We start from the raw sequence: 72,089 nt of genomic DNA on the forward strand, positions 1-72,089 counted from the left end.
CACATCGGCAGTATTGCAGCCATATCTTGACGAGAACTATTAATTATAAAAATACAAATGAATTACTAGCACAGACATTGTAAAAACCTGTCAACGAAGGACAGTAAAACTGACTAGAATATCACAGAAAAGAATATAAAACTAGTGAATAGACCTAAAACAATGTATCTATAGAGGACAGTGCAATATAAATTTGAGCTATAGGTTGCCAACAACTGAAGGCAGATCACCATACTAAGGACCATGGGGACTTACAGTACATTTGCTTCCTGCTTGGACCCTAGTTGGATTTACATCATCCCTTCAGCTGTTAGCAGTTTAGACAAATCTAGCCATAAAGTAAAAACACACTTATTCTACGATTAAAAAGCTGGAAAACTGAAATTTACGTCAAATGTTTTTGGACTTAAGTACTCTCTCAGGAGGACAATTATTTTACGGTACTTCAACCCCCTTTGAGGGTACAGCCACTAACGATTTGAGTTACTAATTTCATCTTCCAATTTTAAAATATTTATCTATTTACAGTTCGGTTAACAAATTTAATTCCTTTAAAAATGCAATAATTAAATGAGGACTAACACTGTTGAAAAGATCCTTCATAGTATGTGAATTAAAATACTGATCCCTTGTGATGGAATACTCAACACAGTCAAGCAAGATATGCTTGACTGTGATTCTTTCATCACAAGGGATGCAGAATGGAGGATCCTCACCTTTCAAAAGGTATTCATGTGTATATCTGGTGTGGCCAATACGACATCGCCGCATGATGACCTCTTCAAATCTGGACTGACAACCCAAGTAGGTGTAACCAATATAGGGTTTTATTGCATGTAATTTATTTATGCCCACCTGGGTGACCTACTTCTTCTGCATCAGATCACGGATGTAAGTTCTAATGCTGGCTTTATAATCAGAGTATGGAATAAGAAGTGGTGTCACAGATTTGTTTAGTGCTGCCTTGGTAGCAAGATCGGCCATTGCGTTACCGGAAATACCTACGTGGCTGGGTAACCAACAAAAGACGATGTCGGAATAGATTATATATTGTTTACGTTTAGGGTGTCTTTGAATATATTTGAGAGCTGTTAATATGGCGTTAGCTTCTGCTGTAAAAATAGAGCTGTTATCTGGTAATCTAGAAGATATTGTTCTGGATCCAATGACAGTGGCACAAGCTACTGCGCCACCGTCCTTGGACCCATCTGTAAATTAGGATTTATAATTGCTATATTTATGTTTCAGTTGATTATATTCTTGTTTATACTGTAATTCATTCGTTTCTGATTTTTTAAAAGTCGTTAATGTTAGGTCAACTTGTGGCCTAACCAACTGCAAAGGAGGAGAAGAAAGAAGACGGGAAGGAGCTATGTTTTCCAGCTCAATGCTGGCAGCAGAAATAAGTGGTTTTATTCTTAAACCAAGAGGCGGAACAAGAGAAGATTTCTTTTTGTATAAATCCTCATACAGGGGATTGAAAACACAGTTATATGCAGGGTTGGACTCATTTGAATATAGTTTTGTTACATACTGTAAAGCTAATTTGATACGTCGCTGCTCAAGAGATGGTTCGTCAGCCTCGACATACAGGCTGTCAACAGGTGAAGTTCTAAAGGAGCCAAGACAAAGTCTTAGACCTTGATGATGGACTGAATCTAATAGTTTTAAGTTGCTTTTGCAGGCTCCACCATAGACAATGGAGCCATTATCGAGTTTCGAACGCACGAGAGATCGATATAGATGGAGAAGGGTAGCTTGATCCCCTCCCCAATTTGAATTTGAAACCACTTTCAATAAGTCAAGTGCTTTCAGGCATTTAGTTTTAAGTGATTTAATATGTGGTAGAAACGTTAAGTGTGAGTCAAAAATGAGACCCAAGAACTTAGCTTCCTTCACAACTCTGATGGGAGTGCCATCTAGAGAGAGTTCAGGGTCCTTATGTGGCTTATATTTTCTGCAAAAATGTATACAATTAGTTTTGGATTTAGAAAATTTAAAGCCGTTTTCAAGACACCATTTATTTATTTTGTTTAAACACAGCTGCAGTTGCCGTTCAATAGTATGCATGTTTTTACCACGACAAGAAATATTAAAATCATCCACAAATAACGATCCATCAATTGAATCGTTTAAAACTTTTGATAAACTATTTATCTTTATGCTCAAAAGTGTAACAGACAAAATACTGCCTTGTGGAACACCCTGATCCTGATTGTAATGATCAGACAGGGTAGAACCCACACGGACCTGGAATTGTCTGTTATTTAAAAACTTGGCTATAAATTCAGGCAAACGACCTCGCAAGCCGAAGCCATGTAAATCTCGTAAAATGCCATATTTCCAAGTTGTGTCATATGCTTTTTCAAGATTAAAAAAAGATAGACACAGCGTGCTGTTTGTTAATTAATGCGTTTTTTACAAATGATTCCAAACGAACTAAGTGATCGACTGTACTTCTGTTTTTCCGGAAACCACATTGTATATCTGTGATAAGGTTATTGGTTTCCAAGTACCAAACAAGTCGATTATTTATCACGCGTTCCATGGTCTTGCAAACACAGCTTGTTAATGAAATCGGACGATAATTGGACGGATCCGTATGATCACGTCCAGGTTTAGGTATGGGTACCACTATTGCATCACGCCATGAAGAAGGAAATTTCCCGGAAGTCCAAATATCATCAAATATATACATAGAATGAATGAATGTAAGGAACTACAACCCTGTTGACGAAGAACAGTAAAACCACTAGTATATATCACAGGTATTCATTTAAGACAAGTAATAATCTAAAACAGTTTGACTACAGAGAACATTACAATATGAAAATGGGCTATAGATTGCCAAAAACTGAAGCTAGATCACCATGCTAGGGACCATGGGGACTTACAGTACCTTTGCTACCTGCATGGACCCTAGTTTGATTTACATCATCCCCTCAGCTGTCACATCTAGCCAAACACTACAGATACACATATGCTACGATTAAGAACAGTGGAAAGTTAAATTTACAGTGAATGTTGTTGGACTCAGTACCCTCTCAGGAGGACAATAATTTTACAATTCTTCAACCTCCTTTGAGGGTACAGCCACTAACAATTCAAGTTACTACCCTAATCTACCAAGAATTAAAATGCAACTAAATACAGAACATAATAATCAAAATTCGGTCATGAAATCAGTTTCTTTTAAAAATCCATTTACTAAGTGAGAACTGTGTCAGAAAGGTCCTTAATTGTTTAAACTGTAAAATACTTATCCTTATGGAGAATTTAAACAAAGTCAAGCAGGAAATACTTGACCGTGACTCTCATTACAAGGGATACAAAACGGAGGATCCTCACCTTTCAGTAGGTATGCATGAGTATATCTTGTATGGCCAATACGGCATCGTCGCATGATGACCTCTTCAAAGCTGGACTGACAACCCAAGTAAGTATAACCAATGTAAGGTAAACGAAAATTTATCTGTATATCTTATGTGGCCAATACGACATCATCGTAGAATAACCAGAAACTAAAATAAATCTGGACTGGCATCCCAAGTAGGTGTAACCAATATACGATTTTATTTCATAGATTTTATTTATACCTACTGGGGTCCCCCCTTTCTTCTGTATCAGATCACGGATGTAAGTTCTAATGCTAGCTTTGTAATCAGAGTATGGAATCAGAAGTTGTGCCCAAATTTGTTGAGAGCTGCCTTACCAAAAACGCCCACGTGGCTTGGTAACCAACAAAAGACGATCTCGTATTGGCCATTTGCATAATCACTATACAATGCAATTATCTCTATTAAAAGTGAATGTTTACAAGAGATATTTTTAATAACCTGAAGGCAAGAGAGAGTCGGAATAGATTATATACTGTTTATGTTTAGGGTGTCTTTGTATATATACTGAACATCATTGAAAACGCACCACCTGTAAATTTTGAAATAAGGCAATAGAATCTTTTGGAAATGGAAAATTAATGGTGGGAATTTTGATAATAACACACTAGATCGTAAATAACGCTCTACAGTTAAAAACGGATCGTTCGAACACATCATCGAACACATCACATGAAAACAACAAAATTCATGCACATCACACACGAAGGGCACAAATTGCATGCAGAAAGCATGCTGTTCAGGGGTATAAATGACCTTCGGCACAAAACCGTTCTCATTTTCGCAGTACTTTCGTAAGTAAAGTTTTTTCGCCATGCCAAGATTGTCACCAGAGGAACGAGAACAGGCCTTGGGTATGTTGCAGGTCGGCGCTTCAAGCAGAAACATTCACAGCAAAAATAACTTGGTTTCCGTTCTTGCGGAAACCTGATGGATACTGGGTAATGTAGGTTTCCGCTAGGTTTCAGTTTCAGGAAACGCGCAATGAGAGTTTCCGCATAGTTTCCACAACTGAAACTAACAAGTCTTAGTTTCCGTCATGTTTCCGTCAACTGAAACTGTAGTTTGAAGTTTCCATTTAGTTTCAGTTTACTGAAACCTTTATAGCTGGAGTGAGTAAGTTTCTGGTCTTGCGGAAACCTTGTGGATCTTGGGTAATGTAGGTTTCCGCTAGGTTTCTGTACAAGGAAGATGACAATGAGAGTTCCCTTAGTTTAGAAAGCTGAAATATGTTGTATTATCTTGTTATATTTATTACATATTTATTTGAACAAAAAACAAACGCTGGAAATATTATGATCCAACTGTTTCATTTCTTAGAAAAGCTCACATTTTAATGCAACAGGGCAGTTGCAGTAGTACACAATTCGCTGTATTAAGAAACTGGGGCGCTCAGAGAAGAGTAACAGAATTCTCTGCACACAAGCATTGCTCAGGAAGTAGGCACACTGAATGAAGACGAGCTAGCCAGTACACAAATTGCTTGGTTCTTCTGTAGATGTTTGTTGGTGTATGCGAGTCCTGGTTAATATCTTGCGAAACATCTGAATCCGAATCAATCAGGCTCTCACATTGTGGTGGTAATAGCTCGCAAACCTTGAATGTGCTGTTAATATCTTGGTCACTGTCAGTGTCTGGAAAGGAAAAGGACATTCAGTTTGAATCACCAATTCAACTGAGAGACAATTCAATGAATGAAACACAGCAATATATATGATAATGCAGATAACATGTATTACAAATATTAAATACGTATTACCATTTGCTCACTTTCAGTTACTACAGTTACATGTATGATACATACATTAAATATATTAAACATGGATAGCAAAGTGACAGTGCAAACTCGATTTTTAGTGAAATCTAAACATTCTTTGATGACTAACCTGATGAAACATTTGTCATTCACCCGAAAAATCTTTACAAACTAACAAACATCTTGTTACGGAGATGGAGATAACGTGTTTTTCTTGAAACAGACGTCTGGCAGTGAGGACAGAAAAGCCGTATTTCTCCTGGAATTTAAAATATATGTATATATTATGCTTGAATCCATGTACAGTTACACTTTGAGTGAGGTCAAAAAGGTTTGTTGTATGTATTAACATAGTGTCAGCTTCATTATAAAGCTATATGAATAATATTGTTATAAAAGAGATTCCCTTACCGGGCATCATTCTCCGAGTTTGTTGGTCCACAATCCATATCTGTAAATCAAATAACTGACACAACGATTCTTTCAGAAATATGAAACTTGAGGTGTGATGATAATGTCAATGCATTGTAGGGCTAACACATGCAACATGTACTGATGGACAAGGTTTTAATGGTTATAAAACAAATATCAAACCATGAAACTGATTAACTGGTACAACTGGATACACAGAACTGACACAGAACATAAGATACTAGATAATTTGATGAACTAATAAATGTATGATGTGACTTGGTTGAAATAATTCTGGAGTACAGATTATATGAATAGATATAACGAAGACATATATGCGGAATATCTCTGGGTACCCATGTTAAAACAAATATTGTAGAAACCAACCATATTTCAGAAACGTATTTCTCGTGATTTTAGGCTGTTTTTCTTGACAATTACTTGTCGCAATGTCCACAAAGAACTGTGTCCCTGCAGCAGAAAGTGCCACGAATAGTCTACAGAAATTATGCATGTACAAATCATAGCCAAAGGGTCAGTGGGATTGTGCTTCATTCTTCATTCACATTGACAAATGAATTAAGGTTTCAAAGGAATTGTGACACATCACCAAATTATATTAGTAATAGTAGTAAAGTTAACTTAAAGGGTAGATAGGGATAGTAGATCTGGGTGTATAACTGAAAAGAACAAACAATGTTAATATTTCTAACCCCCGTGCATGTTGTGAGCACAGTGCGTAAATTACTTACATGGTATGTGGTGGTGGTGGTGGGGGGGTCCATCCAGCAGAAATATATCCGGATACTACCTTCTCCTGACAGGATTTTAGAAAATAACTTATTTGCCACAATAAAGTTTCCCATGAGTGCTAAATCAGTAGGACTCATGACGCTCGGGCATGTTAAAGTAAGGTGAACATGTTTTCACAATTAATCACTGTTGATAATCACAAGGTCTACATATTGATGCTTGACACTGAGAAAAAGCAATCAGTGACGCTAATGCGATGAAAAGACTGCTAAAACCATAACTGCTCACTGTTGTCACTTTGAGTACTTACATTCAATCCGCTGAATTCCACTTTTCACACTCCCCTTTGGTGTCGGCAATGTAAACAAATAAACGAATGGCGACAGGATCACGTCCACGCGAGACTATCTAATTGTTAACAAAACAACTCACAACAGGGTGTACCTTCCTCTTTTGTTGTAGAACGAGGAAATCTACTGTCAAATGGTCACATTAGATTTATTTAAAAAAACACAATGACAAAACTGTGTATTTCCCGTGAGTGTTAGCGAGACGCCATCTTGTTTGGCGGGTAGGAACAAATTTGTTTTCCTAGCAATTATTTTTCAAAACTGTAAGCATACATGATGGCTGCGTCGTGTAAACTTTGCCATGGCCACCTCACTTTCCCCAAAAGCACTCGACGAAAGAATTCGCGACTTGGAAAAGAAAGCAGAGAACGGATACGAGCAACTCGGAGTACCTCGGATGTGTCAGGTAAGACCGAGGGTATTTTATTGTAAATAACGTTTAAAGACAGAATTGCGTTAATGACAGAAATCCGGATAGACTATAAAGTTTATCCCGCGAATGTATATTTTCGCTCGTATTATTTTTAAATGTTATCGTTAAATCTAAGTAAAATAGGCCTGAAAAATAAGTTTGTTTATATTCCACTTCAAAAGATCGACATGGTATAGAATACACCAAGCTTGTATTTGTAAGTAACTATCTTAGTACTAACCACAAGTATTTATTTAAGTTTAAAGGGGCAGACTTTTGATTTTAGTGCTCCTGTTAATAGTTTGCAAATTTTAGCGTTGCAACTCGGTTAGCACTTGTACAAAAGGTGTGTGTGTGTGGGGGGGGGATGAATTACGATCTGCATCAAAAAGATTCGCCATGTGAAATTGTTTACCCCCAAATTCGCTCAGAGGGGTCAGATGTGTTTCTGAACTATTTGAGGCAAACACTAAATTCATATAAGAAACTGTTAGCTCTGCATAGGATACATTTATTTTCAGAAGCGCTTTGTAGAGTGTGGCGGAACAGGCGTGATGATCTCAGTAGACAAGAAACCGGAAAGAAAGTGTCACACAGAACAGCAGCAAAAAAAACAAAAGCAAAAAGAATGAAATCCGTAAGTATATCTATTCGAATAATAACATGTAACAATTCTTCTCATTACAATGTGTGTCAGATTCTAAGTTCCGGAAATATACATTTAAAATGTTTATGGATTATTGCTTTTTACATTTTTAAGATATGTAACACACGATTCAGATCATAATTTCATAAATCATAACATAAGAATCAAGTCCGTTAATGGTGATATATAAACATGTTATTACACTTCAGTGACTTCATGTCACTTCAGAGCAACAGATTGTGTGTCCATAAGAAAATAGGATATGTCATTAAATGTGATGAACTGCTTAACTTGTGTTGGGGTGATTAATGAAGTAAATAATTTTTCACGACACTTCCTTTTTAATAATTTGCAATCCATCTTGTCATTATGGTTTATCTGTTGATTGATTTTTGTTTAATTTTCAGAAAATTGCACTGCGCATGAAAACTGTTAGCTCTGCAAAACTATTGACTGGCCAGATCGACGAAAGGAAAGGGTTTCAACTATACTTACCTTGGAAATGACTTCACCAGTTGTGAGTGATGAAGAAGATGCCAATTCATTGCTCTCTTACCCCTTTACCTGGGAATCTAAACTCAAGATGTCTGCACTGGACTCAGCCACAATTTTCAGCCACAATTTTCAACGCCACCACCAAAGCTAAGGCCAACATGAAGACCAGGATGCGGCATCCAACCACAATGACAGAGATATCCGCTCAAGGATGCCCAAGTGGGCTAGTAAATAGCTAATCGATCACATGAACGTAATTTTATCTGTGATCAATTAAATTTGAATTATTCTCAATGTAAAACTTTAATAGTTTTGATATTCTGATTGTATTTCAATTAATACAATTTTATTCAATCTTAATTTTTATCTATTTTCCAAGAGACCTTTGTTTACTTTAAATACATTTTTTGTACTTTCAATGTAACCTAAGTTCTTTATTGCATTTTATTTCATTGTTGTATTGTATTGCATGGTGTGTGTTATTATATGTTTAGCATTGACTGACTGGGGTGTGTTTTTCTGTGTCAGCGTGAGGAGGTGCAGGAGGAGTCAAGGGATGCAACTGTTATAGCATGTTTTTAGAAATATTTTTGTCATAAGTGACAAATATTGATCTGTTATCTAGTGCTATATCTTTTTATTATTTATTAGATATATGTTTGATCCATATTTGTCTGAAAATAAAGCAGTGAATCTTATTGTATCTTTTGTTTTTCTTTATGTATACGTGATGATTGTACACAAACTCCTTATATTGTCTTTGCCAACCAGGAGTAACAAGAATGTTATATGCAATGACACACATTGAATGACTCCTGTGAACCCGAGTAAATGAAATGCTGTGGAAAGTTTTCTGGCAACAGAAACTCTGCGGAAACCTGATGGAGTCTTGGTAACTGAAACTCTGCGGAAACCTGATGGAGTCTTGGTGACTGAAACCCTGCGGAAACCTGATGGATCTCTAACTTAACTGAAACTCAACGGAAACTTGTTGGAGCATGGGTAACGGATACCGTGCGGAAACCCTTAGAAAGTGGGTAATTGACAGTTTCCGTCATTGCGGAAACTCAGTGTAAAAGAACGGAAACTCACTGGATTCTTGGTGGAAACTTAAGTTTCAGTCCACTTTCCATCAGGTTTCCGCACTGCGGAAACCAGGTTATTTTTGCTGTGATTGCACGATTTGGGTGTCATCATTCGACCATTCTGAGGCTTGCTAACAGATACCAACAAACAGGAACCAGCAGGGACCGGCAACGCCCAGGTCAGGCACGTGTTACCACCCCTCGTCAAGATCGAGACATTGTACGGCGCCATATTCGGGATCGAACCTTGCCCGCTGCCAGAACCGCCAACGCTGTCCAGGGTCGACGTGGTTTGATCAGCGCTTCCACCGTCCGACGCCGTCTCCGTGCGGCAGGGTTACGTTGTCGACGCCCTTACGTTGGACCCATCCTGACTGACAGGCATCGCCGTGAACGCCGACAATGGGCTGAACAGCATCGTGTGTGGTTGTTACGACGTTGGCATGGTGTGGTGTTCTCCGACGAGTCGCGTTTTCACTTGCGAAATGCTGACGGGCGTCTACGGGTATGGCGTCGACGGGGTGAACGTTATCATCAGGATTGTGTTGTGCAAACCGATCGGTGGGGTGGAGGCAGCATTATGGTGTGGGGAGGGATAAGTTATCACCACAGAACCGCTCTGATTGTTTGTCGTGGCAGAGTGAATGCCGTTTACTACTGTGACAACATTCTTCAGAACAACGTCGTTCCCTTCTTTCACCAGCATCAAGATCTGCACACATTTCAACATGACAATGCACGAGCCCACACTGCACGTGTTTCGATACAGTATCTGGCTAACAACAACATTCCTCTACTTCATTGGCCTGCATTGTCACCAGATTTGTCACCCATCGAACACTTGTGGGATTACATCGGCCAACGCCTCGCGCGTCGTCCGCAGATCAACAACCTTGGGGAACTCGACAATGCCTTGCAGCAAGAGTGGAATGCAGTGCCTCAGGACTTTATTCAGAGACTTATCCGTTCAATGAGGAGACGTTGCACAGCTTGTGTTGCTGCTAACGGGGGTCATACACGCTACTGACTTTCCATTTTGACCCCATCTTTATTTCATTGTCAGCTGCATTAAATCTTCACTGTTTTGCTCGATTGCTTTTTGGTTCTTTTCTTTATCAAACATTGGTCTACACAAATATGTAAAATTTACATAGACTGCTCACTTCTGCTCTTAGAAATCCACAATTTTAGGGGTGGTGCGTTTTCAATGATGTTCAGTATATTTAAGAGCCGTTAGTATGGCGTTAGCTTCAGCTGTAAAAATAGAACTGTTGTCTGGTAATCTAGAAGATATTGTTCTGGATCAAATGACGCACAGGCCACTGCACCACCGTCCTTAGACCCATCTGTGAGTATGGATTTATAATTGCTATATTTATATTTTTAATTAATTATATCCTTGTATATGTTGTACTTCATTAGTTTCTGAGTTCTGAATGTGGTGGTCAATGTTAGGTGGCCTTGTGGCCTGACCAATTGCCAAGGAGGAGATGAAAGAAGACGGGAAGGGGCTATATTGTCCAGCTCAATGCTGGCATCAGAAATAAGTGGTTTTGTTTTTAAACCAAGAGGCGGAACAAGAGAAGATTTTCTCATATAGATAAACACAGTTATATGCCGGGTTTTACTCATTGGAATACAGTTTTGTTACATACTGTAAAGCTAATTTTATACGTCGTTGCTCAAGGGATACTTCATCAGCCTCGACATACAGGCTGTCAACAGGTGAAGAGCCAAGGCAAAGTCTTAGACATTGATAATGGACAGAATCTAAAAGATGTAAGTTGCTTTTGCAGGCTCCACCATATACGATGGAGTCATAATCAAGTTTAGAACGCACAAGTGATCGATATAGATGGAGAAAGGTAGCTTCATTGCCTCCCCATTTAGAATTTGAAACCACTTTCAACAAGTCAAGTGCTTTCAGGCATTTAGTTTTAATGGATTTAATATCGAGTGAAAACGTTAAGTGTGAATCAAAGATTAGACCCTTAGAACTTGGTTTCCTTCACAACTTTAATTGGTGTGCCATCTAGAGATAGTTTAGGGTCTGTATGTGGCTTGTATTTACGTCAGTAAGTTAGTTTTTGATTTAGAAAATTTAAAGCCGTTTTCAAGACACCATTTGTTAATCTTGTTTAAAGAACTGCAGTTGCCGTTCAAACGTATGCATAGCTTTATCACGGCAAGAAATATTAAGATCAATCTGTTATTCAAAAAAGTTAGCTATAAATTGAGGCAGACGACTTCGCAAGCCGAAGTCATGTAAATCTCTTAAAATACCACATTTCTAGGTTCTGTCATATGCTTTTTCTAGATAAAAAATGATCGACACTGCAGGTTGTTTATTAATCAGTGCGTTTTTCACAAATGATTCCAAACGCACTAAGTGATCGACAGTACTTCTGTTTTTACGGAAGCACATTGTATATCTGTTAAGGTTATTTGTTTCCAAGTACCAAACAAGTCGATTATTTATCATGCGTTCCATAGTCTTGCAAACACAGCTAGTTAATGAAATCGGACGATAATTGAATGAATCTGTATGATCACGTCCAGGTTTGGGTATTGGTACTACTATAGCGTCCCGCCATGAAGACGGAAATTTACCCGAAGGGCAAATATCATCAAAAACATATAAGAAGGTCTCTAAAGAGGATTGTGGTAAGTGCTTCCAGAGTTGATAATATATGTTATCAGCTCCTGTAGCAGTGTCATGAATAGAAAATGCTTCATTTTAATCTTTCCCATTATCTGAGTTGAAATTAAAAGTTTTCTCTTCTGGTTGTTTTTCATATTTTTGGACTTTAGGCACATAATTAGAAGAGGAAGAGTGTTTCAGATGATGGACACTAGATTTAGTACCTTTACCTTTAATTTTCTGGACCATGTTCCATACCTTGGACATGGGTGTTCGGGAATATATTTTGGATACGTAATTTTGCCAAGATTCGCGTTTATTTTTTTTAAAAGTACGCCGCGCTTTAGCATTTAAAATTTTAGAATTTATTCAAATTATGCACCATAGGATGGAAGCAGAAATAATGCTCTGCTTTTTTCCTTGCCTTTCTAGATTGTTTGCAGAATGTGGTTTTCGGATATGTGGAACTGCAGAGGACTTTGGTATACACTCGTCAGCTATAGAATTCAGTTTATCCGAAAAACATTTAGTAGCACCAAGAGCGTCAATAAAACGGTCAGATTTAAGTTTTGCAGCACGCAGTGTTGCAAACAAAGTCCAGTTTGCATTTCTAAAATTCTGCCTTGATGATGGAGGAACATCTGATGGAGTTAGAGGTTTTTTTGGTGTGCGACAAGCTGTGTGCCCTAGAACGGACGTTTTCACGCACGTCCATATCCTCAAGCCATCCGTATTTGTTGAATATTTGTATTTTATTTTGTGACCCTTTTGGGTCTCTCCCACTGAGTTTTTTTTAGGAATCTTGCGGTTTACCTCTGGTTTTAATGAGACTTTGTCGATGACAAAGAAGATGGTTCTAGATCAGGGAATGTTTGTAATTGTATTGAGACTTACCAGGAAGTGATTCTCGTGTTTGAGTAGATGTAGCAGGCGATGCCAATGCCAGAATGCCAGAAGTCGGTAACTCATGGGCCAATCTGGTAAACCATTTTTGTAATGGTTTTGCTTGAGTATACTTCACGTTTGATCTTCCGAGAATTCCTAATTCAATTAAAGCAGGATTTTGTAGTATCAAAGTGGATATGTACATTCCTAACCCACTTAGATGCTACAAGTGTCAACGCTTTGGCCATGGATCCAGCACATGTACTAAACAAGCTACTTGCCATTATTGTGGTGGTAGTTGTGCAAACAATAACGAGTGTATGAAAGATCCTTCATGTGTTAACTGCGGCGGTGATCATATGTCATCTTCAAAGGCATGGCCAACATGGAAGCGCGGGTCAAAAATAAATAAAATCAAGTATGAAAAGAACATCTCATTCCAAGATGCGAAAAAGATCGTTCTAGATGAAGAACAATCCACAAACATTTCTTATTCTGCAGCAGTCTCTCAAAAAAAATCACAGTCTGTTCAGTACCCTGTTCGTCCGCATCTTTCATGTAAAGATCTTGAATGTCAAACAATTTACACATGGAAAACAACAAAGTCTCTTTAACGAATTCGAATGTCGTTCACTACCGATTCAAATCTTATTCTTGAATCTACCTCCTCTGAAACAAAACGTACTGTCATCTCAGTCAACGTCATCAGAAACAAATGGAAAACACGTTATGAAAAGCAAAACCAATTCCAGGTTGGAATCGTCCCAAAAGGCACAGAGTGGCAGGTCATCTAAAGGATCTGACTGCAAGATCCTGTTGTTTGACAAATATGGCTCCCTTGAAGAAATGGATGTGTCTGATAACATTCGGCACAGGACACAGACTATCGCCCTCAAAGAAAGGGCGGGGTCGATCCCCAATTAATCCCCAAAAAGAGTGATGTCTTAGCACATGTCATGGTGGAACTGTAGAGGATTACGAAACAATTTTACAGATTTACGGCTTTTGGTTCAGGATTGCAGACCATTTGCGAAAAAATCGCTTTAAAGAATTGTGACTGTTATCATGGTATTATTCAGCTGGTGATAGGGCCATTGGAGACACTCCTATTTTGGTGAGTCGGGGCACGATTCATAGCCCTATTTCACTTAATACCCATCTACAAGATGTAGCTGTCCGCATGACACTACATGTTGTACTTACTCCGTGTTCACTTCATATCCCACCATCACCCTCTATTCAACAACGTGATAGTCAGATGTTTTATGCCCAGCTGCCAAAACCTTGTATTGTCATTGGTGATTTAAATGGTCATAACCCACTTTGGGGTAGTAACACCACAACTGCAAAAGGAAAGATACTCGAGGGTTTCTTTTCCAATAATGAGTTGTGTATTTTCAGTGATGGTTCTGAAACACATCTTCACCCTGCAACTGGCTCCTACTCTTCTCTGGATCTCTAGGTTGCCGAGTCTAATATAACGAATTTGAATGGTCAGTCCACGAGGACGTTTGTGGAAGTGACCATTTTCCTACTATTCTTTTAGCCATAAACCCCACCTTCATCAAGGTGAAACTTTAAAAAAAGTTTTTTTTCTGATGAATTGACGATGATGGCTGAAGATTGTATTCCAACGTCCTCCGTGGTCCCACATATTTGCAAACCATGGTTTAACCATGGTGATTGCAAGCAAGCTAGAAAGGCCAGGAAGAAGGCGGGAAGATATTTCCGACGACATCCAACAGCCCACAGCTTAAATCAATTTAAGATTTCAAATACCAAGGCTCGTCGCACATAACTGAAAAGAAATAAATGCCAGTCTTGGCAAAATTATGTTTCACATTAACTCAAGAACACTTCTCTAAGGTATGGAGTATGGAGCAGAAGATTACAAAAAGGGTCTGAGTGTTGTGTTCCCCGATCTTAAGGAGGGTGACACTCTAACAGACAAATCTGACATTGCTAGTAAGATCGGTGAAACGTTAGCTAAAAATTCCTCTTATTTACCAATTATTTACTTATTCCAATTATTTACCAACCTTTCAGAAACTTAAGGGTCAGCAAGAAAAAAAGATAATGTTTTAATTCAGACAGACAGACATATTTATTCAGTAATGTGGGCCTAACGGCCTATACTACAATTGACAGATACAATATTTTACAATGCCACGTGTTATTTTCAAGAATAGTGCTTAAACATGCGTTTAAAACATAGAGCAACTGATTTAATAACGTGTGGATCTTTAGACTGTAGTACATTTAACATGCTTTGTTCACATTGAGACATGGCATTCAGCTGCGGCACGTCCTTTTTGCGAATTTCATTATATTTTGTACACTACATAAAAACATGGTATTCATCTTTAATCGCTCCAAGATTACAATTTATACAGATACACTTGGCTATGCAATTGTCTTTTCTCCTGAAAGAAACAGTTTTAAAATTATGTATGGGTATTCTAAATTTACACACTACTCTCAGGAGAGACTTATCATTCAGCTGCAAAATTGCTTTAAGTTTAGAGTAGCTAGTGTGTTAAATAATGCGAGCAGCTACAAACAGAATCATGCCAAGATTGTTTGTACATATCAGTTAATATTTCTCTAAACTGCCGTATAAACAAATCTGCATCACCAACAGTTTGTGTTCTCCACACAAATGAAAAACCTGTTCTAAAATATACAGTTCTAATGTTGGACACCCAATGACATTTTCCATTTTCATCTAATTTTTTTTAGTAGTACATAACATTGATATGGATACCGATTTACTTTCATTTGCAACAACTTAATCCAATACTTAATACATCGCACTTGAGTTAGTATTAGCATATCACATCTACCACTCTCACCAAGTATAGCCTTGTTAGATGCAAACTTCCCACCCTTAAGTATCGTTTAAAATATGTTATTTGCACTTGCTCTATTACAAAATGGTAATTACTGCCCCAAATTTCACTTGCGTATAATAAAACAGGAGCATTTTTTATCAAATATTTCGCAGGCTTTAGTGAATGAGGTGCCTCTGTTGTTACTTAATAAATGCAATACAGAAATCATTGCTTTAGATGACTGTGCAGGAAGCGTATAAAAATAGTGTCTACCGTAGAGTAATCAGGACGGAAACCAGCTTGAGACTCCGAAATCAAATTATTAACATCGAACCAAATTCGTATTCGTTGTTCTGAAACAGACGTAAACACTTTACCAATAACATTTAGCAACGAGATCCCTTTGTTATTATGCAGATTTGATCTGCTTCCAGGCTAACATAGAGGGACTATCATTCCGATATTCTACACTTCGGGAAAGTGACCTGTATCTAATATCTTATTAAACAGTAAGTGCAGGTATTTAGTAACAGTTGTAGTGTCGGCTAACCTCAGAAATTCTGTTGGAATACCATCTTCGCCCGGAGCCTTGTTTCGTTTCAGCATACCAATACTATCTTCAATTTCTTTTCATGTGATTTGACCTATAATAATTCATCAGTAAGGGTCAAGTTATTACAATGGTCACTGGAATGGGAATGTAAGAAATCAGATACAGTTTCATCAAAAACATTGTTCTCACTGCCTGACTCAGGTAATGATGTGAAGTTCGATAACCATATATCTGGAGAAATGTCACTTTGTATTCTCTTACCACATATCAGGGATTTCACAGACTTCCAAAACAATTTACAGTCTCCATACCTTGCTGCAATGCATATATCATCCTCATTTTTCTTATCGTAATGATCATGTTTAAGCTGACAGCACCTCTTGAATTCACGCCGTGCTGACAAGTATTTATTTAAACTTACGGAACATAGATCATGCTTTCTGCTTAGCATTTCTTTATTACGACAGTGTTGATCAAACCGCGGCGGCTGTTCTCTTTAATTATTTGGGCTGGTATTAAACAATGACCTAGTTGGGGAACGATATATCAAAATATCACCCATTTTCTTAGCAGCCTGGTTAATATCGACATCTAGTAATGTAACGCAATCTTCAAATATACTTGACTCGATGGTTTGCATGAGACAGGTATTATATTCTGTGTCATGGGGTAGAACAGGAGCATCTGTACACGCAGAAACATCAGAATCTAGACCCGAAAATAGGCTGGATAAGACGACAACAATTGGCATATGGTCCGACTCTGTGCGTTCAAGTATTTGGAAATCTTGCAAGTAACCGAACATCTCAGTGGACAAAATACAATAGTCCACAACACTTGTGCCCATAGCGGAAATGTATGTATACAAACAAGAGGCAGTTGCGTTACAACGCCCATTTGTGTATACCAAAGCAGTGTGTTTACACAATTCGAGCAAGCTTCTGTCTTTTTAATTCAGACAACTGGGAGGATTATAATGAGGTATTATCTATTCATGAGCTCCACACAGCCCTTGGGCAAGCTCATGACACTGCTTCCAGGCCTGATAATATCCATTATCAGCTACTTGTACCTGATTCGTGTTTAGAAACATTGCTGACTATAGTATGTTTGACAATATTTGGACTTCTGGGAATTTCCCATCGTCATGGCGAAAATCCATTGTCGTTCCTATTCCTACACCTGGCCGGGATCACTCAGATCCATCTTATTACAGACCAATATCATTAACTAGCTGTGTATGTAAGACAACGGAACGCATGGTTAATAATCATTTAGTCTGGTACCTGAAACCACCAACTTTATCACTGACATAAAATGTGGTTTCCGCAAAAATCGATCCGTGAAGGTCCCGGGGTAGAATAGGCCTTCAGCAACCATAAAAGGCGCCATAAAAGGCGACTATGCTTGTCGTAAGAGGCGACTAACGGGATCGGGTGGTCGGGCTCGCTGACTTGGTTGACACATGTCATCGGTTCCCAATTGCGCAGATCGATGCTCATGTTGTTGATCACTGGATTGTCTGGTCCAGACTCGATTATTTACAGACCGCCGCCACATAGCTGGAATATTGCTGAGTGCGGCGTAAACCTAAACTCACTCACCGCAAAAATCGAAGTACCATTGACCATTTTAGAGTCTTTCATTAAAACTTCCATGCTGTATCGATATTTTTCGATCTTGAAAAGGCAGAGGATCCGACATGGAAGTGCGGTATTTTGAAAGAGCTCCATGATTTCGGTTTAACGGGTCGTCTACCCAAATGTAAACCTCATAAACACCCAGAACTATATATATTTAAAATGGCACTCCCATTAAAGTTGTCAAAAAGACCAACTTCTTGCGTCTGATTTTCGACTCCCACTTAACCTTTCTTCCGCATATCAAATCCTTAAAAAACTAAATGCGTGAAGGCACACGACTTATTGAAATTCGTGTCTAGTTCAAAGTGGGAAGGGGATCAAGTTACCCTGCTATATAGATCACTTGTCTGTTCGAAGGCTGATTATGGCTCAGTTGTATATGGTGGATCCTGCAAAATCAACTTAAAAATCAGATTCTGTCCATCAACCAGGTCTAAGACTTTTCCTTGGCTCTTTTCGAACTTCACCTGTTGACAGCCTGTATGTCGAGGCTGATGAACCATCTCTTGAGCAGTGCCGTATAAAATTAGCCCTACAGTGTACGACAAAACTATGTTCCAGTGAGTCAAACCCTGCATATAACTTTGTCGTCAATCCTCTCTATGAGGATTTGTACAATAAGAAATATTTTGTTCCGCCTCTTGGTTTAAGAATGAAACCACTTATATCGCCTGCTGCCATTGAGCTGGATAATAAAGCTCCTTCCCGTCTCCTTTCTCCTCCTCCTTGGCAATTGATTAGGCCTCAAGTGGACCTAAACCTGACCACATTTAACAAACATCAGAAACTAATGAACTACAATATAAACAAGAATTTAGCCAATTACGTATAAATACAACACACATAAATCTCTATTTACAGATGGATCCAAGGATGGTGGCGCTGTAGCTTGTGTCACTGTCATTTCTCCAGAACAATATCTATCTATCTCGGCTGAAGCAAACGCCATATTAACAGTCTTAAACTATATCAATACACACCCTCAGTATAAACAATATATATTTTTTCTCTTTCTTGCCTTCAGGCTATAGAATACGTGTCATGTAAACATCCACTTTTGATAGAAATTATTGAATTGTATAATGATCTTGCTACTGGCCAAAACGACATCGTCTTTTGTTACCCAGCCATGTAGGAATCTCTGGTAACAGACTGGCTGACCTTGCTGCTAAAACAGCACGCAACAAATCTGTGACACCACTTCTTATTCCTTACAATGATAATAAAGCTACCATTAGGTCTTATATCCGTGATCTGATGCAGGAGTGGGACTCCCAAGTAGGTATAAATTAATTACATGTGATAAAAGGCACCCGGGCAAGCCACCTCCTCCTGGTGGGTGCTGGATAAAGCTAAGTGCCAACCCCCCGTGTTGGACCCGGGGGAATATTTGGTCCATTAACCTGTTGGCCGTGGGTTGCGCCCCTGTGTCGGTGGAGTTGCCGAATTATATTTATATACCATGGCTACTAACACTCCATCTGGTTCGGCCAAACATCAAAAGGGAGACATATGTCTTCTTCATCTGATGAAGAGATATTTTCATTTGACAAGGATTCCTGGCCAAGGTTTTTAGTGACAGAAAGTGCTGATAGGAGTCCTTTAAACATCAACCCTTTTGCCATCTCCAAGGGTATTCAAGGTATCTGCGGAGAGGTTAAAAATGTCACACGTCTCAGGAATGGTTTTCTCTTGATAGAATGTGTACGAAGGCAGCAATCAGTCATTCTGCTGGGACTAAACCATTTTGTCCGATCTTCAGAATCTGTTTGACCAGCTCCTGAGACCCTGTATCATCATGGGGGATCTACATGGGCATAACCCTCTATGGGGAAGTAATACTGTCAATGCCAGGGGGAAAATCCTAGAAGACGTTATTGCAGATAATAATTTATGCATATTCAATGATGGATCAGCCACATATTTGCATCCTGGTACGTATTCTGAAGTTGATTTGTCGCTCTGTGACCCAAATATTTATACTGACTTTGAATGGACGATCTTTGTGGAAGTGACCATTTCCCCACAGTTCTCTCTGCTATAAATCCGAGTGATGATCCACCGACAACAAGGTGGAATTTTGCGAAGGCTAAATAGAAATTATTTAAGACACTTCGTACTGACGAATTAAAATCTGATTACTTTGTCAATGCTATTGGCCCTATTCAGTTGTTCTGATAAACTGAATCAAATAGCTGATGAAACTATTCCTAAGTCCGTTGCGACACCACACATTCGTAAACCATGGTTTACTGACTATTGCAAACAGGCCAGAAAGTGTAGGAAGAAGGCAGATAAATACTTTCGCCGGCATCCTACCGTTCACAATTTAAATAATATTAAAATAAATAGTGCCAAGGCTAGACGTACGTTTAAGCAAAATAGGCGACAGTCTTGGAAGAACTTCATTTCAAAGATCAATTCACGTACGCCTATGACGAAGGTGTGGAACATGATGCAGAAAATTAAGGGTAAAGGTTCCAAATCTAGCGTTCATCATCTGAAAGATGGCTTCAATATGATAACCAATAAATCTGACATTGCAAGTAAGTTGGGCGAAACTTTAGCTGTCCATTCTTCATCCTCTAATTATAATCCTCAATTTAAAAAAAATATGAAAATCAACAAGAAAAATTTAAACGTAATATTAATTCTGACAAAGGTGAAGATTATAATGAAGTATTTCACTACATGAGCTTGATACTGCTTTAGCACAAAGCTCATGATACAGCAACAGGAGCTGATAATATCCACTATCAGCTTTTAAAACGTTTACCTGACTGTTGTCTTGAAACACTGTTAAATATTTGATGATATTTGGACAACTGGACAGTTTCCTCCGTCGTGGCGTAATGCCATTGTTGTTCCCTCACCAAAGCCTGGCCGGGATCATACTGATCCATCAAACTATAGGCCTATTTCATTGATGAGTTGCTTTTGTAAAACCATGGAACGCATGGTCAATAATCGACTGGTGTGGTTTTTAGAAACGAATAATCTTATCACGAACATTCGGTGTGGTTTTCGAAAAAAATAGAAGTACTAATGACCATTTGGTTTGGTTGGAATCATTCGTTAAAAATTCCATTGTAAATTACCAACATGCTGTATCAATCTTTTTTGACCGGGAAAAAGCTTATGATACAGCATGGAAACATGGTATTTTAAAAGCTTTGCATGACTTTGGGTTGAAGGGGCCATTTACCTAATTTTATATCTCAGTTTAGGAGCAGGCAATTTCAGGTTCGAGTGGGTACACCCCTGTCTGATCTTTACAATCAGGACCAGGGTGTTCCTCAAGGCAATATTTTGTCTGTCACATTATTTAGTATAAAGATAAATAGTTTATCAAAAGTTGTAAACGATGCAATAGATGGATCGTTATTTGTGGATGATTTTAATATATCTTGTGGTAAAAATATGCATGCTATTGAACGTCAACTGCAACTGTGTTTAAACAAGATAAATAAATGGTGTCTTGAGAATGGTTTTAAGTTCTCTAGAACGAAAACTAACTGCATACATTTCTGCTGTAAATACAAACCACATAGAGACCCTGAGCTATCTCTTGATGGCACGCCCATCAAGGTTGTGAAGGAAGCCAAATTCTTGGGTCTAACTTTTTATTCTCACTTAACGTTTCTTCCCCATATAAAATCCCTGAAAACTAAATGCTTGAAGGCACTTGACTTGTTCAAAGTCGGTTCCAAATCTAAATGGGGAGGGGATCAAGCTACCCTCCTTCATCTATATCGATCACTAATCCGTTCCAAACTTGATTATGATCCCGTGGTCTCTGGGAGTGCCTGCGACCTAAAAACTATTAGATTTTGTCCACCACCAAGGGCTAAGACTCTGTCTTGGATCGTTCAGAACCTCTCCCATCGATAGTCTATGTTGAGGCCGATGAGTCATCCCTTACCCAACGACGTATAAAATTATCTATCGAGGCAAGAAAACAAGTCCAAACACTCGATTCGACAGGGATTTATTGTGACATTTTCGGTACGCGTGAACAGTTATCGTTGACAATCCATCGATGCGGTTTAAGAAACTAAAAGAAACAAAACGATTAATTAATACATTAATTTAAACATTTAGATTTAACCTTTCTGAATGTTAAAATATTGGATTTCAAGACTATCAAATAAACACTTAAAAATTGTTACATACAACGCTTGAATGTTGACAGACAGTGCATTTCAGTAACATGCTTCAAGAACAGTTTTCTATCAAATTACACAGTTAATAATGGTCAAAATATTCCAAATGATAATTCCTACAATATATGCTATTCAAACGTCAAATAATGTATACAATATCTAATGAAACTTACTATTTGCATTACTGTTGCTCTACGGAGGTTTGCAGACGGCCACCTGTCAATACGTTCATACATGGCTGGGTTAACATTCTGAACATTGCTACATATAAGATTTGTATTTGGCATTACCATTATCCTTACAGTACATAACAAAACTATATTCTAATGAATTAAATCCTGCATGTAACTGTTTTAATCCTCTATACAATAGGATAGTATCTATACAATAAAGAGTCTTTTCTTGTTCCGCCTTTGAGTGTAAGAGTGAAATCTTTCATGTCTGCTGCTGGCATTGAGCGAGAAACTATAGCTCCTTTCCGTCTGCTTTCTTCTCCTAGGCAGTTGGTTAGACCAGAAGTTGATGTAACAGTGGCAAAATTTAAAACAATCAGAAACAAATGACTCACAATATAAACAGGAATATAATCAATTAAAAAGTAAATATAGCAATTACGAATGCTTATTTACAGATGGCTCAGAGGACGGTGGCGCAGTGGTCTGTGCCACGGTCATTGGATCCAGACCAATAACTTCTAGCTATAGATTACCAGGCAAGAGCTCTATTTTTACAGCTGAAACTAACGCCATATTCACAGCTCTTAAATATATTCAAAGACACTTCTATCATTGTTATCATAACTGTCGGGTTCTTATCAGCGCTTGTTTATACTGGCTTCCAGCTTTCGTTAATTCATTCCACTTGTTACTTGGTTATTGTTTTACCTGTACATATAAATATAGCTCTGTACCCCATTCTCAATCACCTGATGAAGGAGTAAGCATTAACTCCGAAACGTTGTGTTCTCATATAAAGAAGTTGATATCCATAAAATCTTCATTCTTATGCATTTCACTTCTAAATGCCCTTCAAAGACTAGATTATATACTGTTTACATTTAGGGTGTCTTTGAATATATTTAAGAGCTGTTAAAATAAAATCTTCATTCTTAGTATATAATCTATTCAGATTGTCTTTCTTGCCTTCAGTCTATTAAAAGTATCTCTTGCAAATATCCACTTTTGATTGAAATCATTGAATTGTAAGATGATCTTGCAACTAGCCAGTACGACATTGTCTTTTGTTGGTTACCCAGCCATGTCGGAATTTCAGGTAAGACGATGGCCGATCTTGCTGCCCATTCAGCACTCAACAAATCTGTGACACCACTTCTTATTCCATACTTAGATTATAAAACCACTATTAGGTCTTTTATCTGTGATCTGATGCAGAAGAAGTGGGACACCCAAATGGGCATAAATAAATTACATGCAATAAAACCCTATACTGGTTATACCTACATGGGTTGTAAGTCCAGATGTGAGGAGGTCATCATGCGACGATGTTGCATTGGCCATACAAGGTATTCTTATGAATCCCTATCGAAAGGTGAGGATCCTCCGTTCTGCATGCCTTTTGATGAAAGAATTACAGTCAAGCATATCTTGACTGACTGTGTTGAATATTCCATCAGAAGGGATAACTATTTTAAATCACGAACTATGAAGGATCTTTTAGTAACGTAAATTCTCATTTAATTATTGCATTTTATAAAGAATTAGATTTGTTAAGTGATTTGTAAATAAATATATATTTTATTATTGGAAGTTTGAATTAGTAACTAAGATTGTTAGTAGCTGTATTCTCGAGGAGGGGTTAAAGTACTGTAAAATTATTATCCCCTGAGAGGATATGTAAGCCCCAAAACATTTGAATTAAATTTGAACTTACTAGGATTTCTAGTGTTTTAAATTGTGGCTAGCATTTCTTACAATCGTCAACAGCTGAAAGGATGGTGTAAATGCAACTAGGGTACTTGTAGGTAGGAAAGGCACTGTAAGTCCCCATGGTCCCTTCTCTGGTGATCTACGTTCGGTTGTTTGCGATCTATAGCCTGTTTTCATATTGCGTCGTCTAAATAGTGATATTAGTTTTAACGTTCCACGCTAGCTTTATTTCAAATTGTGATAATCTAGTTGTGTTACTGACCTTCGTTGACAGGTTGTTGTAAGATACATATAGTCCTGTCCATGGTTAACTGTTCACGTCAGGATATGGCTGCAATATTGCCGAGGTGACGTTAAATATTAACGCACTCACTACATGCGATAAAACCTTCTGTTCGCTATACCTATTTAGGTTGTCAGTCCAGATTTAAAGAGATCATCATGCGACGATGTCGCATTGGCCACATGAATATATATACTCGACGTCATTATTGAAGAGTTAAATGATGCATACTTCACTGAAAGATGATGCCCGTACAAATATTGAAACAATTCAGCGCATATAAAAGTGAAAACAAACATTACTCAGTCAGTGCATCAATATCGTGTGTAACCACCACGACACATGTGCACCTATTCCTCATGATCCTAATCAAGTTCATGAAGTAGGCTTGTTGAATTGCATCCCATTCCTCCAAAAGCTCTCCTGAGTCCTGTGAGTGAGTTAATATTTAACGTCACATAGGCAATGTTTCAGTCATATCGTGACGAGAACATTCAGCAATGAAAACGACTATTGTGTACATTATAAAACCTGTCAACGAAGGACAGTAAAACGACTAGAATATCACAATTAGCATTAAAACTAGTGTGCAAAGTTAAAGCCGATATCGTTATAATACAGTATAAAAACAGGCTACAGATCGCCAAAAACTTACAGTACCTTTGCTACCTGCATGGTCCGTAGTTGCATTTACACCATCCCCTCAGCCGCTGGCTATTGTAAGAAATTTTAGCCAAACTTAAAATAACACAAATACTACGCTTCAAAGTCCTGGAAAGTATAAATTTTGGGACTTACGTACCCTCTCAGGAGGACAATAATTTTGCAATACTTCAACCCCCTTTGAGGGTACAGCCACTAATGATCAATGTTCCTAATCTCTACTACCAACCATTAAAATACAACTATCTACAGAACATATCAATTATAATTCAACAAGGAAATCAATTTCCTTTAAAAATCCAATAATTAAACGAGTATTGACTGTGTTAAAAAGATCCGAAAGTGTTTTTACATTGAAATATTTATCCCTTATGATGGTGAATTCAACACAGTCAAGCCGGATATGTTTGACCGTGGTTCTGTCGTCACAAGGGATACAAAATGGAGCATCTTCACCTTTTAACAGGTATGCATGTGTATAGCTTGTATGACCAATACGACATCGTCGTAGTATGACCTCTTCCAATCTGGACTGACAACCCAAGTGGGTATAACCAATGTAAGGTTTTATCTCATGTAATTTATTTATACCCACTTGGGTGTCCCACTTCTTTTGCATCAGATCACGGATATAACATCTAATTGCAGTTTTATAATCTGAGTATGGAATAAGAAGTGGTGCAACAGATTTGTTGAGTGCTGCCTTAGGTCAAGGTCAGCCAGTATATTCCCTGAAATACCTACGTGATTAGGTAACCAAAAAAAGACGATGTCGTATTGGCCAGTTGCAAGATCATTATACATTTCAATAATTTCAAATAAAAGTGGATCTTTACACGACAAATGTTTAATAGCCTGAAGGCAAGAAAGAGAGTTGGAATAGATTATATATTGTTCACGTTTAGGGTGTCTTTGAATTTATTTACGAGCCGTTAGTATGGCGTTTACTTCAGCTGTAAAAATAGAACTGTTATCTGGTAGTCTAGAAGATATTGTTCTGGATCCAATGACAGTGGTTGAAGCCACTGCACCACCGTCCTTAGAAGCTTCTGTAAATAAGGATTTATAATTGCTATATTTACTTTTTAATTGATTATATTCCTGTTTATATTGTAATTCATTGGTTTCTGATTTTTTAAAGGAAGATAATGTTAGGTGAATTTGTGGCCTGATCAATTGCCAAGGAGGAAAAGAAAGAAGACGGGAGGGAGCTATGTTTTCCAGCTCAATGCCGGCAGCAGAAAGAAAGCCCTTTAGGATTTAATTCTGTGCTTTAGAGGTGGAACAAGAGAAGACTTCTTCTCGTAGAAATCCTGATAAAGTGGATTGAACACACAGTTATATGCCGGGTTAGATTCATTAGAATATAATTTAATAATGTATTGTAAGGATAATTTTATACGACGTTGTGTAAGAGATGGTTCATCGGCCTCAACGTAAAGATGGTCAATAGGTGAAGTTCGGAGTGAGTGAGTGAGTGAGTTAATATTTAACGTCACATCGGCAATATCTCAGCCATATCGTGACGAGAACTTTAAATACTGAAATGAAATATATGGATACTATAAAAACCTGTCAACGACGGACAGTAAAATAACTAGAATATCACAATTGGGATTAAAACTAGTGTGGAATGTTAAAACTAATATCACTATTCGGACAATACAACATAAAATCAGGCTACAGATTGCCAAGAACTGAAGGTAGATCACCAAACTAGAGGCCATGGGGACTTACAGTACCTTTGCTACCAGCATGGACCCTAGTTGGATTTACATGATCCCCTCAGCTGTCAGCAATTTAGTCACATCTAGCCAAAAATTAAAAATACACATATACTACGATTAAGAACAGTGGAAAGTTTAAATTTACTGTGAATGCTTTTGGACTTACGTACCCTCTCAGGAGGACAATAATTTTACAATACCTCAACCCCCTTCGAGGGTACAGCCACCAACAATTCAAGTTACTAATCCAAACTTCCAATAATTAAAATACATCTATTTATACAACAAGTTTTCAAAATTCAGCCAAAAAATCAATTTCTTTTAAAAAACCAATAATTAAATGAGACCTAATGCTGGTAAAAAGATCCGTGATTGTTTTAACTGTATAATACTTATCCCTTGTGATGGAGAATTCAACACAGTCAAGCAGGATATGCTTGACCGTGACTCTCTCATCACAAGGGATACAAAACGGAGGATCCTCACCTTTCAATAGGTATGCATGTGTATATCGTGTATGGCCAATACGACATCGTCTTAAAATAACCTCTTCAAATCTGGACTGACAGCCCAAGTAGGTGTAACCAATATACGGTTTTATTTCATGTAATTTATTTATACCTACTTGGGTGTCCCACTTCTTCTGCATCAGATCACGGATGTAGGTTCTAATGCTAGCTTTGTAATCAGAGTATGGGATAAGAAGTGGTGTCACGGATTTGCTGAGTGCTGCCTTGGCTGCAAGGTCGGCCATTGTGTTCTCAGAAATGCCTACGTGGCTGGGTAACCAACAAAAGACGATGTCGTATTGGCCAGTTGCAAGATCATTATACAATTCAATAATTTCAAATAAAAGCGGATGTTTACATGATAAATTTTTAATTGATTGAAGACAAGAAAGAGAGTCTGAATAGATTATATATTGTTTATGTTTAGGGTGTCTTTGAATATATTTGAGAGCTGTTAATATGGCGTTAGCTTCAGCTGTGAAAATAGAACTATTATCAGGTAATCTAGAAGATATTGTTCTGGATCCAATGACAGTGGCACAAGCTACTGCGCCACCATCCTTGGACCCATCTGTAAATAAGGATTTATAATTGCTATATTTATGTTTTAATTGATTATATTCTTGCTTATATTGTAATTCATTAGTTTCTGATTTTTTAAATGTGGTCAATGTCAGGTCTACCTGGGGCCTGACCAACTGCCAAGGAGGAGAAGAAATAAGACGGGAGGCAGCTATGTTTTTCAACTGAATGCCGGCAGCAGAAATAAATGGTTCAATTCTGTGTCCTAAAGGTGGGACAAGAGAAGACTTTTTGTTGTATAAATCCTCATAAAGGGGATTGAACACACAGTTATATGCAGGGTTAGATTCATTATAGTATAATTTAGTTATGTACTGTAAAGCTAACTTTATACGGCGCTCCTCAAGAGATCGTTCATCAGCCTCAACGTAGAGACTGTCAATAGGTGAAGTTCTAAAAGATCCAAGACAAAGTCTTAGACCTTGATGATGGACAGAATCAAGAAGTTTAAGATTGCTTTTGCAGGCTCCACCATAGACGATTGAGCCATAATCGAGTTTGGAACGAACGAGTGATCGATAGAGATGGAGAAGAGTAGCTTGATCCCCTCCCCATTTTGAATTTGAAACCACTTTCAACAAGTCAAGTGCTTTCAGGCATTTAGTTTTAAGTGATTTAATATGTGGTAAAAAGGTTAAATGTGAATCAAAGATAAGACCCAAGAACTTGGCTTCCTTCACAACTTTAATGGGCACCCCATCTAGAGACAGTTCAGGGTCTTTATGTGGTTTGTATTTACGACAAAAATGTATGCAGTTAGTTTTTGATTTAGAAAATTTAAAGCCGTTTTCAAGACACCATTTATTTATCTTGTTTAAACACAACTGCAATTGCCGCTCAATGGTATGCATATTTCTTCCACAAATAACGATCCATCAATTGAATCATGTAAAACTTTCGATAAACTGTTGATCTTGATGCTAAAAAGAGTAACAGACAAAATACTGCCTTGTGGAACACCCTGATCCTGATTGTAATGATCAGACAGGGTTGAACCCACACGGACCTGGAATTGTCTGTTATTTAAAAATTTGGCTATAAATTCAGGCAAACGACCTCGTAACCCGAAGTCATGTAAATCTCTTAAAATGCCATATTTCCAAGTGGTGTCATATGCCTTCTCAAGATCAAAAAAGACAGACACAACATGTTGTTTATTTATCAGTGCGTTTTTCACAAATGATTCTAAACCCACTAAGTGATCGACAGTACTCCTGTTTTTCCGGAAACCACACTGTATATCTGTTATAAGGCTATTTGTTTCCAAGTACCAAACAAGTCGATTATTTATCATGCGTTCCATGGTCTTGCAAACACAACTAGTTAACGAAATCGGACGATAATTGGATGGATCCGTATAATCACGTCCAGGTTTAGGTATTGGTACTACTATGGCATCACGCCAATAAGAAGGAAATTTCCCGGAAGTCCAAATATCATCAAATATTGCTAAGAGCGTCTCTAAACAGGATTCTGGTAAATGCTTCAGGAGTTGATAATGTATGTTATCAGCTCCAGTAGCAGTGTCATGAGCTTGATCAAGAGCAGTATGGAGTTCATGAATAGAAAACGTTTCGTTATAATCTTCCCCGTTATCAGAATTGAAATTAATAGTTTTCTTTTCTTGTTGTTTTTGATATTGCTGAAATTTAGGTACATAATTAGAAGAGGAAGAATGTTTAGCAAGAGTTTCGCCCAGTTTATTAGCAATATCTGATTTATCAGTAAGTAATTGATCGCCATGTTTAAGATGATGGACAGTAGATTTAGTACCTTTACCCTTAATTTTCTGGACCATGCTCCATACCTTGGACATTGGTGTCCGAGAATTTATTTTGGATACATAATTTTGCCAAGATTGGCGTTTGTTCTGTTTAAAAGTACGCCGTGCTTTAGCATTTAAAATTTTAAATTTATTTAAATTATGCACCATAGGATGGCGACGGAAATAATGTTCTGCTTTTTTCCTTGCCTTCCTAGCTTGTTTGCACTCATCGTTGAACCATGGTTTTCTTATATGTGGAACTACAGAGGACTTTGGTATACACTCATCAGCTATGGAATTCAGTTCATCAGAAAAGCATTTAATAGCACCGGGAACGTCAATAAAACGTTCAGGTTTAAGTTTGTCAACACACAGTGTTTCATATAAAGCCCAGTTTGCCTATTTAAAATTTCGTCTTGATGATGGAGGAACATCGGATGGAGTTACAGCTTTTAACATAGTAGGAAAATGGTCACTTCCACAGAGGTCATCGTGGACTGACCATTCGAATTCATTTAGTAGTTCTGAAGTTGTCAATGATAAGTCAAGAGCAGAATAGGTCCCTGTACCAGGGTGTAAATATGTGTTGGAACCATCATTATAAATACATAAATCATTGTCAGAACAAAAGTCCTCCAACAATTTCCCTTTAGTGTTTGTAGTTACACTACCCCAGAGTGGGTTGTGCCAATTTAAATCTCCCATTATAATACAGGGCTTCGGGAGCTGATCATATAGAGCTTGAAGATCAGTTCTGGCAAACGTCGAAGATGGCGAAATATAAAGAGAGCATAGCGTAAACGCTACATGTAACGTAATTCTCACTGCAACAGCCTGCACATTAGTATTAAGTGAAACAGGGCTTTGAATAACGTTTTGTTTGACTAGAATGGATGATCCGCCAGTGGCCCGATCACCCGGAGGTGAAAAACAATGATATGAATTAAAATGACGAAAATTAAATGTATCTGTTTGTTTTAAATATGTCTCTTGGAGACATATCGCTGAAGGTTTATTATAAAATCTTGGACTAATAGCTGTAATTCATGTAAATTAGTCCTTAATCCTCTGCAGTTCCACTGTACAATATTATTGGAATAAACTATCTTTTGGGGGGATTTATTGGGGATCTACCCCGCACTCTGTTGGAGGGCGACAAGCTATGTGCCCTAGAATGGACGTTTTCAGACACGTCCATGTCCTCCAAAGATCCATATTTGTTATATAGCTGAATTTTATTTTCCGACCCTTTCGGGGCTCTTCCACTAAGTTTTTGTGAGGCCTCATGCATCATTTTAGTTTTGCTTGTACTAACTGACTGCGTATCAGATGACGATTGAGATTGTGAACGCGACTGAGAGGGTGGCTTAGGATCAGAAGCTGATTCTGACTGCTTTTGTGACTTACTTGGAAGTGATTCCGTAGTTTGAGATGATGTAGTAGGATAGAAAATCTGGGGAGAATCACATTTGACCTAAGTCAAATTTGTTTGACAGCTTGTGGAAGAAGTAGATATTTTATGGCTTGGTTCAGTTGATGTTTTGGTTATAGAAGCATAACTGTCTGGAAGTTCAGATCTCTTTACAAGTTTTTTGGCATCAGAAAAACTGATATTTTGGGTAAATTTGATCTTGTTAATTTCCATGTGTTCTTTCCAAATCGGACACTCTTTCGAAAAAGATGAGTGGTTTCCTGAACAGTTGGTGCATTTTTTAAAGGTACTTGTGCAATCTTCCGTTGTATGTGTCTTCTCACCACAGTGAGCACACACAACGGACAATGTACAAGTAGTTACACCATGGCCGTACTTCTGGCATTTAAAACATCTCAGCGGGTTCGGAATGTAGACGTCAACCTTGATGTTGCAGTAACCAGCCTTCAATGATTTTGGAGCTATCGGAGATGAAAAGGAGAACAGATACGTGTTGGTTGGAACAGTTTCATTGTTTTTACGGGTTGAAAAACGTTTGACGCAGAGCACACCTTGATCTTTCATTTCGTACCCAATGTCAAGTTCTGACATTACAGTAAATAGTCGATCGCGGTCTCCGACGATGCCTTTGCTTGTATTTAAGGTCTTGTGGGCAGTGACAGTAACTGGAGCACCGACGAACGATTCAGTGCTCATAAGGTTGGCCGACTGCTGTCTTTTAGCGCATTCGACCAGCAGCGCACCCGACCGTAACTTTCTTATGTTTTTGACTTCTCCAGCAATGCCCTGAATACCTTTAGATATGGCGAAAGGGTTCAGCTTTAAAGGTGTCTTGTCAATAGTTTCAATTACTAAAAAACGTGGCCAAAATCAATTGATTTGGACGGTCGCAGGTCATCATCAATAGGATCAGTTTCAAGAGGACGTTTGGTTTTCTTAGTTGGGGTTTCATAAGCCATTTTTAATGTATACATTTTCATCATCCGCGCTCCCCACCCACCACGGAGTATCACAAGGACAATGCTAATGACAAGCGGGTCTCCGACTTGCAGCACCAAGGATACCCGGATGACATACTCCAGCAGAAAAATTATAAGTTTAATTATTCCACCAGATTGGCCCATGAGCCACCGCCTTCTGGGCATACGACTCTAGGCAAAAACATAAATTTGTAAAATGGAAATTCATAAGACTTAAAAATCGACCAAGACCTAATAATACACACAGTACAATTGTCAAAATTTTGTGCACCATTACATATAGTGATGCTCAGGGCTTGGCGTGACCAGCCGATTGGTTGAATCGGGCCCATTCAACCACCCGTCTAGGTGAAGTTAGGGCCGAAGTGGTGTGTTGAGCAATAGGAACATAGGTCTTGCTCCCATTGCCCTCAACCACCAGGATCCCCTCCGCCACCGACACAGGGCCGCAACCCACGGCAAACGGGTTGGTGGATCAAATATCCCCCCGGGTCCACTACGGGGGTGTCGGCGAGCTCTTGGCGTTACCCAGCACCCACCACGAGGAGGTGGCTCGCCACGGGTGCCGTGAAGTTCGGAAAGACCCATCGGTAAGTCTTAGACCTTGATGGCAGACAGAGTCTAATAGTTTAAGGTTGCTTTTGCAGGCCCCGCCATATACGATGGAGCCATAATCAAGTTTTGAACGGAACAGTGATCGATATAGGTGTAGGAGGGTAGCCTGATCCCCTGCCCACTTAGAGTTGGCAACAACTTTCAACAGATCGAGTGCTTTCAGTCATTTGGATTTTAGGGATTTCATATGCGGCAAAAAGGTTAAAGGGGAGTCGAAAAATAGGCCCAAGGACTTGGCCTCCTTTACAACTTTAATGGGAGTGCCACTTAAATATAGTTCAGGGTCTTTATGCGGTTTGTATTTCCTACAAAGGTGTAGACACTGACGGGCAATGAAGCAGAGTTTTTTTTTTACTTAACTGCATTTTCCAAATATCAAAACCCAAAGAACTTAAGCTGTCTATACACCGAACACAAATTGTCTAATAAGTTTGAGTTTAATACAGATTTCAATTTGAAATCATTTTCAAGACACGATTTATTTATTTTATTTTAACATAACTGCTGTTGGCGTTCGATGGTATGCATATTTTACCACAACAGGAAAATCATCCACAAAAAGTGATGTATCAATTGAATCATTGAAAACCTTGGATAAACTATTGATCTTAATGCTAAATAAGTTCAGCGACAAAATACTGCCCTGGGGAACACCCCGATCCTGATTATAATGATCAGACAGGGTTGAACCAACTCGCTTGAAATTGCCTGTCTTTTAAAAATTGTGATATAAAAAGAGGGAAACGGCCTCTCAAACCAAAATCATGCAGATCCTTCAAAATGCCATGCTTCCAGGTGGTATCATAAGCCTTTTCAAGGTCAAAGAAAATCGATACTACATGTTGTTTATTGACTATAGCATTGTTAACAAAGGATTCTAAACGTACCAAATGATCAATGGTACTATGATTTTTCTGAAACCACAATGAATATTTGTGATAAGGTTATTGGTTTCAAGATACCAAGTTATGTTGTTCACCATACGTTCCATGGTTTTACAGACACAGCTGGTGAGAGATATCGGCCTGTAATTCGACGGATCTGTGTGATGCTTCATTGTAATCTTCGCCGTTATTTGAATCGAAATTAAGCTTTGTCTTTTCCTGTTGTTTCCGATATCTCTGAAACCCAGGGACAATTCGCCGACGATGAATTGTTGGCAAGAGTTTCGCCAATTTTATTTGCAATTTTAGATGTGCCACTAATTAAATTATCCCCATCTTTAATATGGTGAACAGCAGCTTTTGAAACTTTACCTTTAATTCTTTGAACCATGTTCCATACCTTGGATAGTGGTGTACGTGAATTAAGTTTGGACACACAGTTCCTCCAAGATTGTCGTTTACTTTGTTTGAAGGTGCGACGTGCCTTCGCATTGAGCATTTTAAATTTATTCAAGGTGTTGACAGTTGAGTGACGACGGAAATAATTTTCTGCCTTTTTCCTCACTGTTCAAGCTTGTCTACAATCTGTATTAATCCATGGTTGTCGTACATATGGATTCGTAGAGGACTTCGGTATACACTCATCAGCTGTTTCATTTAAAATATCAGCAAAGATTTGAAAGCGATCGGTTACATCGCTGAAATAGGCAGGTCGCAGTTTCGATTTAGGAATAGGTTGGAATATAGACCAGTCAGCCTTCGTAAAGTTCCATCTTGTATGTGAATGAGAAGCAGATGGAGTTAGTTCTGAAAGAATAGTTGGGAAGTGATCACTTCCACAAAGGTCATTATGAACAGACCAATCAAATTCATTCAGTAAAATAGAATCTGCAAGAGGCAGATCCAGAGAAGTAAAAGTACCACTTAGAGGGTAGAGATATGTACTTTAGTCATTAAATATGCACAGATCATTACTGGAAATAAAATCTTCAAGTATTTTGACTTTAGTATTAGTGCTGCCCCAAAGTGGGTTGTGACCATTTAGATCATCCATAAACTATGGCTTCGGAAGCTGATCATAGAGTGAGTGAGTGAGTGAGTTTAGATTTACGCCGCACTCAGCGATACTCCAGCTATATGGCGGCGGTCTGTAAATAATCGATTCTGGACCAGACAATCCAGTGATCAACAACATGAGCATCGATCTGCGCAATTGGGAACCGATGACATCCGATCCCGTTAGTCGCCTCTTACGACAAGCGGAGTCGCCTTTTATGGCAAGCATGGGTTGCTGAAGGCCTATTTTACCCCAGGAACTTTACGGGTCTGGCATTAAAGATTGGATATTTCACTGGAGTGAGTGAGTGAGTGAGTTTAGTTTTACGCCGCACTCAGCAATATTACAGCTATATGGCGGCGGTCTGTAAATAATCGAGTCTGGACCAGACAATCCAGTGATCAACAACATGAGCATCGATCTGCGCAATTGGGAACCGATGACATGTGTCAACCAAGTCAACGAGCCTGACCACCCGATCCCGTTAGTCGTCTCTTACAAGCTGAGTCGCCTTTTATGGCAAGCATGGGTTGCTGAAGTCCTATTCTACCCCGGGACCTTCACGGGTCTATTTCACTGGAAGCATTATTATAAGTGATTTATTGCTTTCATTACACAGTATTAAAATTGGCTTGACCCTTCAATAATAACGCCAAGTGCTAAAAGGTGAGGATCCTGCGTTTTGTACAAGGGACAGGTCACGAACTATAAAGGATCTTTTTACAATACCAGTACTCCTTTAATCATTGTTTCCTTAAAAGAATTAGATCTCTTAACTGATTTGTAAATGCATAAATATTTTCAAATTGGAAGTTTAAATTAGTAAGTCAATTTGTTAGTGGCTGTACCCTTAAAGGGGGTGAAACTACTGTAAAATTATTGTCCTCCTGAGAGGGTACTTAGGTCCCAAAACATTTGATGTACAGGTTTCCAGGCATTCAATCGTATTTTTGTCGTTTTAATGCACGGCTGATTTTCTGCATAAAAGTCAGTGGCTGAGGAGATGGTGTAAATCCAGCTAGGGTTCATGCAGGTAGGAAACGTAATGCACGTCCCCATGGTCCCTAGTATGGTGGTTTACTGTAATTCTCTAATCCACTTTTATATTGTATTGTGCTGTATAATTAAACTGTTTCAGGTGTAATCACTAGTTTTACATTCTTCTGTTATATTCTAGTTAGCTTTACTGTCCTTCGTTGACAGGTTTTTACAATGTGCCATTAATTAATGTAGTTTTGTAATTAATCGTTCTCGTTACGATGTGGCTGAACTATTGCCGATGTGACGATAAATTTTAACTCACTCACCCATCACCTCCACCCGCACCTCACGCCATAAATGGGCGAATGACACCCTACATTGGTTTCCTAAGCGGACGAAATATTATTGAAAAATCCAGTCTCCCACAGGTATCCCTGGAAAAGGCAACCAGCGAAAGCATCACCCTTCCCAATACATTTCCTAAAAGGTACGAATTGGGGTTTTGAGTTGATGAGGTACAAGGGGCAAGGAGTATCAAGCATTTGGCGATATACTTTTGGACTCAGCTCTCAGTGTTTACGGATGTACTATATGCTATATTAGGTGTGTGTTGTTAACTATAAACTTAAGTTATTTGGATATCTAGATGTTTCTGTAGGAGTTTTGAAGTAAACCCTGGTCCTGATATGGTTACATTGCGTTCTTTTCACATGTTTTATTGATAAGACATGTTTATATTCCATGTATGTGTACGTTTTAAACTGATCCCTCAGTTGTAGACTGCGGCTTCCCTCCACATCAGGACGGCGCAAAGGTCGACTACACCAGCACGACTTTTAATGCCAAAGCTAACTATCTTTGCGTTAAAGGGTATTCTTCATTGGGGACTGGAAAGGCAGTGTGTCTGTCTAATGGGACATGGTCAGAAATCGACTTGGTTTGTTCAGGTGCGTAACTGTACATTATATGTAGCTACTATGCATGATGGAAATAGAAACCAGGTCTTCATTGTAACGAGCGAACGGTTTAAACACTAGGCCACCACACCACCTCTGGTCTATAATTAAACAGTTGTTTAAATGAACGTGTCGAATGCTGTATATTTAATTTATTTTCCTTCTACAACATTTGCAGTGTCGTGTCACAGTTCATGGCAGCAGGTGGCCACGACAACAGCATCAACTACTCCGATTCACCAGAGATATGCTCTGAGGAATCGAATTTCTAAAACCTGTAAACCTACAGTTCGAGTTAAAGCTGACTTCAGCAGTTGGAGCAGGGCCGCTTACATCAGTCTATATGGCGTGAAAATGTACTCAGGAATTTGGGGGATGACAGTAAGAGGGTTGACAAAATTGTCCTGGGATTCCTTTGAAACATCCCCTCAACGTGAGTACGAGCTGTTTGTGTCAGACGGAAAGAGCTCTTATATGTTTATGAATGACAGTGGGAACGAGACGATATCCACAATGCACTTAAATATTACTTGGTTTGTGAAAAACGATCAGTGCATATCAACATCCCATTCCAGTGACACAGGATCTGTACTGACCAGTCTGTCAGAGGGAGAATTTGACCCCTTCTTTGATACCTACCACGTAGATGACCGTAACAACACTGTATGTGGGCAGAGAACAGTTGATGTATCGCACGAAGAATACGAACGACTTGCATTTTACCCACCTCCATACTGGTTCATACACAAGGACTGTACATCGGGAAGACAGCACGTCCTGAGATGGCGTTTGACAGGGGAATTTATGAACACAGAACCACGCAACTGTTCCATGTCCTGGTGTCCCGACACGTGTTGGCATCATGTCTTTGACACAAAGGCCTCACCTACAAACAATGAGAAACACATTCGCCATCTATTCAGAGGAGTACAATATGGACATAACATCATGCTTAAAGTTGCACACGTGATTGCAAAGGCAAGGGAAGTAATTCTGTTCGATGGACACGTGACTGTAGGTGTTAAGGAATTCTGGTTACCAGCTGATAAAGATGCCTTCTCATCCGGGTCGCTTCAAGCTTGGATGATCGCGTCTACGAGTGGTCGCGTGGTACAGTGTACTCACTTTCCGGAGTCCCCTCATGTAAAGGAAATCAAAGAGGAAGAGAAATACTCAGCCTGGTTCCTAGACTCTAGACAGTGGGATAAGGTTTTGAGCACAGATGATACCGGGACTGTACTGTCTGGGTCAAAGTCAACTTTGTTAAGCAATGTGAATGAAGGGAGATCACTCCGAGTGGGCGTACTTCACACAAATGGGGTTTACAAGGCTTTAGAGGTGGACACGGTTGATGTTTCAAGAAATGGCCAAATAGCAGCGAATATTATCCATAACGTAGACTTGGTTATAGGACGGGGAAACAACGTCCGTTTTACTGACACATGCCGCATGGTTTCATCTATCATAACGACTGAGGGCAGCTACAAAATCTACACATACAACATTGGAGCGGGCGGGAACCACAGCATAGTAACTGGTGTGGCCAAAATTGAATGGTTCGTAGAACTGTGATATAGCATGCTTAAATATGTACACCAAAACCCATAGTATTGGCGAATTGCATGACCTTTTGTAACGGTCCAGAAATATACACAAAAACACTGGCGTGTCTCTTAATTCCTTTGGTTCACTGATACTAACACTCGTACTGGCATTAAGATGCAGACTGAGCCAAGTGAGATTTACATTTTTATGACATAATACCCCATTAATTGTCATGTTACGATCTGCATTGTGGTGGAATGATACATGAATATTTTGCTGAATTATAGTGTGACACGCATGCATTGTGGGAATGTGACCAATTTCAACTTGTCGTGTCAATGTTAAATTGTGAATCGGACTGAGGCACTTTACCTGTCGAAAACAAAAACGTTTCCACCATTGATGTGAACGAAATGAAGCAACTGCTGTTGAGTAGTGTACTGTAAGAGGCTGTACGAGGCGATGACAGCTCATATGATTCGTGACGTCGGTCACCAAGTGTACGTTTAATAGCGAGAGGACTGACGAGAATGGCAAAGTGACGCCATGCAAAAAGTGTACTTTATTGTTTGATAGGTACTGTCTGGCGCGTTTGGTGATTTAGGAAAACAGTTCAATTCCATTACTGACATGAATATATTTTGAGACGTATTTTAGTTGTATGGACATAACACTATTGTTTCTTTCATATTTAATAGGAATTTCCGGAGGTATTTTTCATTTCACCGATGCAACTTAGGTAAAAGGGTATAAGCTACCATTCATTCACGTTTTGAGCGAGTGAGTGAGTTCAATTTTACGCCACAGCCGCACTCAGCATAGATTCAGCTGTATGGCGGCGGTCTGTAAATAATCGAGTGTGGACCAGACAATCCAATGATCACCAGGCAAGAGCATCGATTTGTGCAATTGGGAACCGATGACTTGGGTAAACCAAGTCACCCGACCACTCGCCTTATGTCTTATGACAAACACAGTTGCCTTTTATGGCAAGCATGGGTTGCTGAAGGCCTATTCTATACCGGCCCTTCGCGTGTCCATTGACGTTTTGAAACCGCTAGTGACTGACAAAAATGGCGCTACCATCGGCTAACGTAACATTACACAGCATACTATCACTAAAATTTTACCGGTTCTTTACAATGTGAAAAACCGTTAAAGGTGGAAATAGTTCATTGAAATTTCCATTATAAATAACGTGCAGTGTAAAAGACCGAATTGCCACTTAGACTGTCACTTTCATGTTTACATGTTTTTCAATCAAAATATGGAAAAGACGTCAGTATTTCTCATGTCGTTGCTGCAAAAATGTAACAGTGTTTAGATGTATTTTCGAGTGACAGTATCATAATTATTGTGAGCATTACCACTGCATTTATTCCACCAATTATAGGCACCCAAGCTTTTGTCTTACAGTGAGTGAGTTGAGTTTTAAAAAGAAAAGCTCATATCAATGCTTGCACATATATATGTACAATTTGCACAAGAGGATTCATTTCAGTCACCATTGCTTATATGTATACATGGTGAAGATACTTAAGATCTTTCTGCAGCACAAGATTTTCACTTACAGTGAGTGAGTGAATGGGCGAGTTGAGTTTTACGCCCATTTTAATAAGATAAGCTCATATCAATGCTTGCACATATTGTTACAAGTGTGTAGTTTCTGTATATTTTTGTTATTAATTAAGTAATAATTATTATTGGGTCACAACGTTTAGTGTTTTGAATAATAATTATGATGGGTCACATTTCGTATAATAGATGGTCAGCATTGTTACGATTTTGGTAGCAGGCTGTCCGGGAATTATCTGCCCTCTATTTGCTACTTCAGGGAGGCTGCTAGAGATTTCACCAGTGTTTGCGATGGTCGTATGAGCCCGAACTTTCGGGAAATGACTGAATATATATATATATATAAAAAGGCTGGTTGCTGTGTTGCGACACGGACACATTCTGGAGTATATTCATAACCGCCAACAATCCGTCGACGTCTGAATCAACATTAGCCGGTATCAGAGTGAGTGAGCGAGTTTAGTTTTACGTCGCACTTAGCAATATTCAAGCTATATGGCGACAGTCTGGACCAGACAATCCAGTGATCAACAACATGAGCATCGATCTGCGCAATGGGGAACCGATGACATGTGTCAACCAAGTCAGCTAGTCTGACCACCCGATCCCGTTAGTCGCCTCTTACGACAAGCATAGTCACCTTTTATGGCAAGCATGGGTTGCTGAAGGCCTATTCTACCCCGGGACCTTCACGTGTCAGCCGGTATCAGACCGCTCGTTGTGTTAACATTTTGCATAGCTGTTTCCCCCTCGTACTAAGACTTTAGTGAGTTTGCGATATTATATTTTGTGACCCATTGACTTAGATTTTGTCTGTGCATGTTTTGCATTTGGAATCAGTATTGTGAAATTGACATGTGACTTTGTATACCCAACTCTCGTTGTATAATAATAATATTTAAATGTTTTTAGACTTGTCTTTGTTCTGTTTTGCTGGTTCACAGGGGGTTTCATACATCGCCTGTCACGGCAAATTCTTAACAGTAACAATATACCTGTACAATTTGCACAAGAGGATTAATTTCACTTCAGTGACCATTGCTTAGTATGTATACATGGTGAAGATACTTAAGATCTTTCTGCAACACACCATTTTCACTTCATTAACCCACCCAGTGACGTTTTATGTAAGTACTTGTTCATGATATTACCCTCGAATTAATTTGAAAAGGTTAATGTTTTGAATGAACCGTAGGAATGCCGCCCACTGGCGCTTGGCAATGTGAGCATAGGGGCCCCAGTTCCGCAGGGCACGCGGTCAAGTGTTATGCTATGAGTGAAGCACATGAGAGTTTTATGAACAAGGCGTGTGCAGCTAAGCGAGAAATCGATGTTATCGTCATGCACTGCATGTGCAGTAGGCTGCATGTACTTTCCCTTTCAAAAACCAAACGAGTTTACCCATTGGCGTTCAACTTCTACTTCACGTAAACGGGTTCAATGTGCAGGTCCAACTTCTTTGCCAATAAGAGTGCTATAATGATGGCTTCTGTGCTGACAAACGTGACACACCCTGACATACAAACAAAACGTTCAAACAGCACTTGGAAACATCAGTTGCATACACCAACCCACAAACGAAAATTACAAACATGAAGCATTATTTCATTCAGTAGATGCACGTTCTTCTCGTGCTCCCTAGCAAGTGCATAAAGAAAGCTTGTGGGGAAGCAATCCATTCTTCTACTGAAACTTCGCGCAGATCCACTTATGCTGGGTGAATACACATAAAGTTCATCCCAGACATGGTCAATTGGTCTGAGGTCTGGCGAGCATGCTGATCACTCAACCTGCATAATACCCTCCGGCCTTATGACGCATAGCGTTGTCATTTTGCAGTAAAAAGAGGGTCGACAATAAAAACCATGCACAGCGTGCAGGAATGGTATTCTTATAGGTGTAAAATCCCATCCTGGTAACGTTGTTCGCCAAGGTTACCGTCGAACCGTACGTCCAGTTTGGGTTGTTCATGCCCAAAGTATAACCAGGTAACTGCCAAAGGGATCAGGCATGGCCATGGATTCGCTGTCCATTGCAACGATAAATTCTCTGCCGACCATGACGGAAGGACAAACCGAAGCTCTTTGCATATGTGACGAGCCCACGAGACCCTTGACGTTGATTCCAGCAGGATATTTACTCCACCTCAAACGCGACTGTCTGTGGTGTGGTGGAAGTGATGGAAGAAATGGAGGTCGCCCATAGCCTAGACCCGAGTTAAGGATTTTATTGACTCTACCCTGGGTATGGAGACGTCACACACCACCCCGATCGAACGTGTCCATAGACTGAAAAATAATTTTTGTAAGAATCATAGAACAGTCAAGTTTTAATCATACAAAGATAAGGATTCTATGCTTTCAAACAGCTGAGGGCACCCATGGCGAGCCACATCCTGGCGGTGGGTGCTGGGTAACGCCGTTGTGGACCCGGGGGCATATTTGGTCCACCAACCCGTTTGCCGTGGGTTGCGGCCCTGTGTCGGTGGAGGAAGGGATCCTGGTGGTTGAGGGCATGGGAGCAAGACCAGTGTTCCTTTTGCTCAATACATCACTTTGGCCCTGACTTCGCCTAGACGGGTGGTTGATTGGACCCGCTTCAACCAATCGGCTGGTCATGCCAAGCCCAGAGCATGGAATATATATATATATATATATATATATATATATATATATATATATATTAGTCATTGCACAAATTTTATTTCGACTTTCAATGGACTATATGTTCATTGAGCTTTTCTGATTTTAAAATGCATTTTTGAAGTTCTGTTCTTGTCTAGAGTCTTATGCCCAGAAGGCGCTTGCTCATGGGCCAATCTGGTAGATTAATTATTTATAATTCTTCTGCTGGAGCACGTCATCCGGGTACCCTTGGTGCTGCAAGCTGGGGCCGCTTGCTTTAGCATTGTCCTTGTGATACCCCGTGTGGGCGGGGAGCTCGAATGATGAACCATTTACACTAACGATGGCTTATGAAAACCCAACAAAAAACCCAAAACATCCACTTGATATTGACCCTGTTGATACTGACCATAGGCCGTCTGCATCGATTGAGTATTGGCTGCGTTTAATTGTGACTGACTCCTGACAAGACACCGTTAAAGTTGAACGCCTTTGTTGTATCAAATGGTATTCAAGGTATTACTTGGGTGAGTGAGTGAGTTAATATTTTACGTCACATCGGCAATATCTCAGCCATATCGTGACGAGAGGTATTACTTGGGATGTGAAGAACACAAGATGCTTACGTTCGGGTAGCGTGCTAGTAGAGTGCGGGAAAAGCAGCAACCAAACAATCTGATGAGCATCAAACCTTTCGTGGGCATTCCGGTCACAGTCTCTGCACACAAAACCTTGAACTCAAGCAAAGGTATCGTTAGAGATCGAGATCGATTGTTTGATGATATGTCAGAACTTGATATACTATCAGAAATGAAGGATCAAGGTGTACTCTACGTCAAGCGCTTTTCAACTCGGAGAAACAATGAAACCATCAAAACCAATACGTATCTGTTTACTTTTTCCTCTCCAAATGCGCCCAAATCAGTGAAGGCAGGCTACTGTAACATTCAAGTTGATACCTACACCCCAACCCGCTCAGGTGTAAAATTTTAAATGCCAGAAATATGGACACGGTGTAAGCACTTGCACATTGTCTGTTGTGTGTGCTCACTGTGGTGAGAAGACACACACAACAGAAGATTGTGACAGTGATTTAAAAAAATGCACCTACTGCTCAGGCGACCATTCTTCATTTTCTAAACAGTGTCAGACTGCCAAACTACCTTGACGTGGGTAAATTGCGATTCTCCACAGCTTTTGTACCCTGCTATATCATCTCAGACTGAGGAATCACTTCCTACTACATCAAAGTCGTCTTCTGATCACAAATCATCATCTCAGTCACACTCAAAGTCTCAATCGACAGCTGATAGTCAACAAACTGTGAAAAGCAAACCTAAGCCTAACCCTGACGCTTCAAAACAACAAAGTGGCAGAGCTCCTAAAGGGTCACAAAATAAAATTCAATCGTTCAATAAATATGTGTCTCTTGAAGAGATGGACGTTTCTGAAAATGTCCATTCTAGGGCACATAGCTTGTTGCGTTTACTTTATGCTCTCTTTATATTTCGTCGTCTTCGACGTTTGCCAAAACTGATCTTCAGGCTCTATATGACTAACTCTCGCAGCCCTGTATTATAATGGGAGATTTAAATGGGCACAACTCACTCTGGGGTAGTGTAACTACAAACGCCAAAGGTAAATTGTTGGAGGACTTTTGTTCTGACAAAAACCTGAACGTTTTATTGACGCTCCCCATGCTACTAAGTGTTTTTCGGATGAACTGAATTCCACTAAATTTCATAGCTGATGAGTGTATATACCAAAGGTCTCTGCAGTTCCACATATTCGAACACCATGGTTCAGAGATGAATGCAAACAAGCTATGGAGGCAAGGAAAAAAGCAGAACATTATTTCCGTCGCCATCCTATGATGCATAATTTAAAATTTTAAATGCTAAAGCGCGGCGTACTTTTAAACAGAACAAACGCCAATCTTGGCAAAATTATGCATCCAAAATAAATTCTCGGACACCCATGTCCAACGTATGGAACATGGTCCAGAAAATTAAAGGTAAAGGCATCTTAAACATGGAGATCAATTACTTACTGATAAATTAGACATTGCGAATAAACTAGGCGAAACTCTCACTAAACATTCTTCCTGTTCTAATTACATACCTATATTTCAGCAATATCAAAAACAACAAAAGAAAACTTAATTTCAATTCTGATAATAGGGAGGACTATAATGAAACGTTTTCTATTCATGAACTCCATACTGCTCTTGATCAAGCTCATGGCGCTGCCACATACATTATCAACTCCTGAAGCACTTACCAGAATCCTGTTTAGAGACGCTCTTATCAGTTTTTGATGATGTTTGGACTTCCGGGAAATTTCCTTCCTAGATATACAATGTGGTTAAAAAAACCCAGAAGTACTGTCGATCACTTAGTGCGTTTGGAATTATTTGTGAAAAACGTACTGATTAATAAACACGCAGCGTCTATCTTTTTGATCTTGATAAGACATTTGACACAGCCTGGAAATATTTGAGAGATTTACATGATTTCAGTTTACGAGGTCGTTTGCCTGAATTCATAGCCAAATTCTTAAATAACAGACAATTTCAAGTCCGCCTGGGTTCTACCCTGTCTGATCATTACAATCATCAGGGTGTTCCACAAGGCAGTATTGTGTCAGGCACACTTTTTAGTATAGATAAATAGTTTATCCACAGTTTTAAACGATTCAATTGATGGATCTTTATTTGTGGATGATTTTACTATATCTTCTCGTGGAAAAAAAATATGCATACTATTGAACGGCAACTGCAGCTGTGTTTCAACAAAATAGATAAATGGTGTTTTGAAAATGGCTTCAAAGTTTCTAAATCAAAAACCAATTGCATACATTTCTGCCGTAAATATAAACTTCATAAATACCCTGAACTATTTGTAAGAGGTATCCCTATCAAAGCTGTCAAGGAGGCCAAGTTCTTGGGACCTTTTGATTCACATTTGAACTTTTTGCCCCTTATTAAATCCCTAAAAGCCAATTGCTTGAAGGCACTCGATTTATTAAAGCTTGTTTCTAATTCAAAGTAGGGAGGGGATCACACTTCCCTCTTTCACTTATACAGATCACTCGTCCGCTCAAAACTTGATTATGGCCCTATCGTATATGGTGGAGCCTACAAAAGCAATCTGAAACTATTAGATTCTGTCCATCACCAAGGTCTAAGACTTTGTCTTGGTTCCTTCAGAACTTCTACGGACAGTCTCTACGTTGAGGCCGATGAACCATTTCTTACACAACGTCGTATTAAATTGTCCATATAATACATTCCTCAATTATACTCTAATGAATCTAACCCTGCATGTAACTGTTCAATCCACTTTATGAGGATTTGTACGACAAGAAGTCTTTTCGTGTTCCACCTCTAGGGCACAGAATTAACCCTTTCTTCGGCCGGCATTGACCTGAAAACATAGCTCCCTCCCGTCTTCTTTCTTCTCCTCCTTGGCAGATGGTTAGGCTACAAGTGGACCTAACATTAACTACAGTTAAAAATCAGAAACGAATGAATTACAGTATAAACAAGAATATAATCAATTAAAACAAATATAGTAATTATAAATCCTTATTTATATATTACAGATGGGTCCAAAGACGGTGGCGCAGTGGCTTGTGCCACTGTCATTGGATCCAGACCAATATCTTCTAGATCACCAGATATTAGTTCTATCTTTACAGCAGAAGCAAACGCCACATTAACAGCTCTTAAATATATTCAAAGACACCATAAACGTAAACAATATGTAATCTATTCAGATTTTCTTGTCTTCAGGCGATTAAAATTTATCTTGTAAACATCCACTTTTAATTGACATTATTGAATTGTATAATAATCTTGCTACTGTTAATCTCTCTTGGTTACCAAGCCATGTAGGCATTTCAGAAAACAAAATGCCCGATCTTGCTGCCAAGGCAGCACTCAACAAATCTGTGACAACACTTCTTATTCCATACTCTGATTACAAAGCGAGCATTAGAACTTATATACGTGATCTGATGCAGAAGAAGTGGGACACTCAGGTAGGTATAAATAAATAAATATATACATGAGATAAAATCTTACATTGGTTACACCTACTTGGGCTGTCAGTCCAGATTTGAAGAGGTTATTTTTACGACGATGTCGTTTAGCCATACTAGATATACTCATTCATACCTTTTAAAATGTGAGGATCCTCCATTTTGTATCCCTTGTGATGAGAGTGTCACGGTCAAGCATATTCTGCTTGACTGTTGAATTCTGCACCACATGGGATAAATATTTCAATGTCAAAACCGTTAAGGATCTTTTACAAACGTTAATTCTCATTTAAGTATTGGCTTTTTAAAAGGGTGAGTGAGTGAGTTTAGTTTTACTCCGCACTCAGCAATATTCCAGCTGTAAGGGGGCCGTCTGTAAATAAACGAGTCTGGACCAGACAATCCAGTGACCAACAACATGAGCATCGATCTGCGCAATTGGGAACCGATGACATGTGTCAACCAAGTCAGCGATCCTGACCACCCGATCCCGTTTGTCGCCTCCTACGAGAAGCATAGTCGCCTTTTATGGCAATCATGGGTTGCTGAAGGCCTATTCTACCCCGGGACCTTCACGGGTCGTTTTTTAGAAGAAATTTTATGGTTGAATTTTGAATAACATGTTCTGTAAATAGATGTATTTTAATTATTGGTAGTTTAAATTTGTAACCAGAGTTGATAGTGGCTGTACCCTCAAAGGGGGTTGAAGTATTGTAAAAGTATTGTCGTCCTGAGAGGGTACGTAAGTGCACAAACATTCAAAGTAAATTCTAAATTTCCAGGTGTTTAATCGTAGAATAAGTGTCTTTTTCACTGTTTGGCTAAATTTCCCAAATTGCTGTCGACTGAGGAGATGATGTAAATCCAGCTAGGGTCCATGCAGGTAGCAAAAGTCCCAAGGTCCCTAGTATTGTGATCTACCTTCAGTTGTTAGCAATCTATACCCCATACTTATATTGCATTGTCCTCTACAGATGAACTGTTTTACGTATAATTACTAGTTGTACATTCTTTTCTGTGATATTCCAGTTGTTTTACTGTCCTTTGTCGACAGGCTTTTATAATATTCATATATTCCATTTCAATGTTACGTTCCCGTCACGATATGGCTGAAATATTGCACGTGCACGTGACCTAGAATATTAACTCACTCGCTTTGTACACAATTTGATGTGTTCTGTTTACTAAAACGTGAACAATCTCTGAAGATACAGTAAAATCAACGTTTCATTCATATGACTGCTTTGAATGTAGCAGAAATTATCCTCTGCTGGTAGTTTGTCTGGTGGGGATATTGTTTGTATAAGCCGAAATATGTCAGTTATTCCAGAGAATATATGATCATTGGGAGAATTGTGTGTTCTTCAAAGTAACAGGCGATGTGTTGGAATATACTCATATTTTGTGTTTCGTGTGTATACATCCAGACAAATCATCTTTTCATGTTGACTCGGATGAAAATGGCATAGATATGCTTAAAAAGCAAACACTGTCTAATATATTCAGACTCTTTAAATGCATTAGAATTCATTCCCAGTAGAGATTTTAAAGCTCGAACGGGTAACTTATCAGACTATCGAAGATGGTGTTGATTACCTGCCCTTGCCTGATGATTATGTGAGCGACTCCTTTCGCATTCCAAGACACAGTTATGTAGTTATGTAAAACCTTTGATATTCATATAACCAACGAGTGATTCTAGTCTAGCCTAATTTTACCTTTATCGGACAAGATGGAGGAAGTGGTTGACTGCTGGCTTATTTCCAGCGACAATTTCAATCTGGAAATCGATACTGGAGTAAGAAGGCGAACGGAATCGGGCCATATTCCAGATGTGTGTACACATATCATAAAATGTGACCATATGAAACCTCCTAATCGGACCACTACACCGACATATCTTGTACCAACATGTGTGAAGGATTACCACGTTACACTCCAAGCAGACGACACTTTTCAGACATTCCTCACAGCCCTGGATACCAGAGTGGACGCAGTTCTATCGGTAGGGAGATATGTGACATCATGCGCTAAACTAACCTACTGCTAAACAGACGCTAGCCACTGTGGTTTGACCAGGAATGTATACTGAACTACAAAAGAAACGTCGTACATGTATCTACATACAACATAATTATTTGTTACTTGCTGATGAACAGGTACTGATATGCAGTAACGACTCTCGTCTGAAAAGATGACAGTCCTCAACTGCTGATAGCGCCACTTCTGAAGACGTTCCCAACGATGTCGAACTGTCAGGACAGGACCCTGAGCAGGACATCGACAGGCCAAGTTGAAAGTTCTCAGCTAACGACGAACTGTTGCTGCAGAAATGAGTCTGTTGTGGGTCCCAATAGTCGTTCGAGCCGATTCTGTTGCTCTGCGGAATTGAACCTGTAAGTGCTTCCGGAGAGGATGACGACCTTGGCGTGCAGTTGTTACCTTGGGACGGCCACTGCGCGGAGGACCGTTGGTGTTGTTGGTTGCATTGTAACGCTCCCGCAGTCTCTCGACTGTCCGAACACTGCAGTTGAAGTCGTTGGCAATGACCCGTGGACGTTGACCAGCGTCAAGACGTCCGATGGCTTGTTCCCTCTGATTTCGAGTTGGACGTGGCATAGTGATAGTGTTCAGGAATCGAATGGCAGGATGATGGTTTGGGGGTCCCTTTTGTATCCACTGTACCAGGGATTTGCACGTGCATTACGCTTTTCAGAAAGTTGTGTTCGAGAGCATTACCATCTTCACGGAAAGTGTATGTGTTTGAATCCTGCACAGAAGTCTCATTTCTTTAGGATGATGTGTTATGAATGGTCAATGCCATATTTGTAATGTTACAGTAGCATACACTGTGAGTGAACCTATCAAATTCCAATATCAGGTGGGAGCAAGATGACTTTGAAAAGTGCGACGTTTCTTTTGTAGTTCAGTATAATTATGAAAATGGAAAAGTATAATCATATCAATAGTTTCAAACGATATAGGTGAAAATCTACAAAGGTACATAATGGCAAAACAGAATTTTATGAAGTGTTGTTCTAACAAGAGAGAACTATATAACAGGAAAACCATGGAAGATGTGAACGATACATCCAAATCGGGGGACTGTAAGAGCTTTTGGAGAACCGTTACAGGTATACTTCAAAACAGTAAACCCAGGTGCCAAGTGTCAGTTGCTGTTCCATGGAGCTATTTTATGAAACTATTAAATCCTACAAAAGAAAATAGTGATGAACTGGTGGATAACATTGTATTAACTATGATATACGCTTGCTAAATAGGGGAACCTGACCTTTCAATTTGGATTGGAAATGTAAACGTTCAAAAACGTTTCAGGTACAGACATCGTATGGACCCACTACCCATTTCCTCTCTTACCACCCATAAACACGAGTTCTCATACTTTGTTTTGAAGAGTATTGAAAAGGATAACTTTGACAGTTGTAGTGCGGCTCCCCTAGATGAGAGAGTGAGTGAGTTAATGTTTAACGTCACATCGGCAATATCTCAGCCATATCGTGACGAGAACATTTAAATTAAATATATGCATATGGAAAAATCTGTCAACGGAGGACAGTAAAACAACTAGCATATCACAATTTTAAGTAAAACTAGTATGGAAAGTTAAAACTAATAGCACTATTTAGACAATACATAATAAAAACAGACTATAGATCGCCAACAAGTGAAGGTAGATCACCACACTAGAGACCATGGGGACTTACAGTACCTTTGCTACCTGCATGGACCCTAGTTGGATTTCCATCATCCCCTCAGCTGCTGGCGATTGTACGAAAGGTTAGCCAAAATTAAAACAACAGGAATACTACGATTAAAAACCTGGCAGACTTAAATTTACTGTGAATGTTTGTGGACTTACGTACCCTCTCAGGAGGACAATAATTTTACAATACTTCAACCCCCTTTGAGGGTACAGCCACCAACAATTCAAGTTACTAATTCAAACTACCAATCATTAAAATACATCTATTTACAGAAACATACTATTCAAAATTCACCCAAAAAATCAATTTCTTTTAAAAAACCTATAATAAAATGAGAATTAACGTTGGTAAAAAGATCCTTCATTGTTTTAACTGTAAAATATTTATCCCTTGTGATGGAGAATTCAACACATTCAAGCAGAATATGCTTGACCGTGACTCTCTCATCACAAGGGATGCAAAATCGAGGATCCTCACCTTTCAACAGGTATGCATGAGTATATCTAGTGTGGCCAATACGACATCGTCGTAGTATGACCTCTTCAAATCTGGATTGACAACCCAAGTGGGTATAACCAATGTAAGGTTTTATCTCATGTAATTTATTTATACCCACTTGGGTGTCCCACTTCTTTTGCATCAGATCACGGATATAAGATCTAATGGTGGCTTTGTAATCACTGTAGGGAATAAGAAGCGGTGTCACAGATTTGTTGAGTGCTGCCTTGGCAGCAAGATCGGCCATTGTGTTCCCTGAAATGCCTACATGGCTTGGTAACCAACAGAAGACGATGTCGTATTGGCCAGTAGCAAGATTATTATACAATTCAATAATGTCAATTAAAAGTGGATGTTTACATGATAAATTTTTAATCGCCTGGAGACAAGAAAGAGAGTCTGAATAGATTATATATTGTTTACGTTTAGGGTGTCTTTGAATATATTTGAGAGCTGTTAATATGGCGTTAGCTTCAGCTGTAAAAATAGAACTACTAACTGGTAATCGAGAAGATATTGTTCTGGATCCAATGACAGTGGCACAAGCCACAGCGCCACCATCCTTGGACCCATCTGTAAATAAGGATTTATAATTGCTATATTTATGTTTTAATTGATTATATTTTTGCTTATATTGTAATTCATTAGTCTCTGATTTTTTAAATGTGGTCAATGTTAGGTCTACTTGAGGCCTGACCAACTGCCAGGGAGGAGAAGAAAGAAGACGGGAGGGAGCTATGTTTTCCAGCTCAATCCCAGCAGCAGAAAGAAAAGGTGTAATTCTATGTCCCAGAGGCTGGACAAGAGAAGACTTTTTGTTGTATAAAGGGGATTGAAAACACAGTTATATGCAGGGTTAGAATGATTAGAGTATAATTTAGTAATGTATTGTAAAGCTAACTTTACACGGCGCTGCTCAAGAGAAGGTTCATCAGCCTCAACATAGAGACTGTCAATAGGTGAAGTTCTAAAAGATCCAAGACAAAGTCTCAGACCTTGATGATGGACAGGATAAAGAAGTTTAAGATTGCTTTTGCAGGCTCCCCCATAAACGATTGAGCCATAATCAAGTTTAGAACGAACTAGTGATCGATAGAGATGGAGAAGGGTAGCTTGATCCCCTCCCCATTTTGAATTTGAAACAACTTTCAACACGTCAAGGGCTTTCAAGCATTTAGTTTTAAGTGATTTAATATGTGGTAAAAAAGTTAAATGTGAATCAAAGATTAGACCCAAGAATTTGGCTTCCTTCACAACTTTAATGGGCGTCCCATCTAGAGACAGTTCAGGATCTTTATGGGGTTTATATCTACGACAAAAATGTATGCAGTTAGTTTTCGATTTAGAAAATTTGAAGCCGTTTTCAAGACACCATTTATTTATTTTGTTTAAACAAAGCTGCAGTTGCCGTTCAATGGTATGCATATTTTTCCCACGACAAGAAATATTAAAATCATCCACAAATAACGATCCATCAATTGAATCGTTTAAAACTTTTGATAAACTATTTATCTTGATGCTAAAAAGTGTGACAGACAGAATACTGCCTTGTGGAACACCCTGATCCTGATTGTAATGATCAGACAGGGTAGAACCCACTCGAACTTGAAACTGTCTGTTATTTAAAAAGTTGGCAATAAATTGAGGCAAACGAACTCGCAAGCCGAAGTCATGTAAATCTCTTAAAATACCATATTTCCAGGTTGTGTCATATGCCTTCTCAAGATCAAAAAAGATAGACACAGCATGTTGATTATTAATCAGTGCATTTTTAACAAATGATTCCAGTCGCACTAAGTGATCGACAGTACTTCTGTTTTTACGGAAACCACACTGTATATCAGTTATAAGGTTATTTGTTTCCAAGTACCAAACAAGTCGATTATTTATCATGCGTTCCATGGTCTTGCAAACACAACTAATTAACGAAATCGGACGATAATTGGATGGATCGGTATGATCACGTCCAGGTTTAGGTATGGGTACTACTATGGCGTCACGCCATGATGAAGGAAAGTTACCCGATGTCCAAATATCATCAAAAATATTTAGGAGAGTTTATAGGCAGGATTCTGGTAAGTGCTTCAGGAGTTGATAATGTATGTTATCAGCTCCTGTAGCAGTATCATGAGCTTGATCAAGAGCAGTATGGAGCTCATGAATAGAAAAAGTTTCATTATAATCTTCCCCATTATCTGAGTTGAAATTAATAGTTTTCTTTTCTTGTTGTTTTTGATACTGCTGGAATTTAGGTAAATAATTAGAAGAGGAAGAGTGTTTAGCAAGGGTTTCACCCAGTTTATTTGCGATATCTGATTTATCGGTAAGTACTTGATCTCCATGTTTGAGATGATTGGCAGTAGATTTAGTACCTTTACCTTTAATTTTCTGGACCATATTCCATACCTTGGACATGGGTGTCCGAGAATTTATTTTAGATACATAATTTTGCCAAGATTGGCGTTTGTTCTGTTTAAAAGTACGCCGTGCTTTAGCATTTAAAATTTTAAATTTATTCAAATTATGCACCATAGGATGGCGACGGAAATAATGTTCTGCTTTTTTCCTTGCCTTCCTAGCTTGTTTGCATTCATCGTTGAACCATGGTTTTCTTATGTGTGGAACTGCAGAGGACTTTGGTATACACTCATCAGCTATGGAGTTCAATTCATCAGAAAAACATTTAATAGCATCAGGAACGTCAGTAAAACGTTCAGGTTTAAGTTTTTCAGCACACAGTGTTTCATATAATGTCCAGTTAGCCTTTTTAAAATTCCGTCTTTATGATGGAGGAACATCGGATGGAGTTACAGCTGTTAATATAGTAGGAAAATGGTCACTTCCACAGAGGTCATCGTGGACTGACCATTCGAATTCATTAAGTAGTTCTGAATTTGTGAGTGACAGGTCAAGAGCAGAATAGGTCCCTGTCCCAGGGTGTAAATACGTATTGGAGCCATCATTATAAATACATAAATCGTTGTCAGAACAAAAGTCCTCCAACAACTTACCTTTAGCGTTTATATTTACACTACCCCAGAGAGGGTTTTTTAATCTCCCATTATAATACAGGGCTTCGGGAGTTGGTCATAGAGAGCTTGCAGATCAGTTTTGGCAAACGTCGAAGACGGCGAAATATACAGCGAGCATAGCGTAAACGCTACATGTAAAGTAATTCTCACAGCAACAGCCTGCATATTAGTATTAAGTGATACAGGGCTTTGAATAACGTTTTGTCTGACTAGAATGGATGATCCGCCAGTGGCTCTATCACCCGGAGGTGAAAAAGAATGATATGCATTAAAATGACGAAGGTCAAATGTATCTGTTTGTTTCAAATATGTCTCTTGGAGACATATCGCTGAAGGTGTAAACTCTTGGACTAATAGCTGTAATTCATGTAAATTAGTCCTCAATCCTCTGCAGTTCCACTGTACAATATAATTGGAATAAACTATCTTTTGGGGGGATTTATTGAGGATCTACCCCGCACTCTTTTGGAGGGCGACAAGCTATGTGCCCTAGAATGGACGTTTTCAGAAACGTCCATGTCTTCAAGAGACCCATATTTATTAAGCAATTGAATTTTATTTTGTGACCCTTTAGGAGCTCTGCCACTTTGTTGTTTTGAAGCATCAGGCTTAGGCTTAGATTTACCTTTAGCAGTTTGTTGTCTATCGGCTGAAGATTGAGACTTTGTGCGTGACTGCGAAGATGATTTATGATCAGAAGAAGACTTTGAAGTTCCAGGAAGTGATTCCTCAGTCTGGGATGACATAGCTGGGTATAGAAGTTGTGGAGAGTCGCTGTTGACCCAAGTCAAGGTAGTTTGGCAGCTTGTAGATGATTTTGTTATTTTAGGGCTACGCACAGATGCGTTTGCTACTGTAGCATAACTTTCTGTAAGGTCAGATCTCTTCACCAGTTTTTTTGCTTCAGAAAAAGAGATATTTTGTGTATACTTTATTCTGTTTATTTCCATTTGCTCTCTCCAGATTGGACACTGTTTCGATGAAGATGAATGGTCGCCTGAGCAGTTGGTGCATTTTTTAAAATCACTGTCACAATCTTCTGTTGTGTGTGTCTTCTCACCACAATGATCACACACAACAGACAATGTACAGGTAGATACACCGTGTCCATATTTCTGGCATTTAAAACACCTTAGAGGGTTGGGGATGTATGTCTCAACTTGGATGTTACAGTAACCTGCCCTCACTGACTTGGGAGCATTTGGAGAAGAAAAGGAAAACAGATAGGTATTTGTTTGGATTGTTTCATTACTTTTCCGTGTTGAAAAACGCTTTACATAAAGCACACCCTTATCTTTCATTTCGGATGCTATGTCAAGTTCTGACATATCAGCAAGCAACCGATCACGATCTCTGACAATACCTTTACTTGTGTTCAGGGTCTTGTGAGCAGAGACCGTGACCGGAATGCCCACAAAAGAATCAATACCCATCAGATTGGTTGCTTGCTGCTTTTTCCCACACTCAACGAGCAGGGCACCCGAACGTAAGCGTCTAAGATTCTTCACATCTCCAGCGATACCTTGAATACCCTTAGATACTGCAAAAGGGTTCAGTTTTAATGGTGTCTTGTCAGGAGTTTCAATTACAAGGAAACGTGGCCAGTACTCAATCGATAAAGACGATCTACGGTCAGTATCAACAGGATCAATTTCAAGTTGACGTTTTGATTTCTTGGGGGGGATTTCATAAGCCATGGGTAATGTAAATTGGTTCATCATCCGAGCTCCCCACCCACCATGGAGTATCACAAAGGACAATGCTAAAGCAAGCGGGCCTCCAGCTTGCAACACCAAGGATACTCGGATGATATACTCGAGTAGAATAATCATAAAGTAATTACTCTACCAGATTGGCCCATGAGCCACCGCCTTCTGGGCATACGACTCTAGGCAAATTACAAAACAACATAATTCAAAATCAAAGATGTTTCAGAAGTCAATAAATCCAAGACCAAAATTTCAATTTCAAATCATATTTGTGCAATGATATATTTATAATCTATGCACAGGGCTTGGCATGACCAGCCGATTGGTTGAACCGGGCCCATTCAACCTCCCGTCTAGGTGAAGTAAGGGTCGAAGGGGTGTGTTGAGCAAAGGGAACGCAGTCACAGGTCCCCAGTGCCCTCAACCCCCAGACTCCCGTCCTCCACTGACACAGGGCCGCAACCCACGGCAAACGGGTTGGTGGACCAAATATCCCCCCGGGTCCACTACGGGGGTGTCGGCGAGCTCTTGGCGTTACCCAGCACCCACCACGAGGAGGTGGCTCGCCACGGGTGCCTCCCCTAGATGATGATATGCTTTCAGAAGAAGTTAATGAAGATGAAATAGTTAACGCTCTATGAAAGTTAAAATAAGCACCTGTTGAAGACGGCATTCCCCCAAGAACAGAACTTTTCAAATTATCAAATCCATCTTTTAGAAAGTACCTGAGACCTCTATTTGATAAAATATTTGACACTGGTGTTTACCCAGAAACATGACATTCTATATTCAAACGCATCTCATTGACCGACCCCATTAACCATCGGGGGAAAAACGCTTAATGTGACTGGAAACTCTTTATTGCTGTCATGGAGAGTCACTTTCGTAAGTGGGAAGACATGAATGAACTCCTTTTGGAGGCACAAACTGGACTCAGGTGTAATAAACCTACTGACAATATATTTACTCTACAAGCTATAATAACAAAGTATCTTTGTCGAGGTAAAGGAAGGTTCTACTGCGCCTCTGTAGATTTCCAGAAAGCTTTTGATTTTGTTGCTTGTTCGTTCTCATCTGTGAAAGCTTGTTTGAAGACTGATGGTATGAGGACTGCCTGTGTTATGACATCAGTGGGAGTCAGATAATTAGTCAGATGCAGTTTAAGTCCTCATCTGTTTATACTTTTTAATAAATGAACTGTTGCAGATGTATTTAGGTCATGTAAAAATGGTGTACTTCTTACTCAAGTTATCGACATTATGATGCTATTGTTTACAGATGACGTGAATATGTTCTCATATACAGTTCTTGGTGTCCAACAGCAACTTGATGTGTAACAGTTGCAACAAATGGGGACTTCGTGCTCATTTGAAAAAGACAATATTATCGTATTTCGAAATGGTGGTGTATTGAAACGTAATGAAAAATCGTACTATAGGAGTTCTCAAATAAAGCGAGTTACTTATTATAAATACTCATGCATCATGTTTTCTTCTTGATTGAACTTGTTAATGGCTTGTAAATTATTAGCATCTCAAGCAAGTAAAGTACTACATTCTATTTTCAGTCTGTTTAGAAAAATCCCATACATGTCCTTAAAAACTGCATGTAATATATTTGACACAAAAATTAGCCCCAGTATTGTATGGAGCTGAGGTATGTGATTAGAATACCGTAGTGACACTGAAAACGTTAAAACCACTTTAAACGTTTTCTTTCGATTGGCAAATGTACTTCAAATAAAGCAGTGCTTAGAGAAACTGGTCGCTGTAATGTGTGTCACAGCTACTAGCGCCGGTGAAATAAGACTCCCGACTAGCTGTTAATTGTGAATCCGCTGTTTATTTAGACGACATCAGGGCAAGAGAAATACCCTGTACACATTGCAAGACTATGATGTTATGAGTGTATTTTCTGTATATTTTGTTATTAATTAAGTAATAATTATTACTGGGTCACACCATTTAGTGTTTTGAATAATAATTATGATGGGTCACATTTCGTTTTAATAGATGGTCAACACTTAAAGGATTCTGGTTTTCCGGAATTTATCCGCTCTTACTTTTCTATGTGTTTACTTCCGGGAGACTTATTCGAGGGCTTTCTACAGTGTTGCGATGTTCGCAAGTGCCCGAACTTTCGGGAAATGACTTAGTATATATATATGAGTGAGTGAGTTTAGTTTTACGCCGCACTCAGCAATATTCCAGCTATATGGCGGCGGTCTGTAAATAATCGAGTCTGGACCAGACAATCCAGTGATCAACAACATGAGCATCGATCTGCGCAATTGGGAACCGATGACATGTGTCAACCAAGTCAGCGAGCCTGACCACCCGATCCCGTTAGTCGCCTCTTACGACAAGCTGAGTCACCTTTTATGGCAAGCATGGGTTGCTGAAGGCCTATTCTACCCCGGGACCTTCACGGGTCTATATATATATATAAAGGCTGGTTGCCGTGTTGAGGGCGACACTCATATTTACTGGAGTTACATGGCAAACAATCATCAACGCCTTGTCTTCATTATCTGCTGTCAGACCGGTCGCTGTGTCTACATTCTGCATAATTCTCTCTCGCACTCAGACTTTGGTGAGTTTGCTGTACTTTATATTTTGTGATCCATTTCCTTAGATTTTGTCTCACTTATATTGAATTTGTAATCAGTATTGTGACTTTCACTTCTGACTTTGTATACGTTGCTCTCGTTGAATAATAATACAATTTGAACGTTTATGACTTGTCTTTATTCTGTTTTGCTGGTTCACAAGGGGATTTCTTACGTTGTTTGTCACGGTAAATTCTTAACCGTAACAATGATCACAATATGTAATTAATTATCACAAGGGTATATATTGTCAGAGATTCATCTTTACACCATCATTGAGAAAAGGGATCAAACTGAATACATGTAAACCATTGTCACATGAATATGCACAGTGCAATGATAACGAAATAAATGCATTGATAACATAACTTTCATTTATGTTTTCACAATTATGAACTCGATGAGTTTGAAACAAACTCATCAATATTGGTTACAATTAATAGCAAACAAAAATATATATTTCACACATTTACGTTCATAATTAATAAATGCTCACCCATCTATAAGACGAATCTACCCCTAGATGCGTGATGACAGACGGTGACCCGTGGTGAGATGACTTTTCTAAAAAATGAAACACAAACAACCATTAAACAGAAAACCTAAGCACACGCATGCGAATTAATATCATAGTGTCATAGTATCAACACTCATCACCATAGCGCGCACAGCATACACGCTCGACACCCATACACGAGATGAAAACATAGACAATAACAAATGCTATGAAATGCATTCACACTGCGCAGGCTAAACCGTGTTTGCGCAACACAATTACACATTCTAATTGCAAACGTTTAATTTGTAGTCGAAAACTGAAATAATCAACCCTTAACTACTAATTTAACAACAAACGTAACTAACCTGTGACTTCTCAAACTCTACCTCACATCATCAGCTCTCAGAATGCAGTGAAAACCCACGAGATCACCCAATCAACCAATCAAAATCTTCCGTGTGGGCAAAGATTCTCAAACATGAAATGCACGTGAAATGCAGACTAGCCTGACCTCCCCAGAAGCAAATACTGTTGGCCACAAAACTGTATAACACCAAGAAATGTTTTTGGATGTTTCTTTATTGACATAATAAATAAAACAAAATATAAAATACAACATGAAATGTCACTGCTACATTTGTACGTAGTTGAATACTGGATGGTCATACTTTTGCATATCCAGGTTTTTGCAGAATGTTTTTCCTTAAAATAAACAGAGTTGTTTAACAAACTATAATTAAGATACTGACACAGTTCTCTGTTTATTAAGAGGGAGGAGTGCAGAGAAAGGGACAGACTGGTGTGCGAGAAAGCATGGAGACAGCATAGCACAGCGGAGGTTAATGAATAAATAACTTTCTCGGCACTTGTGCATTCTCGACCATCTGGCTCTGCCTTTCTCTGCACTCCTCCCTCGTAATAAACAGTGAACTGTGTCAATATTTTAATGATAGTTTGTTAAACAACTTTCTTATTATCAGGGCAAGAATTCAGAAAAAACCTCCCAGAGTTTGTATGGTGTTTTGATTATGATCAGCGTTTCACTGAGTATGTTATGCTTGCTAGTTTTCGAGTTACATTGCTATCCATCGGGCATCTTTTTAACCAAACGAACTGTATGTCTTTGTGGTGACCACCACCGATTGTGGTTCAACTACAACTCTGAGAGTGGTGTAGTTGCGAGGAGAAGAATAGAAAGTAAGTCGGAGTTTAAGCATAGGTCCATGAAATGTCATCGTTGATCACATCCCCACCTAACATTATAACCCGGTCGCTGTTCTTCGTCTCCTTGCTTAGGCTGGAATCACTCTACGTCCGCATTTTTGATGCAAATGTTGATCGAGTGTTTTTATGCTCAAAGTGAGATTATCTGTGATATAAACCATTACGTTTTTGACTCTGATGGCATCAAAGGTTGTTTTTATGCTACTAAACATAGGACTAGCTGTGTCTAAAGGAACAGAGGATATCTAGAAATTTGGTAGTTTTTGAGATGTGTAATGCCCTTTTGTACTCTTAGGTATGATTGATGCAATGTCCTACACGCTTGGTAAATATTGATTATTGTCTTTGTTTTTATGAAATGTTTGGTCATTGTTTTCCTTTTCAAATCTCCGTGTTTCAAAAGTCATCCATATAAGGACAATGTCACAGGTAACTTTCTCATCCATGCTGCTCAGTCTGATATTGATCGAAAATATACTTTGTTACATCGACACCTGCCTGTTCGATGTTTTCGATAACCTTTCAGAAAAGGTGTACAGGAAAATCTTATCCAAATTTCCGATCACTAATTTCTGTGATGACTCTACTCCCGCGATAGCTTCACTGAAAATCAATTTACATTTTGTACAATACCTTCTTCAGGTTTCATCTGAATGACATACATTCTTCTTTTCATGGAAGCTACTGCTGGTGATATTGTTTTTAATTCTGTGCGTAATTCATACGAAAAATAAATTTATATTTCCAATAAACCCAGTGTTTGTCAACGCTGAAAGATATGTTCTGCCGATAATCGATGAAAGCTTTCTTCATGTTTAACAATGCCACTTGAACGTTTCTATAAATAACCGTCGGAGCCTTTGCATTCGTGTTATGTTGAACGACATTGTTCGTCTTTCACAAAGGAAGACTAGATTTCTAACACCGAACTTACATTCATCATCAAAACAGGCACTCGATCACTGGAAATGCAGGCGGAGTGTCACTCTGTCACTGCACTCTGTAAGACAGTGGTTACAGGGGGTGAATTGGACCAGTTTCTGTGCAGGAGGGCCCATTTGTTTGCACATAACGACCAATCATGTCCTACATGTGCTCCAGAGGGTTAAGATCGGGTCTCACCCAATCTCTGCAGATGCAGGCGACCAAATCTTCATTGCGCTGAACATGTGGCTGCAGGGGGCCTGTGAAGTGGAAACCTTTTTCAATGAAATGTTCAGTAAAAGTTATTGGTGAAGTGTCATGAATCAAAGTCTACTCACAAATATGCTTATTTAGCAAATCATGAGATGCTGAATTGTGATGACCAAATTTTTAAGCATAACATGACAATTAGTAATTCCTGTGTTTATGAGAATAAAGTGTGACGACAGTTAACATTCTTGTTATGTCGTGTGTATTTCAATTTTGTGGTACTTCAAATGAAATGGTGAATTTACCAATCGTTAATTCTGCTTCAATATCCCTATCAGAATACATCGGTATCAAGTGAAGAATACAGTTTATAATGTAATTATATGAACTGCCCCGTGGTTTTGTGAGGTGGGTCCATGGTTTCCAGCAGGAAGACACACTCATCAATATCCCCCACTGTGACAATATGGGAGGAATGGACTATGTTAAATGTTTTGGTGTGTATGTAGGCACCCGTGAACGGCCACCTCCTCGTCCTGGGTAACGCTGAGAGTCGTTCACCCCCGTTGTGGACATGGGGGCATTTTTGGTCCACCAACCCGTTTTCCGTGGGTTGCGGCCCTGTGTCGGTGGAGGACGGGTGTCTTGGGGTTGAGGGCACTGGGAGCCTGCAACCACGTTCCCTTTGCTTAACACACCCCTTTGACCCTTACTTCACCTAGACGGGTGGTAGAACTGGCCCGGTTCTATCAATCGGCTGGTCACGTGCATGGACAACATTATTATGCAATTAGTGTTCATTTTTGTGTTCTCTGAAAAAGAATGTTTGTATTTCAAATTATATTATACATGTTTGCCTAGAGTCCTATGCCAGAGGGCGGTGGCTCATGGGGCCAATCTGGTGAATTTGACCTCTGAATAATGCATGTCTCCAATTTCGTGCCTAGGGCAGAACCAGTCTGACATTAAATGGGTAGATAAATGTATCTGTTCATGTCATATTCTCTGGAGTATAACATATCCCTGTATCCCTGGTGTCAGCATCACGGAGAGGCGGTGCTATATGACACTGTCCTTGTTGACATTCTGTGGTGGATGGGCCGCACGGGTGCTGAATCATTTTTCTTTCATTATGGCATTACAACAATCTGGTTCAACTAGAAATGAAGATAGGATAACTGTATATGGATGACAACTTCTTTAATACTGGAACACGACGTTTCGATACAGGTTCTTGTATCGTTTTCAAAGTGTAAATGATACAGTGAGAGAACAGGCGATATATATACATAAACTAATTAACAAGTGATGATAAAGACAACGGGTAAAAGGATAACATGGAAGCCAGTAGTGCACAGAGTCTAGTATGAATACAAGTTAACAAAGTGATGATAACTAAGGAAGCCAGTGAGGTACACAGAGTAGGTTGTTTGTACAGTAGGCTAGGGTGGTTTGATGAGCTCATCGTAAGCTGTGGGGATGGGGTAACCTTGGTCTCTGTGAATCAGGGGTCGGTATCTTTTGATGTTGATTGCTTCAGTTATTTTCCTTTTGGTAAAGTCTGATTGGTTCTTTGAGAGGATGGTGTAGTCAGTCCAGTTGATTTGGTGATCGAGATGGGCCGCTATGTGACCTGACACTGCTGATTTCTGGTCCGAGTTGATGGTAGATTTCTGATGTTCCTTGATTCTGGTGTCGACAGGCCTGGATGTTTCTCCTATGTATGAGTGCCCACAATTGCAGTCAATTTTGTAGATTACATCCTTGGGGTTGGGTTTTATGGCTTGTGGGCGTTTCCTTCCATTGACCTGTAGGAGGGTGTTGATGGTGACAGAGGTGGTGAAGGTGGTGTCTATTCCTGCTTGTTGCTTAAGAAGTCTGCTGATCTGGTGGGAGGGCTTGCCGATGTATGGGATGGAAATCTTTATTGGAGCCGATGCAGGTCGAGGGGTTTGGTAGTAGGTGGTGATAAAGTTGCTGCAATTTTCCTGTTCACTAGTTGGGGTGGGTAATCATTAAGGTTGAAAGACCGGGCGGGACAACTTAGGAATGGCCAGCGAGTCCTAACTTGACACACAGAAGGGAGCAAGCTACAAAGACATATTTTATATCATTGGAAAGATCTCGAGGAGATGAACACGAAAAGTTCATTTGCCAGTGTGTCCACGTGTTAATAAGCTCACAAATAGGCTCTGAAAATGCATTTCTGCAGAAATTTCTGGCAGAAATGTTTATTTCTGCAGAACTTTCTGGCAGAATTTTTTTATTTCACTACCAGAATTATCTTAATTGAACAAAATTTGAGAGCATAAGTAATGATACTGCTTTGTGAGTGGTAGTTTCATGTTTATTCCAAGTAATAAGCACTTAGCGTGATCAACTGATCTGATATTTTTGTTTCGCTACCACAATTATTTTAGTTGAATAAGATTAAACACCATCGTTATATAATTTAATATAGACTTTCTTTAGCCAAACATTCATCTTCATCAAATTATATTCCTGAGTTTCAAAGGCATCAGAAACAACAGGAAAGGAAAAAAATCAATTTCACCTCACACAATGGTGAAGATTATAACGAATTATTTTCACTACATGAGCTCCATACAGTCTTTGAGGAGGCTTATGATACAGCAACAGGGACTGATGATATCCAACATCAGCTCTTGAAGCATTTGCCCGAGGCGTGTTTGGAAACGCTGCTAAATATATTTGATACCATATGGACTTCGGGGAATTTTCCAAATTCCTGGCGTAATGCCATTATAGTTCCCATTCCAAAGCCTGGCCGGGATCATTCTGATCCGTCTAATTACAGACCAATCTCTTTAACGGGTTGTGTCTGTAAAACCATGGAACGGACAATAGATTAACATGGTATCTTGAAACCAATAACCTTATCACAAATATTCAGTGTGGTTTCAGGAAAAACCGTAGCACCATTGATCATTTGGTACGTTTAGAATCCTGTGTTAAAAATGCTATAATCAATAAGCAACATGCTGTATCAATTTTCTTTCATCTTTAGAAAGCTTATGAAAGCACCTGGAAGCAGGGCATGTTGAAGGATCTACATGATCTTGGTTTGAGAGGCCGTTTGCCTCATTTTATATCACAATTTTCACAAGACCGGCAATTTCAAGTCCGAGTGGCTACAACCCTGTCTAATCACTATAATCAGGATCAGGGAGTTCTACAAGGCAGTATCGTGTCTGTCACACTACTAGTATAAAGATAAATAGTTTATCAAACGTTTTAAATGATTCGGTTGATGGCTCGTTATTTGTGAATGATTTTAATATTTCTTGTCGTGGGAAAAATATGCATGCTATTGAACGGCAACTACAGTTGTGTTTAAACAAAATAGATAAATGGTGTCTTGAAAACGGCTTCAAATCTTCTAAATCAAGAACCAGTTGTATACACTTCTGTCGTAAATACAAACCCCATAAAGAACCCCAATCAAAGTGGTCAAGGAGGCCAAGTTCTTGGGACTTCACATTTGACCTTTTCGCCGCATATTAAATCCCTTTAAAGCCAAATGCTTGAAGGCACTGGATTTATTAAAGGTTTTTTCAAATTCAAAATGGGGAGGGGATCAGACTACCCTCCTTCACTTATATAGATCACTCGTGCGATCTAAACTTGATTATGGCTCCATCGTCTATGGTTGAGCCTGCAAAAGCAATCTTAAACTTCTTGATTCTGTCCATCATCAAGGTCTAAGACTTTGTCTTGGGTCTTTTAGAACTTCACCTATCTCTTGAGCAGCACCGTATTAAGTTAGCTTTACAGTACATTACTAAATTATACTCTAATGAATCTAACCCTGCATATAACTATGTTTTCAATCCCCTTTATGAGGACTTAAACACCATGGAATCTTCTCTTGCCCCACCTCTAGGACATAGAATTAAACCATTTCTTTCTTCGACTGGCATTGAGCTGGGAAAACATAGCTCCTTCCCGTCTTCTTTCTTCTCCTCCTTTGGCACTGACCACATTTAAAGAATTAGAAACTAATGAATTACAGTATAAACAAGACTATAATCAACTAAAATATAAATATAGCAATTATAAATCCTTATTTACAGATGGGTCCAAGGACGGTGGCGCAGTGGCCGGTGCCACTGTCATTGGATCCAGACCAATATCTTCTAGATTACCAGACAACAGTGCTATTTTTACAGCTGAAGCTAACGCCATACTAACGGCTCTTAAATATATTCAAAGACACCCTAAACATAAACAGTATCTTTTCAGACTCTCTTTCTTGCCTTCAGGCTATTCAAAATATTTCTTGTAAAGATTCACATTTAATTGAAATTATTGAATTGTATAATAATCTTGCTACTGGCCAATACGACATCGTCTTCTTTTGGTTACCAAGCCACGTAGGCATTTCCAGTAACGCAATGGCCGATCTCTTGCTGCCAAGGCAGCACTCAACAAATCTGTGACACCACTTCTTATTCCATACACTGATTATAAAGCTACCATTAGATCTTATATCCGTGATCTGATGCAGAAGAAGTGGGACACCCAAGTAGGTATCAATAAATTACATGAAATAAAGCCGTATATTGATTGCACCTACTTGGGTTGACAGTCCAGATTTGAAAAGGTCAATATGAAACGATGCTGTATTGGTCACACCAGATATACGCATACCAGATATACGCATAAATACCTTTGAAAGGTGAGGATCCTCCATTTTGTATCCCTTGTGATGAAAGAATCACGGTCAAGCAGGTCTTGCTTGATTACGTTGAATATTTCATCACAAGGGATACCTATTTTAAATCACGTAGTATGAAGGACCTTTTTACTAATATCAGTTCTCATTTAATCATTGCATTTTTAAAAGAATTAAATGTAATAAATGAATTGTAAATAGATAAATATTTTACTATTGGAAATTCGTAACTGTGGTTTTTAGTGACTGTATCATTAAAGGGTGTTGAAGTACCGTAAAACTATTATCCTCCTGAGAAGATACAAACATTCAAAGTAAAGTAAAACTTTCCATGTTTTTAATCGTAGAATAAGTGTCCTTTTACTGAATGGTTAGATTTCCCGACTTGCTGACGGCTGAGGGGATGATGTAAATACAGCTAGGGTCCATGTCGGTAACAAAGGTACTGTAAGTCCCCATGGTCCCTAGTATGGTGATCAACCTTCAGTTGTTAGCAATCTATAGCCCATTTTTATATTGTATTGTCCTCTATAGATAAATTGTTTTAGGTATAGTTACTGGTTTTATATTCTGCTCTGTGATGGTCTAGTTGTTTTACTGTCCTTAGTTGACAGGTTTCATAATAGACATATATTTCATTTCAGTATTAAATATTCTCGTCACGATATGGCTGAGAAAATGTCGATGTGACGTTACATATTAACTCACTCACTGAAATCAATAACCCGATCACAAATATTCAATGTGGTTTCAGGAAATATCGTAGTACCATTGAGCATTTGGCACGTTTAGAATCCTTCGTTAAAAATGCTATAGTAAATGGACAACATGCTATATCGATTTTCTTTGATCTCGAGAAAGCTTATGATACGACCTGGAAGCATGGCATTTTGAAGGATTTACATGATTTTGGGTTGAGAGGCCGTTTGCCTCTTTTCATATCAGAGTTTTTAAAAGACAGGCAGTTTCAAGTCCAAGTGGGTTCAACCCTGTCTGATCATTACAATCAGGATCAGGGTGTTGCTCAAGGCAGTATTTTGTCTGTCACGTACTTTATTTAGTATTAAATTCAACAGTTCATCCTAGGGTTTTTGTGGATGATTTTAATATTTCCTGTCGTAAAAATATGCATACTATTGAACGGCAACTACAGTTGTGTTTAAATAAAATAAATAAATGGGGTCTTGAAAAAGGCTTTAAATTTTCTAAATCGAAAACTAACTGCATACATTTTTGTCCAAAACTAATTGTATACACTTTTGCAGAAAATATAAGCCGCATAAGGACCGTGAACTATCTTTAAATGGCACTCCCATCAAAGTTGTAGAGGCGGCCAAGTTCTTGGGTTTAATTTTCGATTCTCATTTAACCTTCTTAGCCAACGTTCAATCGCTCAAAGCTAAATGCCTGAAGGCACTAGATTTGTTGTTTCGAACTCAAAGTAGGGAGGGGATTAAAACACCCTCTTACACCTATATCGATCACTGGTCCGTTCAAAACTTGATTGTGGCTCCATCGTATATGGTGGAGCCTGCAAACGAGACATTAAAATTCTTGATTCTATCCATCACCAAGGTCTAAGACTGTGTCTTGGGTCTTTCAGAACCTCACCTGTTGACAGTCTCTTCGTTGAGGCCGACGAACCATCTCTTACACAACGCCGTATAAAATTGTCTTTACGATATATTATCAAATTATACGCTAATGACGTAAGCCCTGCCTATAATTGTGTCTTCAATCCTCTTCATGAGCATTTAGGGCACAGAATTAAACCATTTATTTATGCTGCCGGGATTGACCTGGAAAACATAGCTCCTTCCCATCTTCTTTCTTCTCCCCCTTGGCAGTTGGTTAGGCCACGAGTTGACCTAACGTTAACTACATTTCATAAACTAATGAACTACAATATAAACAAGAATATGATCAATTCCAGATAACAGCTCAATATTTATTGCAGAAGCTAATACCATATTAACAGCTGTTAAATATATTCAAAGACACCCTAAACATAAGCAATATATAATCTATTCAGACACTCTTTCTTGCCTTCAGGCTATATAAAATATTTCTTGTAAACATCCACTTTTAATAGAAATTATTGAATTATATATATAATGATCTTGCTACTGACCAATGCGACATCGTCTTTTGTTGGTTACCAAGCCACGTTGGCATTTCTGGTAACACGATGTCAGCACTCAACAAATCTGTGACACCACTTCTTATTCCATACACTGATTATAGAGCTACCATTAGATCTTACATCCGTGATCTGATGCAGAAGAGTTGGGACACCCAAGTAGGTATCAACAAATTACATGAAATAAAACCCTACATCGGTTATACTTACTTGGGTAGTCGGTCCAGATTTGAGGAGGTCAAAGTGCGACGATGTCGCATTGGCCATTCGAGGTATACTCACGAATATTTATTAAAGGTGAAGATGTCCGTTTTGTATCCCTTGTGATGAATCACAGTCAATCATGTTTTGCATGACTGTGTTGAATGTTCCATCAGAAGGGATAACAATTTTAAATCACGAACTGTGAATGATCTTTTTAGTAATGTTAGTTATCACTTAATCATTGCGTTTTTAAAAGAATTAGATTTGTTACATGACTTGTAGATAGATAAATGTTTTATGATTGGAAGTTGAATTAGCAACTAAAATTGTTAGTGGCAGTATCCTCGAAGGGGGTTGAAGTACCGTAAAATCATTGTCCTCCCGAGAGGGTACGTAAGTCCCAAAACAGTTGAAGTCAGATTTAGTTTTCCATTTTTTAGCCGTAGAATATGTGTCATTTTAATTTGTGGCTAATGTTGCATACAGTCGCCAACAGCTGAGGGGATGGTGTAAATCCAGCTAGAGACCATGGAGGTAGCAGAGGTACTGTAAGTCCCCATGGTCCCCAGTATGGTGATCTAACCTCTGTTGTTGGCGCTATATAGTATATAGCCTGTTTTGATCTATGGCCTGTTTTTGTTGTATTGTCCAAATAGTGATACTATTATAATTTTATGAGTTTCCACGCTAGTTTAATACTAACTGTGATAGTCTAGTTGTTGTACTGTCCTTGGTAGACAGGTTCTTCATAATATGCATATATATATATATATATATATCTGTGTGTGTGTGTATATATATATATATATAATGTCACGTATGTTCTCGTCACAATATGGCTGCAGTATTGCCGATGTGACGTCAAATATTAACTCACGCACTAACTCACTGACGGTGTGTATGTAGCAAGGTGGAAGAAGGAGAGTATTGAAGGCTTTCCAAGTTCAGCTCTTGAAGAAAGAAAGGTATGAAGACACGTAGAACTGTCATGAATAGACCTATCTATGTGCAAACATTTGTGAAAAGATGGAGCCCAATAACTCCTGCCACACAACTTCCTTGATAAATGCATTGCATGCTGTGCCACAAGCGTGCTATCACTTCCAAATGCATCGTGAAACACGTAAGTAGAAGGTTTTGTGTGACAAAGGTCATATCACTGGAGGGTACAATGTGTGAGGCCCATTTTCTGGTGTCCCCCGCCGTGATACTGCTGGAATATTGCTAAAAGCGGCGCAAAACCAAACGCACTCCCTCACTCAATCCTATCACTGGAAAACACTGATTGATTAGATCTGAGTTTTATTACAATTTGCATTCAGTATCGATTCACGTCAAACAACCTTTGAAAATGCATGTTTCTCTCTCCTGAAATATTTGGGAGAATTATGTGTTTTCTGATTTAGCTTACTCGTTTTACCTTATCTACTTGAGGCATATCATGCAGTAGTCATTTTCTATTTGAATTAATCATGATTCGCTCACGTTCACGGTGACGCCCACGTCATCTTCTGCAGACTAATATATAGTCAACATTTATTGATCAAAGCAGATCAAGGCGCTATCTACACCTCTTCTATCCTGCGTACAGCGACTTAGAGGCTGAGTGCTCCTGCAGAGTATCAGCTGCCAGGTAAGCGACTATAACTTTCAGAGAAACATCAAGCTATTAAATAGACTTTTTGATTTTAGAGGTGTCACGAATCAAGGTCAAGTCATAAATATGCTCATTTAGCATAACATGAGGCTTAGTAGTTACTATGTTTATGAGAATCAAGTGTGAATTGATTTAACATTATTGTTATATAGTTTGTACGCTTTAGGTGAAATATAATGGTGATAATTGTTTGCTAAAATTGTGTTGATTTATGTATCATTATCATCCCAAATAATTAAAAAAGTTCCATTGAAACAAATGTAGGTGTGTGTTGGTATAACTTTCAATGTTATCTGTTTCCTCTTAGCCTCAATAACAGTAAGGTAGTCAGCACAAAAAAAACAATAAATAAATAAAGAAAGAAAGAAACCACAGCTTTTTTAAATGTCCAAAAGTGTCAAGTTTCAAAATTTTAGAACATAGATGCACAGTTAGAGGTAACGGCATATAGAATTTTAGATTTTAAGCAGGTTTGTAAATGATGAATTCAATGATGAAACACATTGGTGTCTTCATTCTTTTACAGAGAATAAGGTAACGTTTACGAAACTGAGAATCAAAGGTGAACTAATGGAACTATATTATTTGTTGCAATGTTTGGTTTGTTTGTTTAATGCTTTACTCAGCAATGCTGCTAAGCGACAGTCTGTTAAAAATCAACTCTGGAACAGACAAACAAGCAAAAGAAACATGGACTAGGGGAAAAAAACCTAATTTTGTTTCACCTGGCAAATGATTGGAGGCTGTAGCTGTCATTTCCGAAAGTCTAAATATCGTTCACATATACAAGAAGACAGTATAGTAAAGTGTAGGGGAAATTCATTTTAATTTACGACTGAAGAACTTGGGACATACATCGGAGTCAATCAAGGTTAATTTGATAACAATGAATGTTTTGAGGCCGCATCACTACTTGCACTCCTTTATGACCATAGGCATTTGTTCAAGATCATTGATGTGTGACGTGAATTTTGCAATCGATCAAACAAACTGAAACGACTGGAAACAAACAATAACAACTGTCTGATGCGCGATGCTTGTCTAAATGAACATTGTACAGTAATTCATCGACCTTCCTTAAAACCGTCAAAATCAAGAATGACACCCCATGCGCCCCTGCGTGGTTACTGCGTTGGGCAATTGTGTCCCATTAGGGGTAGTTATAAAAAGAAATAATAGAAATGGTGTTGCGTTCATTGGATGTGTTTGAAACTTATGTTAACGCTTATTTTTCCAATCCAAATTGAAAGTTCAGGTTCCCCTACTTTGGAAGAATATAGTAAGTGACATCGGGGAAATACTGGTCTCAAAATGATGAAACTGCTTGTTACAAATCATTATTTCAGGGAAACATATTGGAATTGCAGATGGAGAAACAGCAAAACAGTCGCTTGTGGAAAGGGATGTTTTTCTGGCTACTTGGGTTCACACTCCTTACAAACACCTGTGGCAGGGAAGATGATATACAGTATACACAATCCACGAGACAAAGGGTTCCTGTCGGGCAAACAGCTCGACATGACGTCATAGCTCGATTTACGTCATTGAAGTCTAAACGGCATTGTGCGTCATTGTGCATGACAAAGAATGGTTGCACCTCCTTCATTTACAACTCCAAGACACGAGCTTGCAAACTGGTCAGCAAACAGATTTTCAGCTCGGGTGCCCCGCTTGATGAGATTCAGTCAAGGTATTTTAGTAAGTATTGGCTACAAAAGACTTACAGGTATCTTAAGTCAGATACTGTTATAGTTTCAGCTGACGACACATTTTCATGCATATATCTAATCTGCACACACGTGATTTAGAAAATGTTCGATTCTGATGGGTTAGTGGTCATTCCCAAATCTGAAACAGATGACACATTGTGGGCGGCACATATTACATCAAGAATTCTTTGAGAAAGCTTCAACCAGTACTGAGACTGGAATCAGTCAACCCATTGTAAGCCTGTGTGTTGTGTTTCTGAACCACTGTTAAAGAGCCGACTGGAGCTCAAATTCTGAATTAGTCAGCAACAACAGAATTTCACTCACCGTAACATGTTTGACCTTATGACCATGCCGTATAACAAATGCACAAAATGATACAGTACGGATATAGATAGATCTTCAACAGGATTGAATTATTCAGTGACCTTCACAAACAGTTCACACGAATAATTATGTACCTTATTTGTTACCTTTGGCTTACACCAACATTGTACTGCTAGACACATGTACATATTAGATGATCCTGTGCGTGCACTAAACGCATTTGTGACAAGAGAGGCGGTACAACGAATTGGGCGAGTACACTTGGCTGCTACAGGTAGCTTGACGATTATGCACGTGCAATATATGCTAACCGTGACTTGAAACACCGCATATTCCTTCGAATGATAAGACTGCAACTTCAAGCATAAGATACTGATATTCCACGCTAACCGTTAGTTAAGACGAAGACAAATAGATGATTGGGGCATTGACAACCATTTTAGATATTCAACAATTTTGTTTTAAAAAAAAACAAAACAGGAAAATGTCATTTGCTTCGTGAAATGGATCGGTGGTCCTAAACATATTTGCTCAGTATATTGTGTTGATTCAATTCGTTGGGATTGTACCTGATCCCAAATCGAGTGTGCATGCAGATATTTTAGGCTTGCTATATCGGATGACCACCTCTCTCTCTCTCTCTCTCTCTCTCTCTCTCTCTCTCTCTCTCTCTCTCTCTGTGTGTGTGTGTGTGTGTGTTCGTATATATATATATATATCTACACACACAGATATAGTTTTAATAGTTTAAGGAACAATAATTTGGATCCCCAAAGTGGCTAATGGAGATCCACACATATGCA

The 72,089-nt window shown here is 38.9% G+C and overlaps 2 protein-coding genes across 2 annotated transcripts; one reads left to right on the plus strand and one right to left on the minus strand.

The window, feature by feature from the left end:
• Positions 1-20,290: 20,290 nt before the first annotated feature.
• Positions 20,291-37,911, plus strand: LOC137260809 (uncharacterized). Its single transcript, XM_067798373.1, has 3 exons — positions 20,291-20,402; positions 36,157-36,330; positions 36,518-37,911. Exons 1-3 carry the CDS (start codon positions 20,291-20,293, stop codon positions 37,909-37,911), a joined length of 1,680 nt encoding a protein of 559 aa, XP_067654474.1.
• A 24,084-nt stretch (positions 37,912-61,995) lies between these two features.
• On the minus strand, positions 61,996-66,896 carry LOC137260810 (uncharacterized). Its single transcript, XM_067798374.1, has 2 exons — positions 66,861-66,896; positions 61,996-62,541 (listed from the first exon to the last, which is right to left on the minus strand). Exons 1-2 carry the CDS (start codon positions 66,894-66,896, stop codon positions 61,996-61,998), a joined length of 582 nt encoding a protein of 193 aa, XP_067654475.1.
• Between the last annotated feature and the right edge of the window lie 5,193 nt (positions 66,897-72,089).

This window comes from Haliotis asinina, chromosome 14 (genome assembly GCF_037392515.1).
Source record: "Haliotis asinina isolate JCU_RB_2024 chromosome 14, JCU_Hal_asi_v2, whole genome shotgun sequence".
In the NCBI taxonomy this organism is placed as follows: domain Eukaryota; kingdom Metazoa; phylum Mollusca; class Gastropoda; order Lepetellida; family Haliotidae; genus Haliotis; species Haliotis asinina.

Bases quoted from the DNA above. Each gene is read 5' to 3' on its own strand.
- LOC137260809 (XM_067798373.1), top strand. From the start codon at position 20,291: ATGACGAAGGTGTGGAACATGATGCAGAAAATTAAGGGTAAAGGTTCC. The intron at 20,403-36,156 runs GTAAGTTGGGCG...CTGATCCCTCAG, and splicing joins CAATAAATCTGACATTGCAA to TTGTAGACTGCGGCTTCCCT. The intron at 36,331-36,517 runs GTGCGTAACTGT...CAACATTTGCAG, and splicing joins AATCGACTTGGTTTGTTCAG to TGTCGTGTCACAGTTCATGG.
- LOC137260810 (XM_067798374.1), bottom strand. From the start codon at position 66,896: ATGGTTCGTCGGCCTCAACGAAGAGACTGTCAACAG. The intron at 62,542-66,860 runs GTGAGGTTCTGA...ACTAGTGAACAG, and splicing joins AACGAAGAGACTGTCAACAG to GAAAATTGCAGCAACTTTAT.